This window comes from Calonectris borealis, chromosome 3 (genome assembly GCF_964195595.1).
Source record: "Calonectris borealis chromosome 3, bCalBor7.hap1.2, whole genome shotgun sequence".
Lineage (NCBI taxonomy): Eukaryota > Metazoa > Chordata > Aves > Procellariiformes > Procellariidae > Calonectris > Calonectris borealis.
This window is the reverse complement of record NC_134314.1, coordinates 45188572-45260660: the sequence shown is the minus strand read 5'-3', so window position 1 is coordinate 45260660 and position 72089 is coordinate 45188572. Positions and strand designations below refer to the sequence as shown.

The following is a 72089-nucleotide window of genomic DNA, read 5'->3' as shown; positions in this document are numbered from 1 at the left end:
TCATATGACAAAGCACTGTGAACATAAATTTAATTCAGTTGAAGTTTCATAATCTTTGAAAATCAAAGACTTGGTTAACCACTCTGAAAAATAAATTTGGAGGATCTTTTAATATTTAAACCCTCCTGCTGCTCCAAATCTATGACCATACTGTACAGTGTTACTGTTCTCAACCCTATTTCCTCTACTATGTGGTTTTTTGCTTGTCTTGGAATATGAGTATATGCATCTATTTCTTTATTATTTTTGCAGTTCTTCTTTGGCATCTCATGCTAAAAATGGGTTAGGTGATAGATAGCAAAACTTAACATATTCTGGCAAAGAGAAAGTCTGCTACAGGTCCACTGTATCTAGTATCTAGTAGATTTAATTTTTTTCTGCCCAAGGTGCAAATGATGTAGAAGCACTCACCATAACGAACTTGACTAAAGTGAGGCTGGGAAAGTGAATGAAACATATCCAGGGATCTGAAAGTCTAAGCCTGGTGTAATCACAATTAGATAAACATTAGATATCAAAGCAAAGAAATTCATTTATTTCACCTGAAATTTCACCACTGCAGTATTTCACCTGAAATTTGTACTATATGAAGAATATTTCCTTGGTATATAATAATATTTTCCAGGGATGTAGCTCATACTATTTAGGTTTATTGCTTTTCTCATACACCCACAAAATATATGATTTGGAGGAAATGATATGGCCTAACAGAATTGGGAAACAAGAGTTATTTTTTAAATAAAAAAATCATTTAATGCCATCAAAACAATCCGTGTTTATACGCAGATTTTGGCTTTGAAAAGTAGGAATGGATTTATGTCAACATAAGTGCTTTACATTCTCTTGCAAACCTCTTTTGAAAATATCATATGGTTTTATTAATTACTTTTAAAGTAAATTGCTGGTTTGAAGACATTGTCTGTCATAAGATTTATAGGCAATACCTATGCTTCTTAAAAAATAATCCTTGTCTGTTGGTGGTCTATGACCTGCAAACACTGAGGCAGGCTGTTGTAAGGATTTTTTGTTCTAGCTTGAAAAAGGTGTTTCTATAGTATGGCATCTTACAGCACTAATCCAGAAAAAGCAGCTGAAAAAAATTTCAAACAACTGACACTTTTTTAAAGTTAAGGCATCAGAGAAAACTGGGCATTCAGGTGCCTGTGGTGGCTTTGTCCTTTGTGTAAAAAGGTTACAGAAATTTTTACAGCAATATCTCATGAAACATGATCTGAGGGTTTCCTTGGTGCAGGCCCCTGGGGGGGAGATACTGAACTGTCATTATTCAGGTGCATCAGCACAGCAGATACTAACACTGTCGTTCTGTGACCCTGAAGATGGGAAGAAGAGCAGGGTATCAGTCTGGCACGTCAGGACAAGTTTTATAGGCATTTATGTGGCAATAGATGCAGACAGGCATCTACCATGATGGTTAGGAGGAGTCAGGCACTTAACACCTTAAAAAAAAAAGATTTAGGCATATCTGAAAAGCTCAGTAGGTGCCTATCTCTATACCTTTAAACCTTTAAAATCCAGCCCTTGGTCTCTGCCTTTCTTCCCTACCTGTGCGACGGGCGTGATAACACCTCCCCACCTCAGAAGAGGGCCTTTAGACTGGCCTTTTTAGGCTGGCCTTTTCTTTAAGCTGGCTAAACAATGGAGCATGACATTGCAGTATAATATCAGCTGTTCAATGTGTCTGACTACAGCAGGATTTTCTCTAGGTCTGTTTCCTTCACTGTGATCTGTGAGCAATCACTGACATTTAACTGAAACTGAGACTATGAAGTTTGTGAAGTTTTTCACAATATAAAAGAACATTTTCCTTTGTATTTTATGTAAATATATCCACATCTCTTCTGGCAGCTAAGCACAATTCCCCTTATGAAAACATTTTTTAACATGGAAACAAGAACTGTGCTGGTTTTATGGCCCAGAAACATGCACTATTCTTCTTCTCACTAGATGGAGGTCCAGTGCCATGAAAACTGTAGCTTTCTTGATTCTTCCTGTTAGTGATGAGGTTGAAATGATTGCCACAGGGATCTAGGCAAAGCTTAACAGTGTATCTCTGTTCTCAATACAGGACACAGATAAAGGAATGCATATTTATAAGTCTGTTAAAGCCTATAATACCCTCTGGTAATAGAACATTTAGAAAAGGGAATGTAAAAAATGCCATAAAGTTGTAAAGATTTAGATGCAGATGTTTAGAGGCAGATGTTTAGATGCAGTGAAGATTTTATAAAATCCAGTTGTACTGAATGAATTTCTGTTGCCGAAAGCAGAGCTATTTAATAGATCACATCTGCCTGGCTGATGCGGCATTAATCCTGAGAGTAAATTGCTGTAACTAATCTGTTTTAATTAGGGAGAGTAAGGACTGCCATTTATTTTGCTTTTCAATTTTTCCAGTAATCATCCTGCAGTGCCAGTGCATTTAACACTCATCAGTCCTGGTACCAGAACGAAAGGAGGTAAGACTTTTCTTGAGCAGTACTTTCCAGTTGCACAGATGGGTACTGTTTAACCTCCCCCAGTCTTGCAGTGGCTTTGCCTTTCACTTCCCAGAAAGTCTGTATCCCCTTTGACCTCTTTAAACATACCTTTTTATTGTCATGTTAGACTTCTCTGAGAATCATGTCTAGGATAGAAAATATAAAACCAGAATAAAGAATCAAGCAAATAGGGACTGAATTTGAATTGTTATATTATTAGTTTCGCAAGCTGATGTGCTGCTAAGGGTAGATGGGCCAGTGCTTTAGGTGATGGGAGAAAGGGGTCCAATTTCTCCCTGTCCTCCAGACTTTATGAGAGATCAAATCATTTCAGCGCAAGCATACATGGGATGTTAGTGCCTAAAATATCATTTAGGTCTGTTATTTAAGCAGCCAAGTTCAAAATCTAGATCCTGAAGATCAGATGTTTCTTTGCCTGGCAGTGACTGTAAAATCTTACAAAATTCTTCACGTCTACAACTGTCAGTGCTGGCAGTATTTTCCTGGTGAATGCTGGGTGGAACACACCCAGTTCATGCCCAAACCCTCAAAGATTTCACAAATTTGGGATCCTTCAGTATTTTCTCTAATGCTCCTGCCTATTCTGGACTTGTTAATTTTTTTTAAGATGTTTCGTTCTCATCCGTGCAGAGAGTGCTGGTTATTGTGAATTCCCTTGTAATTCATCTGCAGTGGGACTTAGATACATAAACATAGGTGCTTAGTGCCACTGGAGAGGCCCTTGGTTACCAAGTCATCGATGTGGAGCAGGCAGATACAACACGTTGTATGTTTGGAGATGTGTGTCTTCCTGGAGTGGCATCTGGAGGCAAGATGGGATACTGTAAGACAGCACTGTGTACCTGTGTTTGGGCACCTGAAGTGCTTTTCTTTGCACAATAAAGGAAATCAAGGACCTGATGAAGAATCATGTGTTCGGCTTAGGAGCCTGGCATCTGAAAATTTACTGCAACAGTGCTAAATGCTTTTTTAGTCACCTCCCTTAGTGGAGGTAACTTTAGGGGTTACCTTGTGTGTAAACTAGGGGCCTCCATACTTCACAGAGATGAAAATAAATAACTTGCAGTTTATGAGGTGCTGAGCTACCAAGGAAATATTGGCTGAATAAATTGTCATTAAAACAACCTAGGTAGGCAGCTCCACATCTCTGTCCAGGCCATTTCAGCCCCACTGAATCCCACGGGGCTTGCAGCAGGCTCAGCACTCACTGCAAGATCAGGGCTCGAGTTATGAGCTGTGAAAAATGTGTTCACTTTGGAAATTAATGAACGTTTCATTTTGCTGAGTTTGGAATGGGTAAAAAAGCATTTAATAATAAAAAGGAGCATGGATGCTTTAACTTCTAATCCACTTAGGCCTGAATTCCTAAAAAAAATTATTATTATATAATTTTTGCATTGATCCCTTTGCTGAGTCCTTTCCCTCCGTTATTTTTGATGCTGGCTAATTTTAACCAGGTTTGAAAAAGGGTAGAATACTCAAGGATGTTTATGTTCCTACTAGTCCAATGGAAATAAATATCAGGATAAAGGGGAAATTTATGACCCCTCTGAGGAAGGCACAGCTCGGTCATTGTAATTCTCTTTCATAACAACCTCCTGGCTAATAAGGCAGGCACATAACAGGTTGGTCTATCCACATGGACCCAGCTCCAGATGAGTCATAGTCACTGATTTCTTTTTCCCAGTGGGTGTATTATAAGTGCATGTGGACAAGCTGGGGTGAGAATCAGGACAGGGGTAAGACATACAATACAAATTCATGTTTCCAGGCCTTTTTTGTTTCTCTGTTCATGGAGCATTTTATTTTGTTATTGCTTCAACCAATTACTCTCACGTTTACTCATAAATTTTCCCTCTAGCGGATTATACCATGTTTACTTATAAACAGTGGATATTTTCCATGATTTAAAATGTAAGCTTACTCTCAAAAATGCAGATCATGCAGGAGCTACTTGACTATGAAGGCAGGCTTAGAGTTTGGCTAGGTAATAGCATGGTTATTCTTAGCTATATGAATTATCTTTGGCACAACATATACCACACATATGCCTATAAAAGAGAAAACTTCTGAAGTTTTTCAGAGATTGTCAAGGTATCTCAGTTTTTATGACCCATTTCCAGTTGCTAAGATTATATTTTTCAAAATTATTCTGAACCTATTATGTCTTTTTCCAGATATATACTTTAGCCAATGAATATGGATTATCTTTATTAAATAAATTAGTCAGACCTTGCCAGTTATTAATTATAAAAGAATCAAAGTTTATGAAAAACAAAGTCTTGTTTTTGACTGCTTAACAAATCACTTGCTCAAATATGAGAACTATGAAGTGGGGTAGCACATTATTAGGATTAATATTAAAAGAATCACCTTAAACAAAAGTGAATTTTTTTTTTTCTGCATGGTGGAGCAAATGCTGATGACTTGAAACATGAGATTACAGGATTACTAATTTTCAAAATCCCTTTAAAACATACACCTAGTCTGAGTTGTCTGAAAATTTTTAGAACTATCCCAAAACTCACATAAATCATATGATAAAAAATGGGAATTATTTCATCAAAGGTCATCTGAGATAAATACATCCACCTCCACTAAACATTCTCTATAAAAAGTGTTAATAACCTTAAAAGGCTTTTTTTTACACAAGAAAGAGTCATTGTACAGGACCCATGTGGAGCTTGCATCACCATCTTCTCCTGCTGATATCTGGAGTCCGACACAAAAACCCAAGCACCTAGCTCATATTGCTGGAAAGCAGTTAGACTTCATTTCTGGTTTTTATGGCATGGTTCAGCAGACTATTACGAAGCTAGAGGGAATTGCCAGAACAGTGAGTGGAATCCAGTGCTCCAATAATACTACAGCAATAATGGAGAAAACCGAGATGTTTTTCTTCCAATAGTGCAATTTCTTGGCATACTCTCTCTCACATAAAGGGGAAATCTGGGGTCTGGCCCCTAGTCCCAGGCAGTTTTGGGGTCCCAGATATTGGAATACCCCTTAGCACACTCTTTGACAGACTAAATTCTCTTAATTGAACATAGTACATTTAGGTGTATAAAAGAATGAAAGAAGAAAAAGTTATTGGGAATTTAACACATAAAAATTGTTATGCAATTGAAGTAGTACTCTATATCGTGTGCTCCTTCAAACACCTACCAGGGAAATGTTAAAGCTGGAAAACCAGAAAAATTCAGCATTCAGGTCTCTCTCATGCCCCTTACAATGCTGTGAGTGTTACTGTAAAAAAACTGTGAAACACTTCATTGAAAAAAAAAAGAAGTTATATGATTTACATTCAAAGAATGTTTTCACTATACATTCTGTCATGCTGCTTCCTACTCTTCTTCAGTTCACTTTAGGCCAGAAAGGTTTAATATTCTCTGTTGACAGAGAAAGGGAGCTAGCCTGTCAATGAATGTGCAAGGAGCATCTCCAGGGAAGGAAATGCAATTATGTTGAGTAACATTGTTTTACTTTATTTGTGATAAATGTAAAGGCTTATGATACCAAAGGACTGCAGAATAGTTGCATAAAGATTGAGCATGAATGATAAAAGAAATAGAAAATATAGCTGGGGTATATACTGAGCCTCTGTTTTTCCCCAGTTGCTATAGTAATGTTTGGCACCTTTGTTAGTTATTCCAGCAAGCTCTCTCACGCTACGTCCCTGGGAGGTTTGTCAGTTCAGGAAGACTGAGAACAATGAGCCTGCCTTGGATCTGGAGATAGACCTCATTAGTTTTGAGGATTAGACACAATACCTAGCACAGACATGGGTAATCAGCATACAAGCATGGAGAGGAATCCCAGGATGCTTTTAATGAGGCCACCCAGCCTCATTTGATTGCTCTTCGGCCCCCCAAAGACAGCTGGTTGTAAGGCTGGTGGGTGAGCCTACTGAAATTGCCATCCTAATAATAACTGTTCATGTTTAAGCCTAGACTAAACCAAGCCAAAGGCTTCTACAACTTTTGGGGCGTTGCATTGATATTCAGAGGTCCACAAAAAAAATCTAAGTACCAAAAGGTTGCTTTTTGCTACCAAATCAAGTCTTTGGACCATTTTTTGCTCTGAGAAGTGCAACTTCCAGAGGACTTAAGCAGGAGCAGCTCTTTGCAGATGTTGGTCCCTTTTGTCTTTTCATTGTCAACTAAATTGTCAGTGTTTCTCTGCTGTTCTGGGAGGGATGAGAAAGAAGTGTCATGCAGCACTGCCACTATTCTCCATTTTCCTGCCTGGCTTGTGGTGTAGATTTTTTTCTTAATAACCAAGTCTTTGGCTGATTCAGTGAGAAAATCAGGTATTTTACAAAAGATAAGGCACATTTCAGTTTCTCGGTGCTGTAGAGAAGCATCCCCCCCAACTTGAATCAAACTGCTGGAGACTTTGAAAGCTGAATACTAACAAAAGCTACAGTAGTAACAAAAAAGATCTTTTAGTTCTTGCTGTTGTTTTTAACTTGTTTTAATCTCATGACGGAGGTCTTACAACTTTGGACTCTCTGCCGTTGGCCATACTCCCTAAATTTATATTTTTTAAAGTTCCTTAGAAGTTGACAGGAGGATCAGTGAGGGAAAAGGGATTTTGAAACCTCTGCTGTCAGAGTAGACTGCAGTTCACTCCTTCCCCAAAAAACTTTCACTCCTTTCTAATATTTTTTGTGTGTGTACACAGACCTGCCTGGAGTCCTAGTAAATCTCTTGACAGTGCTGTATTTATAATAATTGCACTATAACTCTGAATTAATTAACACTGCATATGTGAAAAGGTGAGAATTTGTGAATTCACAGATGTCAATTTGCAAATAGGTCTTTTTTTGTTCTTGAGAAGCATGTGCTCAGTGAGTAGGAAAGTTACAAATTTGATAGAACACTGATTGTATTTGGTTTCTCTGTGAAGGGCCTAATCAAAGGTTTAGGGAGCAGTTGAACCGAAAGTAGAGATTTCAGGTAGGGCTTATACTCCTTCTCAAGTGTGGGTAATAGTAACTCTGTGCATAGGGAACTGTTTTTAAGAATGTAAGTTAGCAGTGGGCTGATGATTATAAAATTTGTCAGGAACCATGACAACCCCTAAGATTTCAAATTCAAGGAATGCAAAACTGACTTTAACTTGGGCCTGTCCACTTAGATCTCTCTATTTTGGATCTGTTTTTTGTTTTGCTGGCCTTTTTCTCATGCACATTTGCTCATAAGGGGTAGTCAGTCAAGGGATTAATACAAGTAAGAGCTTATGAAGTCTAATTTAAATGATTTTTTTTTTCTCTTACAATGATTTCAGGTGGATATGCTCCATGATATAACTGTCTGATGATCAGAGGGGTGTTAGCATTAGTAAAAGGAAAAAAGCCAGGAATGTGGGGTTGGCCCTTCTGGTGGGGCAGCACAGACTTTAAAGTCTAGTTACATAGGACACCACAAGGACAATGATCAATGAATAAAGACTATTAGGAAGGAAACTATGTAAGAGGTCACATGGAAGAAGATTTCTTCACTTGATGAGGATGATAAAGACATCGCATGGGAAATCAGTTATATGAAGAGTTGTAAAATGAAGGGTATCTATCTTACTAGCTGTGTAAGGGAGTAGAGGGAGTTAGAGAAATGTTTTATAAGAAAAAGCACTGGGGAGTGGACCGTAGTCCTGTCTGCTCCAGATCAGCATTTCTTAACCTGGGAGTTGCTAGAAACAGCTAGTGAGGTACAAAACACCTCCTGTCATCCTAGGCAGCACATATAAATTGAGGTGGGGAAAGTGTCTTGACTGACTGAAAAGAAGTAGTGTCTCGGAAGAAGTTGATCAAGTCCCAGTGAATGTTTCAAAGTAATGAAGAAGCTGAGATGTTCTATCTGAACTGCTTTATTTTGTATGCTATAGGTTTTGGATTCCTCTTGCAAAATGAGTATCCATTTGTTTTGATGAGGGCATACTCCTGCAGAAGGGGATGGTAAATGAGTTCAGACCAAAGCGTCTTGCTGAGATGGAATGGGCTTACAATGTTCTAGAAAACTGGGGGAACTACCACCAACTTAGGGGGCCTTGTCAGTTAGTTTGCAAATTTTAGGTTAAAAGTCCTTGCCAGAAGATACTTAAGCCTGAAAACTCACGCCAGACTGGAAGAAGAAGAATTGTGCTTTTGCAAATATTAGATATCCCACAATTTCACAAATATCAAATGAAATATGCTGTGTAGGTATCCAAATTACAGAGTGCTCAGTGCTCCTGTCAGGATCCTCTAATGTGCTTTCTGCTTTATATGGACTGAGAGCAGTCTCAGAGGATAAGCAACACAGGGTGAACAAGGGCAGAGATAAACATCCAAGATCTAGAATTCAGACACATTTGCAGGATTTTCAGATAATTATAAATTTACAAATTTTAAAATATCCCCTACCTGCACCTCTCCCTCTGCTCCCCGTGCTTTTCATGTTTTCACCTGAACAAGTACCTGTGTATAAAACTGGCACTGTTTACAGTCTTGGACTTCTTTTTATCTTCAAGGTGGTTATATTAGAAAGCTTTTCCTCTCAGCATTTATTTTCTGAAGTTGCACAAGTTGAAGAGATTTTGTCTTTTTTCTTTCTTTAAAAACAATTGCCAACAATTGCCAAACAATTGCAGTCCATACTGCCTATTACCAGAGCCTGCTCTCATCCTGGCAATCAACCGAGTGCGATGTAGCCCAAGGTAGAACCAAGGTGAATAAACCTAATTTACTCTCTAGAAAATGTGCAACAAATGCTAAGACTGCTAAGATATACTTGGAATGCTGCTTAGAAAATATTTTTGTTAATAATTTACTGATCTAATTAATGAAGATTTCCTGCTTAACTGCCTTCCTTGTGCTGGTATTATGATGGAGAGGCAGATCATCTTGCTGATCGGCTGGAAATAATTTTTTTTTTTAAAAACAGTCAGTTGATGTGTCTTACTGCAGAACTGCATTACTTTACTGCCAGCAGTGGGGAGAGAGTGTGAACAAAAGGCCCAAATGGAAAGGGAGAAGGCAACATAAACCACTCATAAAACTGCCCTTCATGCTCTTTAAACACTGCGCCTAATACTGTCTGTCTGTATGTAGCAACCAATTTGTAACAGAAGCTATTTATTATAATATTCATAATTTGTTTTTACCCACAAATGGTGTAAAAAAGGCCATACTCTGTGCAGCTCTGTTAACTGTAGCTAGATCTCCTAATCTGAAGGGGAGGAAAAAAGAAGAGATTTTGGCATGCATTCAAGAAGTGGAAGACCTGTTACAGAAGAGCACTGTGGTTAGAGAGATCTAAAAGCCATGTCAAGTCTTGACTAAGCAACACCAGTGTGTCCTGTGTTTCAGGAAAAGGCCTAACATGGTATAGGTCAAGTCCCTCTGCCTGCACCCAAGCTGTGAGGAATGTGAGCTGACTTGAGTACGTGGATTCCCTTCTGGTGGAGATGAAAGTGCAAGAAGAAAGGGTAAAGGGAAGGTGGGAAGAAAGATGATCCACGTGTCTGGATGTCGTCCTGACATGGGACTGGGTACAGATGTGCTTAGGGGGCTCACCCAAACTGAGAAGCTTAGGGTGCTGCCTGAATCTGCTCATTTAGGTAGAACTGGTCAGGTCCACTGGGTGATTTGGTGACTGGGCTAAACAGAGCCATCTCAACAGAAATGACTGCAAAAGAGGAGAGAGGGAATTAAGGGAGGGATATCATCTGCCTAAATTTGGTGCCCAGCTTGTGCCTTCATTTCAGATGCCTAGTGGTGCAGTCTTCCTAGGGCACATGCATAAGATCCCGAAGTTATTGGTGAAGGAGACCTCTTGGAAGCTCTCCAGAGGCCAGCTGGGGACCTACAAATAATACTGGTGATTGCAACCTTAGATAGCCAACAAGAACTTGCTGTAAATTAGTGTAAATTTTAGATCTGCTCTAATGTATGTTTGCTCCCAAGAACAAAAAAAAGCTACCTACCCTTCCTGAGGTAGAAGTCCATAATCAGACACAGATACTAAGCATCCAATCATTCACAACACTGAACTCTAAAACCAATGCACCTTTTACAAACTATCTTCCGAAATGTGATTTCTGCTTGTTACACAGCCTTGTGCAAAACCAGTTTGGTGACTGAATACTTCACATGCATTGAAATCAGCTAGCTCTGAAGTTTGTTAACACCTGTTTGGAAGCTGGGTTGTACTATGGCTTGGAGAGCATTGCGAGAAGCTGCAGGAGAAATGACAGATGGTCAGTTATGGAAAGTTATAGGAAGCTTAAGCTGGGAGCAATTAAGCTGAGGCTGGAGACAGATGTAGGAGGAGGGACAGAGAACTATTGTGGATAATCAGACCTGTCAAGGCTTTAGGTTGAACATATTTAGTTGAAAGTGTTTAGTATAATCTGCTGCATTTGGTATAACTGAACTGGATTATTCTTCAATTTGTCTAAATTTTTTAGGAAGCTTATATGATCTAGAAGGGTGTGCATTTGTTCAGCAGAGCTGAATAAGGTACAGAATGGGTTGTTTGACTGAAATGAGATTTTATGTTCTACTTAGGCCTTTCCCTAGAAAGGTGGTGACAGCAAAATCCTCATTTTATTGCCCAGACTAATAGTGTTTGGATAGGGTGGAAATGTGCAGGAATGATATTATCCCACTCCAGAATTAGAATCCAGTTAAGAAACTGGGAAAAAACTTACTGGCAGGAACAAATGTTCTCATATACAAAAGGACATGAAAAATTATTTTTCATTTTAGTTCAAATGCATTTGAAATACATTTTTATTATTGCATTTTGTTGCATCTTTAATTAGGAGCTTTATAATAGAACTCCTGTACTTAAATTAGGAGAAATGTCATTGTAGGTTAAAAGGTACAACTCTCTGAATAAGTGGCTTGAAATTGGTTTTCATTAATTTTAATGTGAACTGAACATTAATTGCCTCTGTAAGTCTTGCCTGAAGCTTGGTTATCCTTGTCTCACACATTTTCTCCCAGAGTATATTAAACTTTTTTTTAATTTTCAGGCAATAGTCACAATTTTTCAATTGCTTATTTTCCTATTGTTACCGTTACCTGCTTTTTTGTTTTGTTTTATGTCATTTCTCTGCATGCCAGAAAAGCCTTAATTCAAAGGAAAATTAGACTTCGAAGGGGAAAAACATGGACCTCAGATTTTAGGATAAATATACCACTGCATTGCCAGCAGTTTTTTTCTTCACTTAATCTTTCTTCTTTTCTTCTTGATGAGACTGTCAGACCTCTAGATGCCAAATTGTGAGTTGGTCCTATTGGCTCTAGAAAAAGCCTTTTCCACTGTATTAGCAATAAACTGGCAGACTTCAGTTAGAGCATGTTCCATTGCCTGTTTTAGAGCTTTTCTGCTTTTCTTCCCAGACATCTGGGCTATTGGCTTAATGAGAGAGATGCTGGACTTACTGTCCTAGTATTCACAGGATTAATCACAGGAGATTTTAAAAATTATTTTGGTGGTGATGTAGTCCAGCCTTTCCTTTAGTGAATACTCATGGCCACTGAGAATCCATTTTTCTCATCCACTTTTCCAATATATTGCTTTATTTTGGCTAAGTTTATCTGCTTCTTAGTGTTAGTTCCGTCATCCACCAGGCCTCAGATGTTTATTTGTCTGCAGTTTTACATGGGATACAGCGATGGCTCCAAGCTGTGATTTAAGCAGTATGATCCAACCAGACAATGGGATTTTTCTTTTGCTTTACTAAATACATGGGTTTGTTTACTCAATACCACATAGACTGCATCCAAGCAAAACTTAATTAGATGCTCTGCCAGGAAAAAAAAACTATGAGAAGAGAGGAATGGAGAACAGCTGGTTCTGTCAGCTGTTGCAGTCCTCAGACCTACAGAGGTAAGAGAAGTGTGACTGGCTTATCTCTACCAAGAGAGTAAATAGGTGAACAAGCATGGATCTTTCACTTGGGTTATCTTATCTAATAAGGCAGGAGGGAAGACAAGCTTATTTGGTGGTAAGTCAATGTGAAGTTCATGTGCTGGGTCTAAATCCCTTGCAATTTCATTATACCAACAGATTTCTGACCACAGAATTTCTCCTATGCCAAGGACATTTAAATTTAAAAGAAAATTTCTTAGCACAAATATATTTACTAAATTGGTTTTTATTGGTTTTTTTTGGTTGTTATTGCTGTTCATGCAGTCCTAAAATGCATTGTATTCTGGGGTGCCCAAGTCTTCATTTTTCTACTTTACATATTTTTACTACTTTTAGATCTTGATGACTTTGAAAGAGCTGTTTATGTTGCAAACCTCCCCTTCCTCTCCTCCCCCAACACCCACAATGGCAGCTGATACTTCGACTTGCTTTTTCCGTAGGTACACATTGTTGCTGCCATCCCCTGCATGGAAAGCTGTCATTTGGTTCCTGGTACGTGGTACCTGATCAGGTTTGTGGTGTTGTGGAGCTTGGAATAAGCCAGAGTATCACTGGCTGAGAGCCAGCTGTGCTTTGTGGCAAAGGCAATTTGTCACCTGTGAAATACTCCAACTTTCTGTGCCATCCCAATTTACCATTATCTTGGACACGAGTATTCTTTATTCGTCACCTAAAGGAAGACATTGTGTGCTGAGCTTGCTTCAGCCAGTTCTTCCAGCACAATAGAAAGGAAATGGCTAAACTGTTTTCTCCCTTTTCTTTGTTTTATTACTCCAGAATTAGCATTAAATTCAAGAGACCAGTAAGTGCTGTTCAGCAATGAAAAAACAAGTGGTTAAAACTACATCAGCTCTGGTGCAGTAGTGTAAATACAATATTGACATACTGGGCTGGTGTAGAAGATCAGGCTCTGAGGCTGGCATAGCTGCAAAGCAAACAGTTTGTATTGACAGACTGGCTATCACTGAGATTACCCTGAGGATGACATCTGAGAACATCCAATGCAAACATGCTACGGTGGTCCAAAATGCGTTTACTCTGTAGCTTGCCCCATTCTTCAGTCAATCCTATTGTGCTTCCATCCCATTTTGGTTGTCACAAGCAGCCTTTCGACTGAAGTTTAAGCCTTTGGTAATGAATTGTTTTCTCCCATGTGTTTGTGCGACTGACTCACCCTACAGTGAGGTTTTACGTGATTCTGCAATGTGACAAATATGTTAATGTATGCAGAACAATGCTTCCACTCCTGGCAGACATTTTCTGGGTCCATAACATCAATAAGGACAAAATTCTTGCATGTTATAAAGTACTCCGATATGACTATAATGCTACAGCTCACTGAACTTGCTTTAAGTTGACTCTCTGCCTACTGATCAGACTATCAAAATCCAAAGAACTGCTCCCTTTGCCTTTCTGTAGCAGTAATTTAAGAAGGTAAAATACCATTAAGTTCAATGAGGTGTGATTAGCACTCAAACATACACAAGTGAGAAGTCCATAAAAATCTGATTTTGCACTTTGTCTCACGGGTATTTAGGTGATTTGGAGAAAATGATTAGGGAGGTGGAAACTGGATTTCTTTCAGCTTTTCTAAAAAAATCTCTAGCTGACATCCCATTTAGCGGCCAAATACTGTATTCACATATAGTGGCGGTATAACAGTTGCTGAGATTTTCTGTTTATGGCCATATGCGTTTATAATGCCAAGCATAATTTATATCCTTGCATTTTGCATATATTAGAGAAAATTAAATTGACAAAGCCTATGAAAAAAACCTCAATCAAATTGTATTTCTATGTTGGTAGAATAGCTCTTGAGGAGACAGAATGTTCCCAGAAGATGCTAAAACAAACATGCAAACAGAACTCTAAATTAGGACCAAGGCAAGAGTTCAAGTGCTTTATTTTCTTTCTGAGACAGGCAGCTTAACTGTTTGCTTCAAAGATACAGATCAAATAAATCCAGAAAGTTACATTGCCTTGCTGAATCACTGTCTGAAAGGTTATTCTAAATATGTTGGAATACAATCTTGAGGTCCCATGCAGGATAAGATTTTCACTGTACAGATAAAAGACAAGGCTAACCCTTATATATCAGTAGAAATAAACCAGGAAAGTTTAAACATGAAAGAAAGAAATGTCCATATTAATGGACACCAACTGGCATAGCTTCGGCTTTATCAATGGTGTTAAGGAAATTTTTGTTATCAAAGGGTGCAAGTGTGGTTTTAGATGATGTTGGCTGAGTTAGCTTTGCAGCAGCAGCTCTTGAGCATGCAGTAACTCTACATTGTGCATGCGTCTATACGTATGCATGCAAGTATTTTGGAGACAAGAGACTGTAGATTAAGTTCAGCACAGAAGCAGCTTTCATGGTCTGGTTTAGAGGTTAGAGGTACGCTAGCAATTTTAACCCTGTGAGTTTAAAGGTATGACTGAACTGAATGGCACCTGACAAGCTTCATGAACATATATATAGGAGCAAAAGGTTTAAAAAAATATGGGAAAGTAATGCATCAGCCTGCAAGGTCTAATATCATCTGTAAAAGAGGGTCATAAGGCAGCTGCTAGCACGTTCACGCTTGTTGTATATGACCAAAAGCATACGTACAATGATTAATCTGGGTCAGAGTCAGGCTGTCTGGCAGAAGAATGACACACAGAAGCCATTTCTCCAAACCTGGGCTTTGTGCACAGCTTGTTGAAGGGTCATGTACTCCTGCCTTTCTCAATGGTTTCTCATCAGCCCTAAGCTGACCTAATTAAATGTCTACAGTGGGAGGCTGAGAAGGCTCCGGAATGAGCTACTGGAAGAAATGATTAATCCTATCTGTAAGCAGAATATTGTGTGACATTCACTGATTTGTCAAAGCTTTCCTGTAGTAACGTGAGTTTGGGGCACAGCAAAGACATAACAGGAAGGTTCTGCGGAGAACATTGCTGTCTGAGTGGAAGGCGGCTACTGTCAGCCTTGGTGCTTCTTCCAGCAAAAACACTGGTGCCCCCAGCTCACAGTGTGGTCTCTTAGAACAAATCTCTCTACACTGTCCAGGATGCTTTCAGTTTAGCTGTGATAACTGCAAGCAGAAAGATGGACATTCAAATGGAGGGGTAGTAATATCTTCAAACCCAAAAGCTTGTCTGTCAATGCTCTCACACAGAACTTCCACATAAAAAACATTTGTTGTAGTCTGGACAAATGAAAAACAAACTAAACATTTTTCCCCTATTTTTAAATGAAAATAAATATTACCAGAATATTGCAATTAATTTGATTAATTCTTGTTGACATTTGGATGAATACTCTTTACAGAAAATAATCCTAGTGCTTGTACTTTCTTCTTAGGAATATTAGACATTCCTCTGAGGACCAGGGTTACAAAAAGAAGGCAACAAGCTGGAATGTGTTAGCAATAGCATAATTTCAAGGGAAAATAAATCATGTTTATGAAGTGTGTTCATTCTGCTCTGGGGATGATTTACAGTTACATTCAGACAAATGTCATTGCAAACTCTGATGGCACTTCTAAAGTATTGCTTAAATAGTTGTGTTGCACAGTTGTAAGACCCAAGAATGAAGCAATAAACCCCCCCAAATCCTCACAAGTTTTATACAGTGTAATAACTTCTATCCAGCAGTTTTACATTAAATAGGATTTCACCTTTTGTACTCTTTTTAGCCAGGCAACGAGAACCTATATAAAGTAATTTATACTCCAAGTATGTGGAGAAGTCTTCCAGTGGAATTCTCTTTGTCCTACTGCAGCTTGTTGAATGCACCTTAGCAGGCTGTTATGAAGTATGGGCTTTTTAGAAAATAATGTAGCATAACTGTGTCTAATCTGGGAAGTTTCATAATTGGCTGTAATTTAAAACTGTTGAAATGACTGGAATCAAGAGGTTAGGACTAAGGACTAATTACAGTAGTGCCATAAATATTATCTAGGAGGGTATAACTGTGTTATCATTGGGTAGAAGAAATTTGAACTTTTTCAGTCATTTGAGTTGAGGGTGCATCTCCTGTTATCATGTTGCATGTCTTTTTTTTTTTTTTTTTTCCTCTCGGAGGCATGATTAAAGTTCACATGAAGTTTTTAGTAAGAGGACTTGAACTTCTTTGCAGTTGCTACTCCTATAATGCTGTAGACTTTTCTGCACTTAGAATTAATTAATTGCATGTTTGTGCCTGCCTCAGAACAACCATGAAACAGTGCTGATACCAAATACGTCACTGTTGTGTTTCACATGGTTTCCCTCAGCCCCGGTGGTATGATGTACACATAAATTTCCCTCAAAGGGGTGCTGTGAGAATCATAAGATTGCTAACAGAGGCTGTGCTGGTTGGAAGGTGTTTCCAGAAGTTGTCCAGTCCAACACCCTGCTCAGAGCGGGGCCAGGTAGGTCGGGTTGCTCAGGGCCATGCCCAGTTGAGCTCTGAGCACCTCCAGGGATGAAGGCTCCACAGTCTCTCAGGGGAAGCCTGTGCCAGGGTTTGACCACCTTCATGGTAAACAAACAAACAAAACTTCTTATATTGACTCTGAGTTTCTTTAATTGCAACACGTCCACTACCTCTGATCCTGTCACTGTGCACTCTCAGAAGAGTCTGGCTCAGTCTCCTGCACGCCCTCCATTTACGTGGTTGTAGACAGCAGTGAGATGTCTTGGCTGTCTCTTTGCCAGGTTGAACAAGCCCAGCTCCCCCAGCTTCTCCTCACAGGACAAGTGCTCCAGCCCCTGGCTTGCTGGCCCTTTGCCTGCTGAACTCGATCCAGGTTAGCAAGGTTTCTCTTGTACTGGGAAGCCCAAAACTGGACACAGGACTTTGGATGCAGTATCACGAGCACTGAAGAGAGGGCAAACATGACATCCCTTGACCTGCTAGTAATGTTCTTCCTAACGCAGGCCAAGATGTGCTTGGCCGCCTTCCCTGCAAGGCTGTGTTGCTGGCTCATGTTCAGCTTGTCATGTGCTCAGGACCCCCAGGTCGTTTTCTACAAAGCCATAGTCTGGTCCCCAGTCTGTACTGGTGCATGGGGTTGTTCTGGCTTATGCTGTACTTGCCATTGTTGATTTTCACAAGGTTCCTGTTGACCATTTCTCCAGCCCATATAGGCTCTCTGAATTGCAACTCAGCCCTCTGGCATATGAACTACTCCTTACAATTTGGTATGGTCCACAGCTTGCTGGTGGTACATTCTCTCCCGTTACCCAGGTCATTAGCAAAGTTAAGCAATACCAGTTCTTGGAACTGTCTCAAAATGTGTCTGTATGGTTAAAAGAACTGTGTTTTTGTGTTTTATCTTATTCCCACTGTGCTTCTAAAGGTTTTGGTTTTGTTTATGTTGCTTGCTAAGGTTTTTATAAAGGTGAGACTTTTGTTTCACCACAAAGAATTGCAGTTATGTGCCCATTTCCCCCCTCTTCCCAACAGCCCATGACTCTATAAGTACATCAGTCAATTTATTTAGCTGCTATTCTGTACCTTTAAAATGTGGTTAATATTTCCAAAGCACTGTGAAGTGCTGTACTGAAAAACTGCCAAATATCATTAAATACAGATTTGTGCTTGTGGAATTTAAAAATAAAAGCCTAATGTCTCAGATACGAAAAAGGAAAATCCCAGTTAAAGAATTGTGTTTATGAACATAACTCCAATTATAAATGCATCATTGCCAGAAAAGCCTCCATCATCTTCTCTCTTATGATGGTCCTAATAAAGCATTCTCTCCCATCCCAGATGTTAAACTGATTCATGAGCATTTGCTCCTGATGATCTTCAAAAACAAGCCCAGGCCAGCCAGTACTGACAGGTTTAATGTAGAAGTTCTCTTGACCTCGAGTAGTCCTCATGACACAAGTCTGCAGCTTTTGAGGATAGCCTCAAACTGTATTTTTCCCTTCCCAAGCAGAACATGCAAACAGAGCTTAGGTGTGCTGACAGACTGCCAGTAAGAGTTCAGTCTCAAAGAAATGTGCTCCTAGTCAGGATTAGCAGGACCTTACCTCCATGCAAAGCAGGAGCTCCTGGGTCAGGATGGTTTTATGTTTGATTTTGGCATTAAAGATAGTGAATTTTACTTACCAAGTAGTATTGGTATCTATGATGAATTACTGGCTTGCAAGGCAATTGGTAGGGAAACGAGAACAATATTGTAGTTTTTCTCCTTTACACAATGTCATGTGGTAAACCTTCAGGAAACTGTTGATGTCCTGAGATTATAGGTGGTCTTGGGGTGATGGACTTCCTCTGACAGGATGCCTGTGAAATAACTTGAAGCAACATTAAGCAGCTCTGTTTCAAAAGAGAACTGACTTTCAACCCCAAAAATGTAGAAAAGGCAAAAGTGTGTCACACTGAATACTTGTTGTTTCCAAGGAAGTGGGACATGTGTTGTGATGAACTTAATGACGAACATAATGAAAGTTAGATGCATTTGTCTGGATGTAAATGATGGGCTCTATGAAGAGCCCTTTGCGAGGGGTACCATAGCTGATCTGACGGACACATGAACGAGAGAGAAAACCACTGCACTGCAGCGGACGTTTAACCAACTCTAGCAGACAATTCTCTCAACAGCTTCCTTTAGTGAGTTTTGAATTTGTAAAGGATAATGGCAAATGACCTGCATTTCTGCTTCTTCATGCTGAAAGGTGAGGTTCTGGTCACTCCTGAGGGCTGATGTGAAGAGCGTAAAAGCCACTCGCTCTGGTTTTCCATTAAACCTGTCAGAGCAGCCACCTCTCTTCTGTGACCTGACAAAACAGGTTTTTGAGTTCACTGGAGAATGCACTCTGGAAGGCTTGTACAGCACCAGCTTGACGTGCAGGACAGTGGGGGGCTGCTTTGCAAGCTTTGTATGACCAGGTCAAGATGGGTGCCCTCACCTCTGAGACATCTCATGTGGCTGGCGCACAGTGTGACAGGCTACATCTGTAACATCAGTGGTAGATGATTTGTTATAGACTCATTTGAACACAGTAGAGGCTGGATTGTGACCTGGTGGATTAGAAGTAACTTTCGGGCTTCTCTGCGTGCTGTGTAACTGCAGAGAAGCTGTGCAAGCTGCTTGCATCCTGCCTAGCCAATACTTGCACGCAGTGAGGTAAGACAGGCTTATCGCCGTCTGATTGAAATCTTCTGTACATGAACGAAGAAGCCAGTTCCTCTAAATTGTGTGGGTGCAAAACCAACTCTCCTGACTATTTCCATGTAACTGTGAGTGTGGCCATAAGGTGGGGTAGCCAAAGGACTCGCTTTTCATAGATTCACTGGATCAGAGAAAACTCACTTCTTTGTTCATGAAGGCTGTGGGACAAGTGAGAAATAAATGCGCACACGCACTTACCTATCTCTCCAGTTAACAAGATAAGGAAATTTGTGTGGTAACACAAAATGTTTTCATCAAGTGAAAATAATCTTAGCTAGCCTGGATTATAATGATAGGCATCTACACAGACTCTACTATATCTGGCCTAAATGATGCAAATACTAAGTATGCTGAAAATACATAAAAGATTTATAGGGAAACATGCATTTAAAATTGTGACAGCACTTTATTGCATTAACTTGTCACTCAGGGACTGTTGTGATAATGCAATAGACGATAAAATGAAATATAGGATAGTTATATAGGAAAAAGGACTTTGCTTTTTAGATATTTATTTCCTTTTTTTTTTTGGCCAAAGATTACTCCTTTTAATATCTGACTGATTCATGTGGCAAATCTTTAGATTTAACATCATCTTTCCATGACTTAACTGCTACATCATTTAAATATAAGGAAGCTTTGCTGTTAATACTAATTGATGCATTACTGTTATTTTCCTGTATTTCATTTGCTCCTTTTCACTTTTTTGTTACTATGCTTGTCACTCTTAGAACATGGTGTGCATGTTTAATATTTGATATTCAGAGAAATTACATATATGCTTTTGGTTTGGTACTTACAAGGATTATTCTGATAAATAAGCTGGAGCTAGCTACAACACACCTATTTATTTTCTGTCTCTTTGTGTTAGTTCTTACTGGATTTATTTTTCTATTAATACACCCTTCTTTCGTTGCTTACACCATACCCTTGTATTTGGGAAGTTTTCATCCAGCTGTTACTGGTTATATCCACCTTAGCATCCAGTGGGGATATTGTTAAGGAGAATCCATTTCTATTTTATCCAATCATACTATACAGTGAAAGTAATCCTTACCCCAGCAGTTCCTCCCAGAACATACCAACTGAGAGTTATTCTTGATTGTTTCCATTCTATGTAATTTTAAAATTCCCATCTGGCCACATAGAAGGAGAAGCAGAAAGTAGATATGTTTGAAAGGTTTCCCAGTTGCATGATAAAATGTATGAATCACCACCTCCAGAGTGCCTATGGGAACATGGTGCAAAAGGAGCTCTCAGATTGTTTGATCAGAGGTAGACCATGACAAACTTCCACCCCGATCAAGGGAACCACCGCCCCTTGGCTTGCCATTGTCCCAGGCTCTGGGTGTCCAGCAGCATCTCTGCAAACCCACTTCTCTACTGCTCCTCAGGAGAGAGACCGTTCCCATCAGGGCCAATGTTTGAAATCATAATGTTATTGGTAATATCTATTAATGAACTAAATTTCTTGCTTCCCCTGTTTACAGTTCTGTGAAAATAAAGTGAATTGCTCAGAATTCCTTTCCTCTGGAAAAGCTGCATCCCAACAAACCAGTGCTTGACTCAGGGCTAGTTAGTATAGTCACTGTTGCCATCTGCTGCAGCTGGAAATGGATGCTCCAGATTTCCCAGCTGAGCAACATGCTTATGTATGATAGAGCTCTTCTCACATGTTTGAACCAATGAATATTTAATTATACTATGTAATATGAAAATTTCTTCAGCAAGAAATGTGGCACTTTTCTTGATTCCAGAATGGACAAATAACCAGTGCTCAGGACAGGACACTTTCTTGAGGAAGTTTAAATCTTTAATCCAAATTGGATAAAGAAGAGAGTTGAAGCTGGGTTTTTCACATTCCTGGCGACCGTACTCATTGCTGAGCTCTCACGTCTAGAAGAGTGGTAATGCACAAATGTCCTTCTGTCAAGACTTCTTTGCTTGGTAGAGTGCTTAAGCATTTTGGTAGAGCTTTCACAACTTTAAATCGCGGGATGGGGGATACTACATTTGTTACTTTCCTGCCCTTAGTTAATTGTCTGGAAGTGAGTAGTGTGACTTAGCCTATAACCTTCCCAGCAATATTTTCTTTTGGATAATTGAGACACTCCCCCACTCAGCCCAATGGCTTCTGTGAATCCTGATTTTTGATCATGCAGCCTCTCTGTGCCTAAAAGGAAGCCTATTGTGATTCCTCAGAACACTGAGGTTCTTGCAACACAGACTTTGTAAATCTAGATAAGTTGGCTGGAAACAAACATCAGTGTTGGGGGATACGGTTTTTCATCACATCCATTACAGATGGCAGGCTATTTAGGAGTCTTAACCGTTGCACTAACTGTCTGTTAGAGACCATGCTCGAAAACAAAGCATATGCTGTTCTGCTAGATGGTATATTCTTGCTTTAGATGGCAAAAAAGAAGTGTAGGACAGTAAGATGCCTACCAGCTACCTTCCCTTGGTGCAAGTTCTCTGTTTGGTACAGAGTGCAAATCCCAGCTTGCTGAACGCTCCCACCGTAAGCCAGTAAGTGTGAAGGGCAGAACAGGGACCTGACCTTGCATCCCTCCCACATGGAAACAACGGCAATTGTTTCTGTACCAGGAATGCAGCAGACTAACTAAGCCTCTGGGCAAAAGGGAAGCAAGGCCGGAATCCTGTTCAGCCTTAATTCCTCTTTAATAGTTCTGGCAGGTTTAAGTTACTCTTGTTTAGCTATCAGACTGTAATAGCAGCTGAATTTCCGCCCTTGACCATTGTTTTTCGTCACACAGAGTGACTTTAATTTCAGTAATGAGAACCAATTAGATGTCCATAAAGAGCAGTATCACAGCCTTATGTTCTGAGTCTTTCCTCCATAGTCAACAGCCCTGCGGTTTGCTTTCTGATGGGAAATCTCTGTCTTCCAGACACAGTTCTGCAGAAATCAGTGGGGGGTCACTTAGTGGGAGAGAGGCAGCTGGATCCAGTGCACATCCCCTCTCTGTCTGACAGCAGCACGTCAAGAGGAGGAACAGGCAAGCATTAATAAATGCAGAAAATAAGCATCACTGCATTTCTGAGGCAGTGTGCTCTAAATGTACAGCGAGCCTGAGTCCACAGAGCACATCCCTGTCTCATAAGTGAGGGAAACTTGTTTGGATTTGTGCAAGTATAGGGGTTTATAAAGTTTTGCGGTCGGTGGCAGGTTTGCATCGGAGTGGCTATGGGCCAGGAGGCCACCATGCTGTGCTGTCTAGTGGGGGCTGGCGGGAAGGGGCACTCGGGCACTGTGGCCAGCCCTTCGCTCCCTCCTTGGCACGGGCAGAGGGCAGAAATCCCACCAAAACCCTCTTTTGAAAAGCCTTGTGGGCTTTGGCAGGTTACCAAAAATATTAAACGCAAAAAAAGTGACTAATCCTGGCTAATTTGGGTTAGACTTTTCAAGGCTTGTCTCTGATCCCGGTGAGGAAACACTGGAATTAAAGCTGCCTCTGCGGCACCCTTACCTCTCCCGCATAGCACAGCCATTAGGCAAAACAGTCCATAACGATTATTTTCCTAGGGAACCCATTCCCCACCGTCCGTGCAGAGTGGATCGTGCTCTCATAGTGAGCACCGTCCTGCATTTGGGACTCTCAGCACTGCTCGCTATGCGGCTCCATGCTGAAAGCTACTCTGAAGACAGAATTGGGAGCTTTACTCAGAGGTTGGCCTTGTCAGGTTGATCACCAGCAGTCTGCTATGACAGTGCTTTAGATGGATCAATTTTCACAATTATCTAACTTGATTCCTCCAAGATGGGGGAATTTTACAGCTGAGGAACTGAAACATGTACCCAACCTAAAATGCTTACAAATGGTTGTCACCGAGCACATAGTATCTGGACCATACACTTGCCCTGTGAGAAATGTGTCTGCAATTTGTTAATGCAGAAGAGATGTAATTGGGACAACTGGATTTTTGTGGGGATGGCAGGAGACATCTCCATGAGAGAAAGTTTTCCTTTTTGTAGTCAATTTTGTTCCTGAGCCAAAATCAAGTGAAGCACCTGAACCCCTCAAAGAAAAGGTTCAGGGTTCTTTAGTATAGGGCAAACATTATATTTTTTCCTGTGTTTTGCTTTGTGAAACGTAAGATGATTTTGACTGAAATCTGGGGATGAAAAGGAAAAAGCGGAAGACAAAAGCGGGAACTGGCCTGAGAAAGTTTGGCACAGAGCTCAGCTCAAAGCATTTAACTTTGATAGTGTTTTATAGGCAAGTGGGAACACGCTTTAAATCGAAGATCTTGGTAAACGATAACAGACGTTGCCCGCCTCCCCCCCAAAAAAATCAGTCAGGGTGGGTTTATTTTCCAGTGAGTTAAGGGTTAAGATTACAATAAGGATTTTGTAGCAATTAAAAAAAAATCAAGCTAACAAGGAATAAGATGGCTATTGTGAGAAAGCCAGGAAATTAAAGAGTTAAAGGTTAAAGAAATCCAAATGTTTAAAAACATTGGAATGTGATGTTAGGGTCACCCAACTTGTCACTTCTCCAAGGCCGCATGAGAACAGGCTGGTCCCCAACAGAAGACTGGTGTCCTGAGGTTGGTCCTCTGTCACAGGCTCACAAAGTACATGCTAGGCTACCATTTCTGTTGCAGATTCGTTATCAATTTTTCTATTATGTGGGGTAAGTCCTACTCCTCATATTAACAGCCTTTTATGGCCATCTGCTTTCATAGCCAGAAATTTCTACTCAGATTGCTGTCCTTCCAATGAAAATGTTTGACTAAGGGCTTGATTTGCTTTTTTTATAAGTAAAGAGCTTGTTCTCAAGAAATAAGTAGTCCTTTTTCTTTTTCCTTTGGGAAACAAGAATAACAAAAAAATGTAATTCAGCAGAACTGGATAAACTGTTTACATTATTTTGCACTGTATTTTTTTTAATCCAGGAAAGCTGCATTTGTGTAGAAGAAAATATTTTTATTTATATATTTGATAATTAGTCTGGCAAAATCTAATCCAAAATCTAAGGTGAAGACAGATGGTCAAATGAAGATCTTTATCCAGGAATAATGTGGATATGGCTACCTGAGGTAAGTCTTTGCTACAAAAGTACTCTAAGCTGAGCACTGGGGTTCAAATGTGAGCAACTGTCTCAGGCTGTTTGGATTTTGTTACCTCCTGCTGGGCCAATCCTCTATTTAATAAGTCACCCATGAGATTCCTGAGGCTGGGCTGTTGTGCCAGACTTTCCCAGCGAACTGCTTTCCTAGTCACATGTGGAAATTAAGGGAATGCACCTGAGGACTACCAGGACGTGAGCTGTTAGGCAAGACCTAACAAGCGACTTGAGCGGGAGCTGAGGTACTGGAATGAAACATCTGAACCCTCAAAAACTTGCTCAATAGTTTCTTGATTTTGCTAGGTAATTTTCTGCTTGACTCAGTTCCTCAAACGTCTGAGGCGGTGCTCCTTTGCTTGCTCTGTAAGTGATCTTCTCTGAGTATTTTTGGTCACATTCATATCTGCGCCCAGGTTACAGGCAGGAGCTGAGTGTTTCGTTGTTGTTTTAATGTGATTAGTTCTCAAAGCCTCACACAGACTATGCATGAAAGGGACTCGTGGCTCCCTTTTTTCCGGAGATGTGGTAGTAGTGCAGTCTCTTGTATGCAGTAACTTACTAGTTCAGTTAGTGCTAAAAAAAATCTGCAGTGAATCAGGTGAGCATCTACAGTCTTGAATATCTTACTGGAGAGGCCAGTAAAGGATGTACAGCAGAGGCACAAGCTGATAAAAAAATATACTGGATTATATCCAACGCAGATATAGAGTTTATTAGCTTGGATGTAATGCTGTCCAATGTTTTTTTTTCCTGACATTGAATTAGTTGTCACTGAGCAAATCCAGGTTCTTATGTGCTGTATTCACTAGCCATTGTGGATGTCTGTGTGACTGTGCTGTAGAGATGCCTCACCTCTGTCTGGCCTCTCTGTTTGGCCTCATCTTCAAGGAGCCCCAGTAAGGACTTAGGTGAAAAATGCAGGATGAAAGTCTACAGAAATGTTTAAATGGACATTATTGGACAAATGTTCTCTCTAGCAAGCTAAGAAAAACTTTCTGATTTAGGCCCAATTTGATATCTCTAGACCCTCCACTGCAGCTGTGTATAGCCAATTGGATAACATCCCTATGTTACAAAAACTGCAGCCATAGCTGTCCTCCAAAGCTCTTACCTTTTTCATGTCCTCTTTTCACGTCAAAGTACTTGTACCTGGTACTCCTGAATACGATGAACAGAAACTTCTGTTTGGAAATAGCAGTCTATAACCATGCTAGGTGTTTTGTACTTTGGTTTAAGTTGCCAGGTTTCGTGTGACTCAGTCCATTCAAGTTTTGGCAATTTGAGGGAGAACAAGCATGCATGCACACACACACGTTTTCTTTGAGATATTATTAACAAGAATGTAGAGGATTTATTGCAGCATTCTTACTTGACTGGTAAACAAGTTTGTTCTGGCTATAGGCTTGAATCCCATCCAAATTTTTTGTTTACAGAAATGATCTCCCAGCTTCCACTTAGGCAGTCATTTAACATTACTTTCCTTCAGCTATTGATAGCTGTCATTGTATAAATATTGCTGTGTTTTTACTTGTCTTTCTAAATACAATACACTGCTCTACATCCACTCTATTAAATCAAATGAGATTCATAAAAACTTTGACCAGGTGCTGAAATTGCTGGTCAATTCAGTGGGCTATAAATAGGTACCTCACCTCTCGTGATTGCACTGAGCCACTCTTACCATGAGGAAAGCCTGGGATGATACACCAGTAGAGTACAAGAACCAGTTGGAGTTGCATGTGCTGAGTTACTGCAGAAAAACTACACTGTGATGCAACATCCACTTCACTGATATGGCCACACTACGCCCTAGCCCTCCCCCAGCCTAGGCTCACAGATTTTCTTTCCAGAAAACCAGGGAACAAGGAGGGAGAATGGAGGATGTCTGGGTTTCATCCTAGACCTAAGTCATGAGTCTGGAGCATACACCTCCACCTGTGAAATCCTGGCTTTCTGAGTTACTACTGCTGTGTGTTGCCTGCTACAACATCTACTGAAAACCTGCCTGGATTTTAAAAGTAGTAGTCCAGGAAAAGGCTGATATCTTGCTATCACTATATGAACTTGTCTGAGAGTGAAAAATGTGAAATATGGGTAGAGAAGGGTCACTTGGTACCAGTACAGCAGGGCTTGTCTTTGTATTTTAAGCATGTTACCTCCAGGAGTTCTCTGGCAATTAGGCAGTGGTTGAAGAACTTAAACTTTAGCCTTAAACATTGAGGGAGGTAACAGGGCACCTACTTAACTCTTCAGAAGTTAATCCCAAATGGCAGCCTCCCTCCCAGTCCCCTGGGATAACTATAAGTACAGTGGAGATGTGATCAGGGCATTAGAGACGTCACCGCACCTTAGGGTAATTGAGCTTGACCATTACAAAAGCAATGTGATTATCTTAGAGCTGGGCAGCTAATACACAGGGAAGATATATTTGAAAATGAAACAGTACAATGTTAAAGAAAAGCACATGACATTACAAAAGTTTGACTTAAAAATAAATCAAACTTCCATCCTCTGAAGTTTATTAAAGAAAATTGAATTGCACTGGAGTCTGTACCCTGACCATCCTGCAGTAAATCAAATGTTAGCAACTGAAGCTGACCATCTGGTTAATTTTGCCCAGTGCTTTGCTATGCCAGGCAATCATGTTACATATGCCATTTAACACACTGATCAAGCATCACTTTAAAACTAACTGCATAGCTGTTCCCCTCTTGGTTCTGGAAAGAGGCTGCCCTGGAGCATCACTGCTCAGGAGCGGCAGCAGCCTTCAAATTTCCAATTTCCAGTCCTGAGGAGTTTACTTGCCTTTGTTCTTGAACCAAATGTAATCTCTTGGCTTATAGCAGCTGTCTAATCCCCTCCATGATCTACAGTCCTCCAGAGAGACACACTGTTCCTTCTTGCAGCCTTTCTCTGCACCTATTCAAGTGGGCTTTCATCTACATGGGCATAGCTGACCCGTATTTATGTTTATACATCGATAGCTGGTGACTGAGACTAGGAAATATCAATCTGATATCTAGCATAACTTTTATTCAAACTATTTATAGCAGTCACATTTATTTCTTATTATTACTCTGAAGTGAAAATGTTCCGTTTCAGATTTGACTGTAGTGTATTTACTGCAGGAGAAATAAATAATTCAGTTGGTATTTCTAAAAATATAATTAGTTGATGAGTCAGAGAAGAATTTCATTTTCCTAAATGTTAAGGCTTGAAGATTGGGATTATCATGATCAGTGTGTCTGACCTGTGACTCTGTCATATCTTAGGACTCTGCCTGGTAATTCTTGCGTCAGTTTGTAATTAAGCTGGAAGATTGTTCAGACAAGACTGAAGAAAGGACCCAAACCACATTCTTGCAATTTGCTGAATGTTATTTCACACAACACAGACAAAAGGTACACCCCACAGACAAGTCTGCGTCTGGTGATTCATCATTTTCACTTAAAAATTTAAGACAATTAACATTTACTAATGGGCTAATTTCTGATAACTCTGTGCACATTTTTAGAACATCATACATAACTGTGAACCACTCTGTGTGTGTATATATATTTAAGGCAATGAAACATATTTCTATTTATGGGAATCCAAGACTTACCAAGAAACTGTATCAACCATGTGAAATGTGAAAATAGAAAAGGAGGCAGCTGGGATAAAATGAAAAGGCATAAACTAATCAAACTCCAAATTGCAATAAAGAAGAAGAAACTAAAAACCAAAAATGTACACCACATAAAGCAAAAGATCAATATTTTATTGGCTGGAAAACAGACCACTATGTACTTGTTGGTCAGTCATTATCCATATTGATTTTATGCCACTGCAGTTCAGCTTTGGCTTAGCTATGCACACATATTCTTTTTTTTTCTTTCCTCTTTTTTTCATTTTTCTACCTGAAGTAATGGTTGGCTTCAGTATCAATAAAGCCCACTCAAGTCAGCCAAATAACTCTATGCACTTAAGGTCAGAGTCTAAAGGAGAATGTACAACTTAAAGATGTGCGAGACGAGGACTAAAATGGTGCTGAGCGGTGCAGAATCTGCCATCCTTAATATCACTGCACTGCTCACAACAGCCTGGTACAGACACTGTAACATGAATCAGGCCATTGTAACATACAGAATGGAAGAAGTGAGAAGAAAAATGCTTTTAACTCAGCTCTAGATGACCTTTAATAATAGACATTTGAGCGCTGAAGCTCAGCAAGCAGATATAACCTTCTCAAAGCCAGCTACCTAGAAACCATACCTTGTACTACAAGTGAGGACTGCCTAGCTTGCAATGACATTACCAATTCTTGACATAATATTAGCAAATGCATACGGCACATAGCAAAATGAATCGGGTATTGGTTCTGAAGAGCTTATAGCTGCTACAGACAAAGAGGCATTTACAAGAAACGGGGTAGACTGTGGATCGAAGACCTAGCAGGGTGGAAATGGTAAGGCCGTTAACAGTGTTTTGATTGCTGGCAAATGGGCTCTGAGGGGAGGAAAGTACAAGGTTAAAGGGACAGGTATGAGTTGGGTCTTGTCTCTACTAATAAGAAAATATATTTTATGCATGTATTTGGAGGTCTAGTGAAGACAATGGAGACAGAGTCTTAAGGTATATTAGTTATGGGAAAGTGTACATCAGCCCTATCCAATCTTGGGCAATCCTTACTGTAACAGTAGCTCAAAATATGGGTTTATTTAAGTTCTAAAACAATTATGCCTGAAAAATTAAGTACAGTTAACCAATTTTGGGAAAGGACCTGTCAGTCAGTTTTTTTGATGACTAAAGACTACATTTCTGAGGAGCAATCTCAGTAAGGAGAGGAAAATGCCCTTTTTTCCCTTTATCTGGCCCTGGAATGGGCCTCTCTGACTCAGTGGCCCTCTGTGTAAAAGTACGCCCTCCTCCCACTTTCTGCCTGCTTTGTCAGCAGCTTTTTTTGCCCAAAGTATGGAGGAAGTTGATATTTACAAGTTGTTCTCATCAATGTTACGATCTAATAGAAAAATGTATGTGCCCAGCTTTCCACACCAAGGTCTGCATCTGTGAAGCAGTGCTAATGCCTCATCATTAGTCATATGGTTCATGGAAGACGAAATTTAAATTTTTAAGCTTCTAACAGCAGAGTGCAGTGTGTTACAAGGAGAAACATACTGTAGTTATATTTAAAATATATACGAATCTTTTCTGCATTATTTTCTTAGCCAGTATGGGTGTGTTTAAATTTTTTACATACGAGAACTATGATAGAATTAAACTGCAGTTGGAAAGTTACCTGAATGACTAAACAACTGTTATACCTTTTAGCTGATTTTCTCACTGCAGAGTAATGAAGTACATGGTTACAGAGCGAGAATAATGCAGCTGTACAGCTCTCCACAGAACTATGAAGCAGAGCCACATTCATGACAAAGAACATCATCCTGCTGCGTGAGGAATCCTTGGCCCACCAGCGAGACAGAGCATTTTGCGCAGTTAAAACATTCCCCATGCCACTGGCGCTCTTCAAATGAGATAAATTTAGCACCTCCGAGAGCTGAAAGAGATTATGAGAAAGAAGATGCGAATCCAGTATTTCTGGACATGGTTCAGAAATGCAACAGATTTGTTTTCTGATTTGTGATCAGGTTGTCATTCATATAGAAACAAACAAATGAACAAAAATCCATAGTCTGAAATATCCTTTGTTGGCTGAACTGAAAAAAAACTTTAAATACAGTGAGAAATTTTTTAAGCAAAGCCACAAGTCACTTGCTTGTTTTCATGTCCCATTATGAAATCTGAACAGAGTGAGTTTATCAGAATGTCCATTCAGGTTTGCTGATCTTCCCAACAAACTCTCACGAAAATTATTTGCAGTGTGTTGATACATATAGTTTCTATACAACAGTGAGGGAAATTTAATTATTTCCAGCTAATTTTCTTCAAGATCGAGTCTTTCAGAAATCACCACATCATGGAGTTCCTAACATGAGTACCTGAAATAAAACATCGGTGTTTTTTGGCTTTTTTGGGTGGTTTTGGGCTTTTTTTTTTTTCCAATATCATACTGATTTGATTGGGTATTCATCATTTTATTTGTCCACTTACATATGCAGCATGTACCAGTAGCAATCAGTACTCTTCAACAGATGAGTCCGCACATAATAGAATTACAATGCAGAACACCAGAAAATGCTCTTAGAAAACTTCAGCTATCACAGACTAGGGACCTATATGCCTAATTATAAATCATCTAAGTACACAAGGATGCATGCAATAGAGCTTTGTTGCACTTGGCAAGCTTTCTAATTTGGCAGGTGTGTCTAACCAGCAGGCAGTAAATTCGTGTCCAATTTGATCATATTTAAAACAAAGCTGAAGAAATTACAGACACGAGGGACTTGTCTGCACTGTCCTGGGAAGTGCCAAAAAGTGCCTTTTCATATGTTCTTAGAGGTGAATTTTAGTGCAGAAAGCACTAAATCAAACAATGGAGGAACTCCTCTCGGCACATAAAACAGCTCCTCAACAGTCAGGGAACACGTGTGATCAGTATGTCCTAGCAAGACACGTTACATGTGGTGGAGAGAGGGTCTCTCTAGTAGTTAACTCCCTCAGTCTTTCATTATGATGGGACTGTTTTTAATGCTGTTTTCTAAAGTCAAGTCTGATTTGAGAGAAGCCTGATGGTTCATCGGTGTCTAGACCCTTCTAGAAGATGAGACTCACCTGTAATAGGTTTCTTGCAAGCAGCACACTTCTTAGCATACAATTTGCTGAAACAGTCTACACAGTATGGATATTCATCTTTGGAAATAAACCTTTGTCCAGACAGCTGGGTTTTACACCCAGCACACACAAAGCATTCTTTATGCCAAGGCTGGTCATGGTAGGTCACTCCCCCAGAAGTTATTACCTAATATATTGACAAAAAGGACAAAGCAATGAAACAACTGTGTGAATCTTGAAGGATTATCCAATCCTTCATAAGTCCTTCCACTTGTTTTCGCCCTTCCCATATGCACAAGAGAAGAGAGTGCAGTCATGTCAACCGTTTTTCATCTGGAATATCAACTTGACTAACTGCAGTCGAGCTGAACATGCCACCGGTTTGTTATTCTCGGTTTTCTATCATAGGATAACCTCATGGTTTGTAATAAACAGGTTAGCTTGTTATGAAATTTTTCTGTTACACATGTGGATAAAGGCATGCTCTCAGAAGAGCAATCCTCAGTGATGGACAGTGAATGAGAGAACCAATGCTGAGGTTATGACTAATCTCCAACTGGAACTGGCATTTTGCTGTCTCACAACTGAAACAGTATTTTAAGTAGGAAGAAAGAGACAGTAAAGAAGCAGAAGTGAGACAGAAAGGAGGTCTATACTGCCAAAAGAAGAAAAAAATTGTGTTTATCAGTGTCATCAAACGTCTCATTCACTGCAACTCACTCACAGCTCTCTACTGCTTATTTCTGAAGAGGGAAATTTCCAGTTGCTCTATGGCTTCCATATGTGTGGTAAAGAGCTGGTTTCACAGAAGTTGTGAGAGACTGTATAGAGAAATTTCTGTAGAGATAAAGACGAGCTGTAAAATAGTTTCTACTGTCAGGTCACATGCACAACAGTGAATGAATGAATGAAGGAAAAAATGAATGAATGAATATAATTGGAACATGAGGAGAAAAAGTTGGAGAAACTTAATTAAGTAGAAAAAGTGGCACCATCGAATTTCTCTGGGGAGTAGAGTTTCAGGGAAATAAAGAATAATACTGGGGGATGTCAGGTAATAAAAAAATTTGAATAGTTCCCGATCCCCTTAGCATTCCAGTATTGGGCTACTTCTAACTCTCATTTGCTTTTCCATTAAAATCTCAAAATCTCTGGCACAAAATTCAAAACTCCAGTTTGGCAATTTAATCTCTTTGGGCTCAATTCTTATTTATGGGAACTGATGGGAGTTTAAGTAGTAAAATTGTTTTAGCTATTATGTAGGGAGACTCTTTGCATTCCTAGAATTTTTAAGAAACAAATCTTGATTATTTCACATAAGTGTTGCCAACCTCAATGCCTCTAGTAAACATAGAGCAGAATTACTATATTTGCCATGTGATCATTTAATGCAAATTAAAGGCTAGATGTAGACACATGGGAATATATAGAAGCACTTTCTAAAGTTTAACTACTAAAGAAAAAAACAGGCAGCAGATTTTTCTTAAATTAAAAGCTTTTGTTAGAGGTAGAGGTTTACAGATAAATATTAAATAACTTTAGAAATTATAAGTTACTTGATGAAATGAAAAAAAATATTTTTTCTTCCAGAGTGATACAGGTACTAAAGAATAAGTTAAATTTTGCCATAAAAAGTAGCTTAGAACCTTTCCCTAGAGAATAGTGTGATACCGTGAGTATTTTCATCAGTCAGAGACAAATTTAAAATATGAGAAACTGAGGGAGGGATGAATTGATTTATTCGTATTTGGGGGAAAAAACCCTCTCATTTGAAATCAAGCTTTCTGGTACCCACAGGGGAAGCATCATGTATTGAAACAGTAGGACTCTTGACTAGTATTATCACAACCGAATATTACTTAATCTGATTATTGCCTGCTACATTTCAAGAGAAAGCCGGGCAAGACTGTGAATGCTTTGCTCAGCTTAGGTGGCTTATTATGCATATAAATATATCTGAAAAATGTTGGAAAGGGAAGCATGTTTATCAAGGCAAAATCTGATATTACCAGGAAAGAAGGGGTTTACATAATTTTCAGTGAAATTTCAACCTTTGTTAAAAAGTGCAAACAAAAGAACCCCCAAATGTTTCAATAAATTTATTTCAAATACAATAAGGCTTATGTTAATGTTAATTAGAAGGGCACAGCAGACACTGTCGCATTTAGCTTTCGGCATGCAATACCAATACCAATGCTCTTACTTTTAGTTCACCAGACATTTTATATAATCCAACCCCTTCCCTCACGAGCAATATTACCTCATTAGGGCAATTTTTCCATTGTATATTTAATTACCTTTTTGCAAGAGTAGCAATGGTGAGCAAATTGCTTCTCAAAACAGGGCACGCAGTAATTTTCATTGTCTTTGGTGATCAGTGGTTTTGTTCCCAATGGCTGCCGGCAATACTGGCAAACGAAACAGGATTCATGCCAGGAACTTCCCTTAAATTCCATTTTACGGGAACCTGCAAAAACCCAAAGTGAACAATTCCCCCAGATATAGCCTTGTAACATAAATTTTAAATGTTGGGAAGACTCTTGTTTTTAATTTTCTATCTCAGTATTGTATTACCCAAGAAAACACTTATCCTCAATTTAATAGGGTTTCTAAGTATGTACTTGAAATTTCAAGAACACATTCAGCGCCATATGATCACCTGGCAAAAGATGTGCTAAATTGCCTAAGCTGTGATTTTCAGAGTCTGACCTTACATGAACCTTTTAGGGTTACTTCTCTGTGATATGCTTTAGTTGCTCAGAGTTTCTCTCAGGCTACCCAACTCAGTGATGATGTTAGGTACACAGCACTTTTATAAATTAAAGATTAATTTGTTGGATGTTTAGTACATCTATTAATGTCTTGCCTTTTGTCTTCATTAAACTAAGTCTCCTTCACTATAAATGCATTATTTATCTTATTCAGCTTAAGCTGGCAATTTTTTTTAAAGTAAATACCTTTTCTGTGATAAAGCACACTACGCTGCCTCTTCTTATAGCTCATCATTTCCATCCTAGGTCAACAGTTCTTTTTATCATGTTTAACTGGATGCTTTTAATGCAGCCCAAGGACAGATGTAATCCCAAAAGAAAACCACTCAGTTAAATGTCTGCCAGAGGAGTTTCAGAGCTCTTAGCTCTGTGTACAGGTGCCCTGTACACCTTAATGTAGATGTGTAAGTCTAAGATACGCCCATATATATCTGAGAATGATTTTTCCAGTGGCTCTCCACCATAACTTCCTCCCCTGCTGGTAGCATCAGCCTGCAAAGAGAGGTGCCAGGTGCTTTACCATCCTTTCCACGTGAAGAAAATTGCTGATAAAACTGATTAATCCCACAATACCTGTTTCCTGGACTGTGGGGCTAGTGGAGAGAGAAACTACTGGTTGTGTTTCAACATAAAAGGTTTGCAGCTTCCTCCCAGTGATCAGAAGGCTGACTTCACTGTCTTTGCCTACTGGGTCTTTTCAACACAGAGCTAGCAAGCTGATAACAAAGAAGTTAATGATTTAGAAACTGGTTGGCATCCCCATGTCACTTCAGTTCTCTATTTGCACTGTTACTCCTACCCTTGGCACTTGCTGCAAGGATTTAGTCTCCCAGACTCTGGGGCAAAATCTGCAAGATGGATATACACCAGAGGATAATAATGCAAACCCCACTATATTCTGGTGCTATTCTCATCACATCTAGTAAGGTGTACCTATTAGACAACATTTTAAAACTATATCAAATCTAAACAGTATATCATCCTTAAACTGAGCACAACTATGTTGCTACCACATTTATTTCCACTAATACAGCTTTACCTGTGATGAAAAGGAAATAAACTGTAAAAGTACATGGTTGCATCAATGCTACTATTGAGAAGGATCACAGGTCAGCAGGAGAGCACCTGAAGAGCAGCACAAAGGAATTCCAGCCAATCCAGGCAGTAAGTCAGCTTAATTGGGGGCCCAACTTAAATACCTCTATGCAAACGCACGTAGCATGGGGAATAAACAAGAGGAGTTAGAGATGTGCGCACACCTGCAGGGCTGTGATCTTATTGGCATCACAGAGACGTGGTGGGATGGTTCCTATGACTGGAGTGTTGGAATGGAAGGATACAGGCTCTTTAGGAAGGACAGCAGGGGAGACGAGGAGGCGGTGTCGCCCTCTATGTCAATGATCCGCTGGAGCGCATGGAGCTCCGCCTGGGGATGGATGAGGAGCCAACCGAGAGCTTACGGGTCAGGATTAAAGGGAGGGCAGGGACAGGTGACATTATGGTGGGGGTCTGCGACTGGCCACCCCACCAGGAAGACCGAACGGATGAGGCCCTCTATAGACAGATAGGAGCAGCCTCACGTTCACAAGCTCTGATTCTCATGGGGGACTTCAACCACCCTGATATCTGTTGGAGGGACAACACAGCAGGGCATAAGCAATCCAGGAGGTTCCTGGAATGTGTGGATGATAACTTCCTTCTCCAAGTGTCAGAGGAGCCAACGAGGAGAGGTGCTATGCTGGACCTTGTTCTCACCAACAAGGAGGGGCTGGTGGGGAATGTGAAGCTCAAGGGCAGCCTTTTCTGCAGTGACCATGAAATGGTGGAGTTCAAGATCCTTAGGGCACCGAGGAGGGCGCACAGCAAGCTCACTACCCTGCACTTCAGGAGAGTAGACTTTGGCCTTTTCAGGGATCTGCTTGGTAGAGTACCATGGGATAGAGCCCTGGAGGGAAGAGGGGTCCAAGAAAGTTGGTTAGTATTCAAGGATCACCTCCTCCAAACTCAGGAGCGATGCATCCCAACAAAGTCAGGAAAAAATGCCAGGAGGCCTGCATGGATGAACAAGGAGCTCATGGACAAACTCAAACACAAAAAGGAAGCCTACAGAGGGAAGAAGCAAGGACAGGTAACCTGGGAGGAATACAGAGAAATTGTCTGAGCAGCCAGGGACCAGGTTAGGAAAGCCAAAGCCCTGATAGAATTAAATCTGGTCAGGGATGTCAAGGGCAACAAGAAAAGCTTCTGTAGGTACGTCAGTGATAAAAGGAAGACTAGGGAAAATGTGGGCCCTCTCTGGAAGGAAACGGGAGACCTGGTTATCCGGGATGTGGAGAAGGCTGAACCTTTTTGCCTCAGTCTTCACCAGCAAGTGCTCAAGCCACATCGTCCAAGTTGCAGAAGGCAAAGGCAGGGACTGGGAGAACGAAGAGCCGCCCACTGTAGGAGAAGATAAGGTTCGAGACCATCTAAGGAACCTGAAGGTCCACAAGTCCACGGGACTTGATGAGATCCGTCTGTGGGTCCTGAGGGAACTGGTGAATGAAGTTGCTAAGCCACTATCCATCATATCTGAGAAGTTGTGGCAGTCCGGTGAAGTTCCCACTGACTGGAAAAGGGGAAACATAACCCCCATTTTTAAAAAGGGGAAAAAGGAAATCTCACCTCTGTGCCCGGCAAGATCATGGAGCAGATCCTGCTGGAAACCAGGCTAAGGCACATAGAAAACAAGGAGGTGATTGGTGACCGCCAACATGGCTTCACTAAGGGCAAATCGTGCCTGACAAATTTGGTGGGGGTTACAGAGCAACTGACGTCATCTACCTGGACTTGTGTAAAGCATTTGTCACTATCTGGCACAACATCCTTGTCTCTAAATTCGAGAGACATGGATTTGACGGATGGACCACTTGGTGGATAGGGAATTGTCTGGATGGTCGCACTCAAAGTGTTGCGGTCACTCGCTCGGTGTCCAAGTGGAGACCAGTGGATGAGTGGCATTCCTCAGGGGTCGGTATTGGGGCCGGCGCTGTTTAACATCTTTGTCAGTGACATAGACAGTGGGATTGAGCGCATCCTCAGCAAGGTTGCCGACGACACCAAGCTGTATGGTGTGGTTGACATGCTGGAGGGAAGGGATGCCATCCAGAGGACCCTTGACAGGCTTGAGAGGTGGGCCTGTGTGAACCTCATGAAGTTCAAAAAGGCCAAGTGCAAGGTCCTGCACATGCGTCAGGGCAATCCGAAGCACAAATACAGGCTGGGCAGAGAATGGATTGAGAAGGACTTGGGGGTATTAGTGGATGAGAAGCTCAACGTGACCCGGCAATGTGCGCTTGCAGCCCAGAAAGTCAACAGTATCCTGGGCTGCATCAAAAGAAGTGTGACCAGCAGGTCAAGGGAGGTGATTCTCCCTCTCTCCTCCACTCTTGTGAGACCCCACCTGGAGTACTGTGTTCAGCTCCAACATAAGAAGGACATGGACCTGTTGGAATGAGTCCAGAGGAGGGCCACAAAAGAGATCAGAGGGCTGGAGCACCTCTCCTATGGAGACAGGCTGAGAGAGTTGGGGTTGTTTAGCCTGGAGGAGAGAAGGCTCTGGGGAGACCTTATAGCATTACCTGAAGGGGGCCTACAAGAAGGCTGGAGAGGGACTTTTTACAAAGGCATGTAGTGATAGGACAAGGGGTAAGGACTTTAAACTGAAAGAGGGTAGATTTAGATTAGATATAAGGAGGAAATTCTTCACTATGAGGGTGGTGAGGCACTGGAACAATTGTGGATGCCCCATCCCTGGAAGTGTTCAAGGCCAGGTTGGATGAGGCTTTGAGCAACCTGGTCTAGTGGAAGGTGTCCCTGCCCGTGGCAGGGTGGGTGGAACTAGATGATCTTTAAGGTCCCTTCCAACCCAAACCGTTCTATGATTCTATGCTTCTATGAATGCTCCAGGTTGAACCACAATATCAGTAACCTAGTATTTATACTAAGACAATAATTCTGCACAGGCCAGACCTTATTGTTTGGCTTTAAGATCTACTGAAAAATAAAATTCCCATGTCACTACCAAATTTACTGACATCCTTGGCCAAAGGTTCCCAAACTAGTAGTCATGAGGCCATGGCAGATAGTTTGCAGCTGGTATTTGGAGTTATACATGTGATCCGTAAAAAGGTTCAAGCATTGAGGGTAGCTCACTGTTCCAAACATTAGGGACGCACTTTCCTAAGCAAGCTGCTTTATTTTGCCACATACGGTACTGTGGCTTCTCTTAAATGCCTCTGAAGAGGCAACTTTTAGGCAACCTCTCTGCTGTATGAGCTTTACCGGTGTGGTAGCAACGAAAGGCCTAGAGGATGTCCTGAACAGACATGATCAAAAGCTGAGAAGCAGTTTAGAGGAAAGTGCAGAAATTTCAAGGTTGCTAATGGCAGGAAGTAAACCTATTGTAAACACAAATGTATTCTTTTTAGTAAAAATGCTGATAATGATTTGAACACAGAATGTCATGTTTTGACAATTTAAATAAAAAATATTTCTGAGTGAAAGAAATGGTATAAAGAACATGAGCTCAAGGTCTGGTCAATGTGACAGACAAAAATGCAAATGTCTTGTCTAATCTGGCATTCCTGCTAATGGTAGGTCTGTTTGTCTACCTACACTCAGAGCGGGATATGCTTCCTAAGAACTGCAACAGAATGAGGGACTCTACATGAACACGTTTTACCCTATCTTGAACTCTAATATTCTTCATAAGGATTCATAAGCCCTGTCAGTGCTAGACCAGAGGTACGTGTGCCCTCTCTTCACTGCCGGGAGAGTACTACACATAAATGAGAAGTAATCACCTGAAAGCTGTTCTGAAAGTCAAGGACCTTGTAGCTCAGTCATTCAAGGATGTGTTTATAATTAAAAACGCAGTTCCATTTTTCACCAAAGAGTCTCTGTTGTCTTACCAGGCATAATGGTCTTCTGGCAGTGGAAACACTTAGATGAATACTCATCAGAGTAGCATTCAGTACACAGCAAGAGCTCATCCTTGGCAGCAAACGGTTTCTCCACCAGCGAGCAACTGCATTTGGTGCACTTGAAGCACCCCTCATGCCAGTGGCGGCCTTTGTAGGCCAGATCCTTGGAGAAAGTAAGTCCGTGTTAATGAAGACATTTCTTTACAGTGTTTTTATCCCCCAGATCTTCCCAGAAATAAAGTGAAAAATGGAGAGCATTGCAATGTGGACTTGAAGAGATGACACGTGTATCCGGTGGTAGGTGTGCTCAGAGGTGATATAAGTACTCAGTGTCGCTGTGTCAGGATATTTTGTAGCTCTCTTGCAGAGGCCATTAGGAGCTGCTTTGGCACAGGCAATAGTCCTTCCTTATGTAACATCAGAGATATGTTTTTACTGGAAGAACCATTTTATATTTTACAGTTGGCCTTCAAGGGGAAACAAGTCATCAACATTTTTAATGTGCACAGGCCACCTGACAAGAAGTGCATTCTTTACAGACTTTAAAATGAACTTCATGTATTTTTTAACGCTACTACTTTTTCTTCCAGCTGACACTACATAACACTAAAGAAAGACCATATTATTGCAGAAAACAATTAAAATCTCATTGAGAGCAAAATCATTCTTAGGAAGATTATTAAAAAATCATTGCTTTTGTTTACACCTAATATAACTCATCCTCAGAACTTGGCAGAAAAATGTTTGTTTAAGACTCAGCAGGCTTAGGGGATGAAAAAGCTAACAGTATATGTATGAGACCTTCACTAAGAATTCAAAAAAAGAGCAAACAGCAGATTTTATTTTTCCAAGGTTAAAAAAACAAGGGGAAAACGCACCACCAAAAAAATCTCCCACCTTAAAAAATAAACCAGACCCTTCCAGGTCTCCTTTATAAATAAGAAGCACAAAAGGTTACAAACCCAATCCAATCTCATTTTTCTCCTTTGTCAGATCCCCACCCTTTAAAATGCTAAAAATTAAATACATACCATGCTTCATTTCAGGAGGTGCTGAGAGTTTACCACTTTCATTTGCATTAGTTAGTACTCTGAACCTTTTCGAAAATAGGCTATCGCCCCAGAGCAGCCTGAGGCAAAGACTGGGTAAGGAGGAGAGGAAGAGAGCCAAGTTCTAGCACCTTGGAGGTGGGACAACCGCCTGTAGATCTCTGTGGGCCACTTTTCTAGCTGACTCTGACCTGTTGTACTCCTTTCTTGTTACTCCTGCTTTTTTCTCCCAGTTTTTCCTTCCAGTCAGTCCAAAGACATGATTTTTTGTCAATGATCTTTGACATCAGTAGTCCTGCCAGTTACTTAATTTTCAATTTTAAAAGTGGAATTAGTTAGCTCAGAGCACATGTTCTCCAGGTGACCCTGACCGGAGCTACGTGTACAAGTTTGCTGTTGAAAAATGCTGATGAGAGTTTAAGAAGAGTCTTCATCCAAGTCAGCAATTTCCTTGGATGATTCCTTTACAGTACTGAGTTGTACTCAGGCAATGTGCTTTGAAAACCATGAAGTGCTTTGGCTGAGGAGGCCTCCTGAGAGGCTTATTTTAATAACTTTCTGACCTTTTATTTCAAAAGAACATAGGCAAAGCGAGCACGGGGAGAAGGTGAGCACTACATACTGAACTTGGCAAAACAAAGGCATTTTGACAGGTTTTATCTGAACTTAAAATTCAAATTCAAGTGTACAGGCTGTAAATTGAAGTATGGGGTACTGGAAACCCTGTCAAAGACCACAAAGGAACTCATATTATTAATTAATATTCTAAAAAAGGGGAGAGGTGAAAAGAAAGCCAAACCCAGAAACATTGCTGCTAACATGCCATGTATGAGATGGGCAAGGTAAGCATGGAATTAAGTTAAAATTAAAATATACTTCATTTCCAAAAAACAGAGGGAATAATATATGAATTATAAACATGGTTTCTTTTCAGCTTGACATCTGCATGTCAAGCTTTTGCCTACAGTAAAAGTAATTTATCCAATACTCAAAATACTCTTTCCAATGGACATGTCTCAGAAATTCCAAAGTTTCATTCAACCTGGTCTACTGAATTACACCAGCACCCTACTGTCAGTCAAGCACTGTGCAGTCTCTGCAGCTAGTGAGTGACTGGAGGTGAAGCATGGAGTCCAGCTGCGGTCCACACATACACTACAGCATCGATGTATGTTTGAGGTATATGTATGTGCAGATTTCTTAATCTTTGGCCCTGGAGCTTTCCTATTCTGGGAAAATAGCACTGTTTCTCTCTGCTGTGCATGGATGTACAATGGCTATGCTTAGGTCTCTTCACCAGCACAGGGATATGCAGAGGGTGGGATACAGAATCTGCCATTAAAGAAATGGGATTTGTGTGTAATTTAGCAAAGAACAAGAAGTGAAAGCTAAATCTTTACCTTGGAATCACACTCAATAGGTTGCTTGCACTCTTCACAGGGGTTGGCAAACAGGCTGTCATAACATGTAACACAATAAGTGTTTTCTTCTTTTAATGCATACTTCCTTCCACGAAGAGACTGCAGGCAGTAATGACAGTCTGTGTGATTGCTGGTCATTCTGGTGGGGTTCTCCACGTGATCTGGAAAGATGGAAAAGTAATGTAATTCAGTGGATGACTGTTTGCTTGCCCAAATAATAAAAAATGCTGCTTTACCTGTTAAGGTTAGGACAGACATTTCTTGGTCATTTGCAGTGCCCTGGATTTCTAATGCTGGGCTGTTCCATTACAAAATGGTAGTCATTAACTACATATACTGTGTATTGTGTTACCTACATAATGGGCAGCAAGAAGGCTGCTTCAGCTTAATCCAGTGGTACTCACACTGATAGTTCAGGTATCTGAAAATGAAGCTGTCTTCACATTCTCTACGTACAACTACTGACATTATGAGCATTATGTACTGGATTGTGGGGCATGGTTTATCCAGAAATCAGGGAATGGAGATAGAAGCTATAGTTCAAAAATTAAACCAACTGCAGCGTTAAAAGGCCAAAGAGAAGTGGCAAGCACTTTGTAGTGTGTTCCTGGCTTTCTTTTGCCATTCCTGTCTTTCTGCTCATTCCTTCCTTTTCAAAATACCCCCACCTCTACCTGACTGAACAGAAGGAAGATAAGGGACTCCAAGCTATATGTCTGGTTTTGCATATCCGAGCTGTGCTGCTAGCATTTGGTAGCAATGTAAGGTGACACAAATACCCCTGGATAGCAAAAGAGCAAAATATAAAGAGAAATAAACTAAATCATAACTCAAAAAAAATCATGACTCAAAGTAAGTTTCCCTTGTTGTTATTGGAAAAGATTGTCTTTTCGTACATATTTCTGTATTGCCAGGTTCCACGTTGGCAGTGCCAGAATACTGTAGATAGATTATATTTGTGTGCCAGACAAGTGCAGGAAATACCACAAACCTATTGAGAGCCAATTGTAGGAGTTTCCCATCCTTCAGTTTTCCAGGCTAAAGAGGCTTGGATAAGCATCCAAACCTCAGCTGCTTATAGATCTGTAATGCTGAATGTTTTAAGGATTGTGGAGATGAAGACTTATTTCAGTCATCTTGTTGCTAGTTGGATCATCAGCACTTTGCTAAAATTGGGTCTTGATTCCTGGGAATGAAGGAAGAAGAATCCAGAAAGTTCCCAGTGAAGCAAACCCAGAAACATCTGCTGGACTCATTGGATTGCACTCTTCATTAAACTCGAGTGTCACTGCAGTCAGTGCCAGCAATCATAAATTTTAAAGGATCTGAGAACAACCAGGGAAGGTCTCCTAAAATATTTACATATCGGTGACTTTTGGCAGCTGAAATCTTTGCACTTTGAATAACAGTGCAAATTAGTTTATCTTAACCAGATGCAAAGCCTGAGAGTGAGGAAGAGAAGCATATGAAGAACAAGATTCGAGGGAGTACTTGCCATAACAGAGCTTATATCTAGTCCATTTAGAATTACTCCCTCATACTTGTTTTCATACACTCACTGCCTGTCTTATACCAGGGTTCAGTTTTAAAAAGGCATTTCATCTTTTTCTGTCTTTCTGCTTTGTGAGATGTAATCCAACATGATGGTTTGAACTATGAGAAAGAACAATTACTGCAGGTCTCCACTGGCACCAATGCATGAGGTCAGGCATTTATTAATCTATTCCTGGAGGGATCATAGTAAGACAGTGAAAGGGGGCACGGAGACAGGCTATAATGCTTAGGCTCACATCAAAAGTAATGACTTGATCATTTGGCACAAGCTATGGAAGACTTGTTCCTGTAAATTGAAAATCTTTTGAGTTGAATTGATTTACTGTATTTCTGACTGCCCTAAATCTTTGTGCTAGCCAAGACAGAGTGTAGTAAGGAAGTCAAATAATCTGTAACTCCAATCAGTGGGAAACATGCTTGCTTAAAAATATTACAGATGTCTTTTATGTGATATCCTTGTAATAATAGTATAACAGGGCTTGAATCTGGACTTCCATTTCCTTGAGATGAAACAGAGATTTGAATGTGAAATGAATGAACTCATGTATATGAGAAAATTACATCCATCAGCTTGTACATTTACACAACATGACGTATAAAACCAGACACAGCGCAGTAATTCAGTGCACGATCACTACATAGTCATCAGCAAAATCAAGGTTAAGTTTTGCTCATTTTCTATATTAGGGAAGTGGTATAAATTGGTGGCTAGGGAGACAATCAAGGAATGTCTGTGGTTAACTGGGCTCCCTATTCAAGGTCATAGAACAGGCTTGAAACTGGGTTTCAGAGGAATTTTCATTCCTTTTCTTATGGAAGTTAGAGTTATGAGCTGTCTCTGAGGGTAACCTTGATTAGACTACCTTTCTGATTTGCTCCCTGCTGAATCAGAACCCCAGCTCCCTCACGCAGTTTCATCTTAGCCTGAGTGGCGACAGGAAAATCCTAACAGGGAATGCATGAAGAGCTTATCCGTTACTCATAGTGTTTGTTGTTGTACAAAGCTCACCAACAAATAGCTTCAGATATCTGCAGCTACATCTCTGTTTTTTCATTCTAACGAATGGCAATAGGTTTTTAAGTTACTGAAAACTCTGCACACCCAACAATTTTCTTCAAAAAGTGGTTTTCTTCATTTTTTTTTCCTTCCCAGGAAGCCAATCTGTTCCAGGAAGCCTGGGTTATATACACATAGAAGACCTGCTATTGTAATACTCCAGAAATTCTGAATTTGTAATTTAGTTATCCTCCTAAAAACCTATATGGATATGGGAACAAAGTGCCATTACTTGTGTTTTACAGATGACAGTGGTTGCTTGAGAACATTAGAAGCGTACACCCAAGGCCAGAGTCAAAGCCTGGGAGTGTCCTTGAGCTGCTCCTCTAGTAAAGCGCTCAGTCATCCAAGGCTTTGTTTCAGAAAAATTCTTCAGGGTTTGACCATGATGATATAAAACCATATTTGGGAATGAAGCAGCAATGGTGTGAAAAAGAATGATGATTTTTGCAAATCTTTTGGCGAAGGTCTGGGTAACCTTTGTGAACTACTTTTACCGTCAGACAATGCAACAAAAAAAGTGAATCTCACCTCCCCCAGCACCACTTACCCTTGCTCCAATAAATAAGTAATGGGACAAGCACCACGTAGTTAAGTAGAATGTTTTTCTTGTGCTTTGATCCTAATCTCTAGAGAAATATGTTTACTTTAAGTTTGCTGGAAGCTAGACTTTGTGTTTTGAAGGTCAGTTAAGAAATCTCTGGAGGTCTGATGCTATTCACTCTCATGGAATGAAACGCTGACTCCAGCATTCCAGCTGCTAACTCATGTCCTAGGCACAGGGAAAGACTGCGATGTCTTCATTCCTTGGGAAAAGAGAGTTTTGTTATCTAAATGGGAACAAAGCTAAATACCATTGATTTTGATGTATCTAGTAGGCACGGATACGTGATACCATTTTTAGTGTTAGAATATTCCAAGGGGGAGCAGAGAGATGTTGCCAAAGATGCGAGGATATTGCAGCTGGAGTCCCTAGGGTCAGATCTGAGAATGCAGCAGTCTCATGGTATGAATTATAAAGCGGATGAAAATAAAACAACAGAGCTGGCTAGTCTGCCCGCTGTTCCAGCAGATTAAGATAGAATTTAGCTACAACAAATTAGGAGAGGGTCTTTCTGTAGAGTCAAATGGTTTCCTATAAGATGCAGAGCACTAGAAGACTTCCAGTGAAGAAAGCCATAAGAAAATTATTGTGAAATTGTGAAACCTGATAAATGTGGAACCATCAGGAAAGGAATGCTTCTTTTCTCACTGGAGCTAAAAAACACAGCCACAATGTTAATATGTCTCTTAATAATTTATCTTGATATTTTCTATAAATGTATGTTAATCTCCCTTAGATTATATAAATATAAAATGCCCAGAAACATTAATCCTACTTAGATGGCAATGAATACACGTAGGCATGTAGGTATATACATAATTCTAAAAATATTGTACCTTTTGCTTTATGGCAATTCTAATGGACTGTTTCCAGATCTAAATAAGCCTGCTATTGAACTGCATCATCTTTTTCCTTAAGAATATATAATGAATGGAACAAGGCTCTCTATTAGGCAGGCATAAAAAAAGAAAAATGATGGCAAAATAAATCATTGCAACAACACTGAAGGGTAAGAAAAACAAATTGATCTATTATGAGGGGGACACCCCTGCAAGCCGTCCCAGACACCTGTTTATTTTCAGTTAAGTACTTTTTTTTATCTTGGAACATAGTTTTGTACGAATTTGCTGATTTCATTTTCCCTATTTTGTTTTTTTTTTGGTGAGAGCTGCTGAACAGTCAAACACATACATTTGCAAAATACATTAGTGACTCAGGGTTACAACTGCATTGTAAAGCTAACAATATCATTATAAGGAAAAATTCCTAACAATATCATTATTTTGTAAATAAAAGTTTTTAACAAGGTTCTACGAGGAAATTTTTCCTCATTTCAGAGATCACAGTTTCTTGATTTCTCTGGATGCCTGCTACCCCCCAGAAATCTGTTATTTTGTCATTGTGACTAGACATAATAAAAGCCCTGACCCCTTGAGAAAAATGAACTCACAAGACAGTTAAACATATGCTGTATTTTCAAAACACTGGCAATACCCTTGCTTTGCCTCTTCCCTCCCCTTAGAGTCACTGTAATTTTCCCAGTGAATTTTCCCTTTAAGTTATACTTGAGTGTTTAAGGATACTAGAATTTCTGCTCTTCTAAAAATGGCTAAAGGAGCAATAGGAACCAAGGGGATATATTACAGATCAAGTCAAAACAAGTATCTACAAGAAAGTAGAGACACAGGTGTTAACTTTGAACACGCTGTTTTATCTCTGTCGGACAGCACAGTGATACAAAGTCAGGTCCTGGGAGCATCTGAGTAGGTGCAGAGCTCTTGCTGATGAAGTTCTGCTTTAAGCAGCCAGGATGGATGCCACCCAGGACTGTGCTGTAAGAATATGACTATACGGCTTCAGGGTCCACAAGTAGACCGTCTAGGCAAAGCAGCTCATTTAGAGGCTGATCTGGTAACCCCACCACACTGCATTGTACCGTGTTTACACACCCCACGGTCACAAGCAAAAAGGGCAAGAGCTCTGGCTTAACTAGAGGATCGAGCACCCCAGGAATTCTGTTTCGCCTTAATTGGTATTGCTGTCTGCTTTGTTTATACCATGCAAACACTGCTGTAGTCATCTAAATTCTTCCTTTATCCCAGTACAGCATAATTTGCTACTTACCTAAACTTCAAACTAGGACAAATTAGAGCAGTGAAATTACCTCAACTAAGTGTTCACAGTGGTGCAGACATACAGAAATGCTGTTGTGGAAGAGACCTGACTAGCCTATATGTCCCTCAAACTCTCTTTACTAGCTACAGAGCTGGTTGGAATAGCCTAGCCCCATTGCCTCTACGGCAATGGTATTTCCTTTAATTCAGCCACAGGACTTTCACCAACAGCATCCAGCTTGTCCAATACCACTTGTACTTGCTACCGAGGTCAGCCTGAGCGATTTAGTTGGCAAAATTCAAATTAATGGCTCTGTATGCATCTCTCTTAATGGATATTCTTCCTCTATTTGTAAGCCTTGCTTGCAAAACTCAAGAATTACCATCACAGTAAACCCACTGTACAGAGAAATTAGAAGTCAAACGTAAGCATGTCAAACGTAGTAGTTGAAAGCTGTGTTCCTGGAGGACGCAGACAGAAAAGTTGCTAACTGGCCATAGAATTAAACCTAGATTATTTGCAGGAATTTTTTTTTTTTGTAACTAATCAACACGTGAGAGTCAGGGAGTGCAATTCATCATTTAATACAAGTACTACACTGGTGCCCAGAGATTCCAGTCCAGAATAACTGGCCTTGTTATTCTGAACACAACAAGCTCGGCTGATCAGCAGTATTGCTGGTCAGTAATGCAGCTCCGTGTTTAAGTAGAGACAAACTGTCACTGGAGTGCTCGGTATTGATTCAAGCCTCTCCCAAGCTATTTCCCAGGAACACAAAACCTTTTCATCTACTCAGATTCTGGGTGCTGTCAATACCTCCACTAGCAGCAGTATATGAAAAAAGTAGGATTAATGCTATGGCTTAGATAATTTCTTCTATTTTTCTGAAATCATTCTTACCCACATTTTTTACAGGGTTTCACATAGTCTGGTACAGTCAAAATTTTCTCTTGTCTTCATTATGGAGCTCATTCCTTTCTGACTACTGTCAGATCTACAGAATCAAATGAAGCCATGAAATATTTCACCGTGTATTGGTGTACTTTTTCATGTAAAATCCTGGCAGTATTCTCAGTCACACTCTATATATTCAACCATAAAATAGGTTAGAGGATTGCATCTGGTACAAATGGGCCATGTGAAAAAGTATACCCAAATTAGCTCATGAGTTATATATTTAGAAGATATTTAGACAGTTTTAAATTTATTAGCTTCAGCTGCCCGAGTTCCAAAAGCAAAGCAGCCATAAGCATAAGATGTGGATGAGAAATCATTAGGGAATCCTAGGTACAATGTTAAAGGAGACAATTTAAAGTAATGACATTAGTGGTGTACCCCCGGGGCTGACACTGGGACCAATACTGTTCAACATCTTCATTAATGACCTGGAGCATGGGACAGAGTGTACCCACAGCAAATGGGCAGATGACACAAAACTGTGAGGAGTGGCTGATACACCAGAGGGGTGTGCTGTCACCCGGAGTGACCTCGTCAGGAGAAGTGGGGTGAGAGGAGTCTCAAGAAGTTCAACAAGGGGAGATGCAAAGTCCTGCCTCTGGGGAGGAATAACTGCTGGGGGCCAACCAGATGGAAAGCAGCTTTGCAGAGAAGGACCTGGGGGTCCTGGTGGACATCAAGTTGAACATGAGCCAACAACTTGTCCTTGCGGTTAAGACGGCCAACAGCATCCTGTGGGGCATTAGGAAGAGCATTGGCAGCAGGTTGAGGGAGGTGATCCTTCCTCTCTACTCAGCACTGGTGAGACACACCTGGAGTGCTGGGTCCAGTTCTGGGCTCCCCAGTACGAGAGAGATATGGAGCTACTGGAAAGAATCCAGTAAAGGATCACAAAGGTGACTAAGGGACCAGAGCATCTCTCCTATGAGGAAAGGTTGAGAGAGCTGGGAGGAGGAGCCTGGAGGAGAGAAGGCTCAGAGAGGTTCTCATCAATGTGTACAAATACCTGAAGGGAGGGAATGAAGAAGAGGGAGCCATGCTCTTCTCAGTGGTGCCCGCTGACAGGAGAAAATGCAGTGGGCACAAACTGAAATACAAGGGATTCCATTTAAACAGAAGGAAAAAACCCTTTCACTGTGATAGTGGTTGAACACTGGCACAGGTTGCCCAGAGAGGCTGTGTAGTCTCCATCCTTGGAGATATTCAAAACCTGACTGTCTGGACATAAGCCCTGGGCAATCTGCTTTAGGTGATCCTGCTTAAGCAGGGAGTTGGACTAGATCTCCACAGGTCCCATGCCATCTCAACCATTCTGTGATGGACCACAGAAAGGTTTATCACTGCTGAGTGATAAAAGAGGGAGGGTGAAAGAGTCCACAAAACCTCTGTATTCCCTTATGGGCATTTGAGCAGGAGTGGGGTCATTCCCATAACAAAAAAACAGGTCTTCTGTAGATGAATTATTGTGAGTCCCCGTCTAAGCTAGACATGCGTGTAAACACATGAGAAATGCTATTGCTTTCAGCTGTAATATTTACATGCTTGAAACTGAATGCACGCTTTAGAGCTTTGCTGCCTATATGCTTAGAGCACAGATTTTGAAAGATATTTTCAAAGATAATAAAAGAAGTGGGATTTAAAAAAATACATAAGCAATTACGTTCTTCATTACAATTAATTTCAGTGTTTCCTGATATTTCAAATCTGCTAAACATAGTCTTTAAATCGTTCTCAATTGAAATACATTCAATGGAATTGCATGACATTGGTTACAGAGGAAAGAGCAAAGGAAACTGGCGATTCAAGATAATTTCTGTCAAAGAAAAAAACGGTTTCAGCAGATTCAGCTTTTCCACAGGGAAAAATCACTTCTAACATTCTCAAGTCCCAGTCATGTGTGAAATTAAGAGAGATGCATATTATTTTCTGTGTTGTCAGTGAGTGTGAAACGTGATCAACATGTCCTTTGTCAACCAGCCTGATACTTAGATACGAGTACTGCCCAAAAGCTGGGCCTTTTTTGATGGAAAGGAGTGAGTGGTTTGTCTGCGGTATCTGGTTTACCACAGTAAAGAAGATTTTGTAATTTTTGTTGTCGCAGGCTGGTGCAAGTCAAAACTCCTTTTCCTCACTGATCATTTTAAATTTTAAGCTATTGTTAATTGTTACAGACCAGGCTACAGAAGCAATGTGAAGGTCTGGATGCCTTCAATAATCTTGGCTATTTCGATGACGTTTCAGAAGGAAACGTAGACAGAGCTCTGCTCCACCGCTCAGCCACTGCCCTGTACAGAACAACGAGGAATAAAGGAGTGTTTGGGGCACTGAAATCTACATTAAATATACTCCTTACCAGAGCTCAGCAGGGAAAGCACATCTAAAAATTATTTTGCGATGACTTAAGACTGTGCGAAGGAAAATTACTGTAAGTGTATGTATCTTTTTTTTTCAGTTCAGCAGGCAAAACCATCCTAAGGAAGATGCAAGAAACCCTACAAAGGATGGCTACGCAACAACCCGCTCATGAGGAAAGTTTCCTAATCCCTTTTAGAAGATTAAATTCATGCTCTGAAACTTGAGCTTTTATAAGCTTCCGAAACTAATATAAATTTAAAGAAAGTTATTGCATCAGGGTATTTTTGGAAGAAAAAGGAGTTTTGCGTTAAGCTTGATCCAAAATGCTCTAACGTTTTTATTTTTAAAATTCTGATGTATTTTAATAGATAATATTTGTGAATAAAAAAACCCACTTCATGGAAAATGTCAGTTTGTTTTAGAAAAGTAGGATTCAAAAAAGTGAAATTTGACTGAAAAATATTGGTTTAAAAATGGATCTTAAATTCTCAACAGAAAAATTTGTAGTAAAAACTTAAATTTTATTTTTGATATAAAGTTAAAAATGTATTTGAAGAAGCAATTTTATAGCTAACTGTTTTATTCTAGGAAAAAAAATGTGAATCTGAGTTAGAGTGATCTCATTTTGAGAGAAGAAATTTGGTAGCAAAAGGACATTTATGTTGGGTTACGATTTCTTCAACTAAAATAGTGGGAATGTAGAGAATAACATATGGTACTTGCATGGAAATACTAATGTATTTTCATTCTATCAACCTACAACTCAGCAAATATGCAATGTCTTTGAAAAAGAAACATTAAATATTCGGGGCTGAACTGGTCAGGATGAGACTTGATCACTGAGGTCACAGCTGATCTCTGGCAATGAATACAAAGTCTTCCCCGCCACCCTTCCCGTCTGGCTTTTCCAGTCTCCTTTCCCTCCTCCACCCTCACCTACAGTCCCTTAATCACGGAAAATACTTTTAAAAGTGCTTAAATAAAAAGAAAATTAAAGTTACAAATGAAGACATGTGCTGAAGTCCTGATCTGAGACTTTTGCCAGTGAGTTCACCCCCAGTGTGCAAATTAGGGCAGCACTTCTGAGCCATCTCTGCCACACCAGCGTCTGCACATCTGGCTCCCGATTCCCCTCTACACAATGTGCTAAGGTCAAGATGCTTGCACAGCTGAGCAGAAGTCCACCGAGGAAACAGCAGCACCTTAGCAATATGCTAACACCACCGGGCAGGAACACATCTACCTGAAAAGGAAACAAGCTTGCCTTTGGGACTGAAAGCGTTCCCAGGATAAAAACAATAGCAATAGGAAATGATGCCTGCGATACAGCGGGGAGAGAAGTGTTCACAGGCCATGAAACGAAACAGCTTTGCCACTAACAAGAGGTAACAGAGCTTCAATAGGGAACGCTGATGCTGACTGCAATCTTTAAGTTCTTAATAAAAAATAGGCAAAATTTCTTGGTTTTGCAGATGCATCAATTGCAGAGACTGGATTTCCCTCACCCTTACATTTTATTTCAGGGACAGAAAGGTGGGTAAAGAGTACTGTGTCTTGTGAGAATGGGTACATCACATGAATTAAAATCCTTTAAAAAAAAAATAACTACAGCTGACTACTCAGTACAACTTTTTCTAACTGGGTTTTTTAAAAGCCTGTGACCTACTTTAGAAGTGCTTTAAGAAATAAAAGGAGCAATAAGAAAAAGATGAGCAGCAGCAGCAGCAATGTTAGCAGCAAGCTAAAATTGGAAAGGATTTTCATTACCCTATTTAAAAAAAAAAAGACCTCCTTCCCCCAAAACCAAACATAAAGCCCCCCAAGTGGTATTAAAGAATCTGCTGCAGCGGCACAGCCTTCTCCTTTTCTCTCTCAACTGCACTGTGCCAACCTGACCTAGTTTTCTGAGGAAAAAAATAAACCTATATGCAGCCCTTTTGTAATAAAAATATGACACCTTATCAAAATGAACCAAATCTAAAGATTTCTAACCTCAGCCCTGTTAAAAGTTTGTCATGAGCTAGGTGGCATTACAGCTTAGGAAAAGCAAAGGCTACTGCGAGGATTATTGGTAGGTAAGATCAAGATCCTACTTCAATTATAATTGTTCCCAGGTATTTAGATTTTTAGGCCCAATGAATGGCCAGTTTTGCTGCTTGCAGAGCTCCATCAGTCTTAGCTGCCACCTTCTTACCAAACTTTTCACTGAAAACAGAGATGACATGGTTCTGCAGACAAGCCCTAGGCTGCTTATTACACCCGCAGGAATCGTAGTTTGTGAAGCCACTGTTGTGTATGGTCTAAGAAATGCCGGCAACTGCAAATGTAGCATATATACCCTCTCTTCACATTATGTGTGAGCTGTTTAGGGTGACCATTGCTGTGGCAGTCTCCTCTTCGTGGAGAGGAACTCCATGATGTGCCTCCATGGACCTTCTCAAGGGAAAGCAAGCTTCAAGATGGGCAGTCCTGAGGGGCAGGATCAAACAGAGAAGGAAGGGGCAGAAACGTTGAGTAGAGCCAATAACAGCCTGATCTCAAAGCAAGGACTACCTACACACTCTGGATTTTTACTGACAATTAACATAGTAGGCATTGCTACGAGACCTAGCAGTAATAATCCTCTGCAATTGCAATCTCTTTGGAATACAGGGATCCAATCATAACACAGCCTTATTAAAATACATATGCATATATTGCATCTGCTAAGTGGACAGACCATGAAAGGTCTAATCCAGTGGAGAAAACCTGAAAGATGTCGTACTCTTTGTATTCGACTGCTTTTACAGTAACGAACTGGTTATACAATATAACTGAGACGGGGCGAGAAAGGATTCCAGGAAAGCGCACAACAACCAACCAACATGAAAATACACGGTGTGGGTCCTTAAGCAGACTTCTGCTTCCTTCTGCTTCCCCCTAAGTGTTACATGAATGCCTGCTTTGCCTTCTCTTAGAACAGGACCCCAGGAACACTTGTGTATGTATGTAAATTAATGCAGCTGAATAATTTCGCTCAATTCATGGATGTCAAATTAGGTGATTTAATATTTTCTGGATTAGGTTTTTAATTCTGCATGTTAGGGTTGGTGTCCTCATACCTATGGGGGAGCGCTAAGCATGTACAAAGCCTCAACATCTACACCAAGATTGCAGTAACAAACTAGTACAATTTGGCTGTGTGTGCATTTCACTAAAGATGTGGAATTATAGCAGGGTGACTTTTTCCTTTTATTTTCTGACCTGTATTTGTTTTAAACATACCGTAAAGCTGGAAAACCTTATTAGTTTAACTATGCAGGTGCATCAAGGGCAGGCTGCTGGTCTTTGGGCTGGGGGAAAAAAAAGATAAAATATTCAGGTATACACATTCTTTTACGACACATCCTATATTCACTGTTGATAGTAAACCAGCACATTTTGTTCCAACACAGCAAAAGGATATATGACTCACAATGTAAAAACTCAGTTCTAGAAGACAGCTGTTCGTCCTCTACCAGGGAGAAAAAATAACAGTGTTACTAGGACTGAGTATAGAAAAAAATGTTGTTTTTTTTGTTTTGTTTTGTTTTGTTTTTCTTTTCTTTAAATACGTGGCTTACCTGTTCTGCCTACTTAGGAGATAGGGTCTGCTGAACAATCATGTTACTGGGTATCCTAACATTTCCCTTAAGCCTTAAAATATCTGTGCCAGACATTAAACATATTCCTTTCTATTTTAACATAGTCTATCTTCCTAAAAGTGGCTATGATTTAAAATTAGACCCTGCAATGAGTAGACCATGGTATTCTGTCTTTCTTTATTATGATGTGAGGTTACTGACCCTTCAGTTTCTGCCCTGCTGGGATTTTTGTAATGTCCTGGCATGTGAAAGGGTCCTTTTTTTGGTTTTTTGGCACTATTACTTTCAGAGTGGATTTGTTTCTATGATTATAAATACACGCTATCTAAAAGCTGGTTCCAGTGTAGGATTGCCCTATTCTGACTGAAGGAAAATTAAGGCTAAAGTTTATCTGAACACCCAAGGCAGTCAACATTTGACTCAGACAAATAAAAACCATCAGTAAAGTCTTAGAATTCTGGAAGAAATTTGGTAAGAATGAAGAAATTCCTTTCTAACATTTAGGAACATTTTAAGAACATGCTATTTAACTCAAGGATATTGTGGAACAATGAGTGCACTGAAACTGGTGAAGTCTATTCAAGTGACAATGTGAAGCCCGACACGTAGCAATAGCAGAGAAACCATCTTTGCAAACCTAAAATGGAATTGACTGGTTTCAATATGAGATGATGCTCAGAGTCCATGACTCTGACCAGCTGTGGGGGATAAGGTTGGTCTGAGGAGAAGGAGAGTGGTAGGCAGCAGCAGAAACTGCATTAAGGAAAAAATAAAGTTCAAGTCCTTTTTGTTAATTTATTTAAAATCTGGTAAATGTTTTCAGTAAAAAGTCTAAGCAAGTGATTGAAGAAATTAAGAATTTTGTTACTGTATTTAAAAAAAAACCCAAAATGTTTTGAGCTTTTAATTTGAAATGTTTCTCAATGCTTTTCAATTTTCAGGCACCAAACTAAACAAAGATTGACAATTAGAAGATCAGCATGGAACAGTTTTTCCTCTAATCTTTTCCTTTTTTGTCCATGCAAATAGAATCCCAGACTCACAGAACTCTAATTATGCCACAATTTGGCATGTTATAATACATAAATGAATCGTGATGTGGCTGAATTTGAAACTTGAAGAGCTCACTTGAAGAAGACTGGGCTCCTGAGAAATAGATTTACAGCCTAATACCTTTCTGAGCTTCTGATAAATAGAATTATAACTTAATACTCTGAAGTATTTCACAGTCTTCCTTTCAAAGGTTTCAGAATGCTTTTCTAACAACAATAATAAAGTAATCCTAAAACACAGTTGTGAGATACTTGTCTACAGAAAAGGTTAACACTTGTCAAGGTAAAGTAATTGACTTGCTCAAGGTCAGAGAGCAAACCTGGAGGAGTGGGAAGAAAAGAAGCCGGTCGCTACGCCTTTGCCATTAGATGGGTCTGCTCATCAGGCTGTATCCATGGCACTGGTCTGGGATAGTTAAAAACACTGAACTAAGGTTGCCGGGTGGTGAACCTCCAGTGCTAGAGGTAGAAAGCACTTCTAAAATTAGCTGAAGCAATAAAATATTCCAGTTGTGAACTTTGCAATTGTCCTTAATTACTCTGAGGTTATGATTAATATTCTTACGCAAAATGTTCTGGATGGAATTTTTCCAGTTTTGTGTCAAACCTCTTAGGGCTACCGCAGTTGAAAGAGTTCCTAATTAAGAAGGATTTTCCAGTCAATTTGGGTTGTTTCCAGACAGTTTTGGATAACATAGGTTTGAACTCATTTTTTTCTCCCCAATGTAACAAACCCGGTTTACAGATGGGGAACTGAGGCACAGAACAACTTGCTGGAGGTCACTCTGGACTGAAATCTGGTCTCCCGCGTGTGCGCTCTGTCAACAGCTATGTCACGCTCTATCACTAGGTCATTCTTTCTATCAATTCTGCTATTTATGCACAAAGACACATTATAGGAAAATGAATATTTTTCTGAGTTACAAAGCACCCAAGTGTGAGGCCAGCAACGAACTAGGGCAGCCTGTTCAGATCCATTATCCATAATATGCTGAGATGTGCAAGAATTTACCAGTCCTTATATATGGAACTAGCAAAATTCAAACTCAAAGGCAACCATGGCTGAGAAAAAAAGTAAAATACTAGCACGAATGAAGTAGAATCAAAGAAAACTCAGTCTAAGAAAGGGAAACAAGAAGGGCTGATAGCTGACATATACTGTACAGTATCAGAGAAGAATGGGCATATTCACAAAAGCTAACCTAAGCCTACTGAGGCTAATGAACAAGCCCCTTTTTATAGTTAAAAGAGGGAGATAAATTCCTCTCCAGGGTGATTACCAGCAGAAACTTAAATTAGCCATCATTATAGAGGCAACCAAGGGAGATTAGTTAGCCTTTGTAACAGTCTTGTCTCACCGTACCTCTGCTATAGAATTTTATTAACTTATTTTTAATACATCAGTTCAGTGTTTTTGGAGTAATGTTTGCATATTTCTACAAAACCATCTCTATTTCATCCCTCTTACATTTTACAGGAAAACACAAATGTACGAAATGAGGAGTTCACAGCCTCTTTTCTCACCAGAGCTGTGCGCCCTGTTCCCAGAAGAATGAATTCCACTGCAGGAGCTCAAGTGGAGCATCAGCAGCATTTTGCCATGCCAACTTCCGAACCGGGGGCTCTAGAGATTTTAATAGAACAGTTGAACTGGAAATCATTAATTTTATAAGCATCCTAGAATTAGTCATAAGACATCATCTTACCCTTAACTGGCAGGGAAGTGTGCGGAAGTCCTCAGGTCAGTTTTATTCCCCAGGTGATCTAAAAGCCTGAAGAGCATCTAGAGCTTGTTTAATTGACAGGAGGGCTGCTCATTCAAACAGGGTCAAAATTTCACCCTCTGATTTTGGGCTTAACATTTGGAAGCACACTGGTTAATATTTTCACATTTCTTTCCGTCTGTCCATGGTTAGGCAATACTAAAAGTTTTTAACTTTTTTTGAGAAATAAAACTCCGATATGGAAAAAAATGAAGAAAGCTGGGTTTATTGGTATATAGCCCACAGAACATATGTCTTACCAAGTTGACCAAAAATATACACTTCATAAAATACAACTGCCTGCAAATAACCTGGAGACACCGTAGGTGACAACTGATCAGAATCTCTTTCAAGCAGCTTTTGATTTCATTTTGCTCTAATCTTACAGGAAGGTTAGTATGTCATCTTACATTTCTACCAATTACACAACTTTGAATCAAAGTGACTTTTGTGACACTGCAATAAAATTACACGGCAAGACCATCAGCAATCTGTTATAATGTTAATATATTAAATCTGCTACAGCCTGTTCTGCTAAAACACTCTAGAAATGTCAACTCATCACACAAATGGAAGAAAAATATGGGTGAAAATATTAACCACAAACAAAAAAAGGCATCTGAAACTTGTTTTCTAAATGTAAGAGATTTTGTGCCCAGCTCCAGATATAAAACCAGATCTTTTGAAAACAGGGACAGTTAAAGAAATGTATTTTCAAACATTTATGTTATTGAAATGGAAATTATATTTGATAGTTTTGTCCAAATTTAGTTGTAACCTCATTATCAAAAAGACTGCCATTATGAAGTCAGGTAGCAGTACAATTAATATACATAGATTTTAATTTAAGGAATATTTCCACCGTTACCCATACTACTTTTTTAATTCTGCAATATAGGCACACATTTCCAGCACCATTTCAGTAAAAAGTGGTATATCCTCTCAATACTACTCTTCCCCTTCAAATTCCAAACCAAAATTATGATCCTTAAAATATGATAGCTAAAGGATAAAACAAAGTGTCTTCCGGAGGAAAATTTGGAGACGATACTTGATTTTTATAACAAGTCAAAATATTGCTATAAACACCAGCTTGGAAACTGGTTTTACTTCAAAAAAAAGCAAGAACAATCCATGTTAGGCGTTAAAATTAGTTATGCTAGAAACAAGTGACTCACCTTATCAGAAAAGACACTATCTGGAAAGTTTTCTTGCAATAGCAAATAGCTATGAAAGCTTGCTAAGGGATAAAAATGGTGATTCGAATGTCACAGGAAACAGTATCAACTTTTATTGTTGGCTTTTTTGTTGGAGTAAACAAAATCAATCCTCATCTCATTACAAAGGAAACCCCAAACAATCTTCCCGTAAATTAATGAGTGAGCCAATTAATGAAATGAAAACAATTGCATCAAAAAAAAGTGTGGTATTTCTTTTGGTACACAAAAGAAAAAATTTTTGATACATGTGTAGAATTCTGCATCTAATTTAATTAGCAGTTTTGTGTCTGAAAAAAAAAGTTCCTGCTTACTTGCTCAAAATGTTAAATTAGGTACCTTGTATACTACCCCATTTAAACATTATCAAATAAAGGAATAATGGAAAAGAGCCTCAATACTCACATTTGGTTTTAAGCTGCTTCTCTTGGTAACTTGTGCAGCAAAATAAAGGAAGAAATAATTACACGTCTTCACAGAAACAAGCATTCATGAAGTCCAAAAGAAACAGAACACTTTGCCAGAGCTATTTGAGGGTCCCATCAGAATTTGGCTGGATGGAGGAAGGCTGAGGGTCAGTTTGTTTCCCTTAGACCTCATGACATGCAAATAGCTGGCTGACTCACCACTGAATCAAATCATTCTTTGACATATTGTGTTTACAAATTGCAAATACATACCATGTAGGAGGTTCTTAAAGGAACACATTTCAGACAGTTGTCAAAAGGAAAAAGGCACTTCTCTTAAAAAACTAAAGAACCAAAAACCCCCAAAGCCCCAAACTGTTTAGTACAAAGAAAAAAGGAAAAAAAAAAAAAGAAAAAGAAAATAAAAAAAAAAGAAAAAGAAAAAAAAAGGTGGATCATCATTCATTCCCAGATATACTTTGGTCCATGCATAATGAATCCGAAAGACCTCACATGGGCTTGTAAATCAGAAAAGAAATAGAAAAGTTGTGATTACACTAAAGTCTGACTGTTGTGTACAGGAAATAGGGGGCAGGGAAAAACACTTTTCCAATTTCAGAAAGACTTTCCGGGACCCAGCAGAACGCCTCTGACACTACTAAAGCAATTTCTGGGCTGGAACAAGTTGCCGCTCTTCCAGCGGGCAGGAAGGTGTTCATGTGGCGTTACCGTCAGAGTGGCAGCAATGGCATCCCCTAGGTTCTCTCTCAGAATTTCTCAGTTCTGGCCTTCTTTGAATTGCAGTCACCTCTTTTACTTCTTGCTTGGGCAGAACAGGGGCCAGCTAAGTTTCACAGACAGTCTACCGCACGCATGGAGCATAGAGAAGTGCTCGTACTTTGCATAAGACTCTATGCAGACCTTCAATCAATCGCAGCTGCAAGTAAGGATACCGTGTCCATTTAAAAATGCAGGCTGAAGTTAAGCAGAGTGAAAAAAGGATGGCTGCTTGTGGTATGAACCACGACTGACCTCCAGGCAGATTTTTCCACAACCAAGAGCCAATAGATCTGAATCATTTAGTCTATAATGTCAAGTGGGTGGGAGCTGTTTTATATCACAGATAGAATAAAGAAGGAAATGTTTAAATGGTTTAAAGATGTATTATGTTAACTGAAGACTTGGGTAAAATTGCCAAATCTGGACATGTTCTGGAGGTTATCTGTGCCTAGGTAGTATCTTGCAATTAAGACTGATCCTCTGATTATTATTGCCAGGAATTGACCATCTCTATTTGTGGCTGCCTGGTTTATTAAACCTCTGCAGACACTTATTTTGTCATATACTTAAACTAGATTGAACTCTTTTCTCCTATTTTTATATGAGCTATAAGCTTTATTTATACCAAGCACTTTTCAAACTTGTGATTTTTGCAGATTGAGAAGAGATAGGACAAGTTAGGTGTGAATTTGAGTCCAGAATAAGAATAATGAATAGCTTCCTCTTACCTTTACTTCCAGAAAGAGAAAACTGAAAGTACAATTCTTGACCAAGTACTTTTTGAAGTTCACAAATCAAAGCAAGACAAAAGTATTACCCAAACAGATCTGTCAAAAGAGCTAATGACACCTAGAAATACTTCTAATGAAATACATTCTTTCCAGAAAGGATGAGAAGTACAGACACCTCCTCCAGCATATCACTCTCCTTAAACTTCAAGAACTATCCTCAAATTTGTCTAAGTGGAGATAGAGATCATAACTATGTTAACAGAAGACAAGCCCAGAGAGCATTTAAAACAGAATCAGTGTTTTTGCCAACAGATGCAAATTGAGTACAACTGAAGAGGTCAACAAAAATTCTGCTGCTTCTTCAGAGTATCAGTTAGATAATATCTCCTACAGCTCCCACACCTCTTCCTGAACTTCCTGAATAGAAAGCAGCGTATTTCATCTGTCCCCAGACACGACCTGTCTCGACCTAGCTTCCTCTTCATATTGAGGAAATTCATGAACCAAATGCTGTTTCTCTTTAAACTACTCATGTTGCTCTTCCCTATTCAGATTTTTTTTTTAAATTAAGAAAAAAAAAAAAGATATGTAATTCCTTAACAGTTCCTAAAAAAAAATTTAAATAAATAATTAACTTGTTTTCCTGAGAAAACATCTTTGGCACTTACTGAACATGTTCTGTTATTTGGGTCAGCAGAGAAAGGAATTCTGCTCTCACAAGTATCCTGTTTATCCAAAAGCTTCAGATAATTACCATTTTCTATGTTTAAAGTACAATCATCATTCAAGAAGCTTGAGTAGCACATATTTGGAGGCCCAAAAAGCACTCAAGGGAAAAATCACTACATGCCTTGTTCTTATATTTTTCCCTAGGCATCCACTTTTGGCCCTTGCTGGAGACACAATACAGGGCTACACAGACCTTCGATCTGACCCAGTACAGTCACTCTTGTGTCTTCTGCAAGAGTACTAAACTTCCTGTTAAAAAAAACCCCAAAATCTACCCAGTTTTGTAGAAATTTCCATTTTCCTGGTCTATGGAAAATGCAACTGTTACTTATCAGAAAAAAAAATTCAAGGAGCAACCACTGCATGAGTAGCCTACTCATGAGCCTACACAGAGAACAGAAGTACTGTAGTTTTATCTGAACAAGCTGTAAGATGGATTCACGCAGACAACAAATCCCAGTGCTATTACTTAGAAACTTATGCCAAGTTTTTTTTTTTAAAGAAGCTGTGAAACAAGAGAATTGGAAAGAAGGCTGCAAGTTCTAACAGAGCAACAGTTTGCTTATTTCCAGCAGACCGGCAAATAACCAGCTACAAGTGTCACATTTTGCCACTCAAAACCAAGGCAAGGCAAGGCTGTTGCTGAGAAAGGTATTATTCTACCTATGGCTAATGCACCCATTGCAATTAGGTGAGAGTAGCAGCATATGAGGTAACGAGATGCATGTTTATAAATAGTTGTGTATATATACATACATGCATATATACACGTCAGCTTTGAGTCTATAAAAATATAACGGTGGTGTTTAAATACCATAGGTAAAGGGCAATGAAAGGCTGACACCAAATACTTAAAACCAAAGTAAAAGTGTTAATTTGTGTACTTTTGCCTTTCATATTCCTAGATATTCCAAAGAGCAGTTTTGTTTTGTGAACTGAACCTCTGATTTCTAAGACAAGATTACTCTTCCTCCCGCATACATTCCTCCTAAGGAGAGGAAAAAACCCCATGAATTAGCAAAATATTCAGGAAAATTGTGAATATTCCTTTTCTTTCTCTTGCAAAATACTTCTGTATCATAAACTAAAGACTGATTTTCCACATCTAAGAGAAAACAAAAATATCTGGGAAGGTTTTCTAACCTATGCCTCCTTGAATTCTGTTAGTAGCGAGAAGATATCTCTGAATTTTAGTGCTTCCCTCACATCTACTTCAAAGAATATATTTTTTTATCATTCTTATAACATTGGCTACAATATAGCAAGTCTAACACATGATATAGTAAATTTTATAATAAGTTTATTATTATTCCGGCATAAAACAGTATCAAACAAAAATACTGGGATACTCAGAATGGCATGTTAAATCAAATGGTGTATATTACCAATTTGAAAGCTGCAAGTTGCAAGATGATCAATCATTGGTTAAGTCAACAGAATGCATTTTAAATACTTCATCATTTAATGTTATTAAAATAATTTCATATTTGCATACAGAATGTCACATGGCATATTATTTACAAAATAGCTCAATGTCATATAAAATTGTTTACATTCAGTATAGGAACTTAATCATTATTCTGGCTAAATAACAAGAAATCAAACCTATTCCCTGTATGCAAACTCTATTTCTTAAACAAAGTTAAACAGCCTGAATATTTTTCATCTCTTACTCCTCATTGTCAGCTATGACAGCCTCCAGCCAAGGAAAGAGAAACAGCTACCTTTGCTTCTGCCTTACAACTGGCAAACTGTTTTGCCTTACAGTTGATAAAAGATCAGCATTGATGTGAACATTGTCAAACATTACTGCCTTTTATATATGTATAAAAGTCAATTTTTTACCTTACCAAATTAACTTAATCCTGGTCAATCTGTTACTGAACTTCCATACTTGGCCTCTTCAACTTTCATTTGTTGCAGTTTCAGGCTTGGGTATATTTATGGTTAAGCTTACAGAATACGTGAACCGTTGGAAAACAGAAATATTTGAACAGAGTAGGGCTTGCACAGAATTTGCTTTCTTTCAGCATCAAAGAATTTTGGCAAGAATGGGTGAATGACATTTTTAGTGAAAAGAATTCTGTTTCTTCTCTTACTACTCAAACTTGATTCTATGCAAAAACCTGAAATTACACACACGAAATCGATGGGCATTACCGAAGTAACACAACCGAAATACTTCCCGTTTGAAAATTATTTTCTCTTAAAAATAAGTTAGAAGTATATTTGACATACAAGAATTATGTCATTAATAGTGGCAGAACTCTATTTTACACATTTTTCCACTTTCCTGATGACAATGAAGTACCACTCATGTAAAAATAAGGCTGGTAAAAAACTTGAGGGAAACACTTTAGCCAGTATTTTGGTCTATAAAGTTTATGTAGAAAGATCACAAACTAAATTCTTTTCAAGAAACTCAGGATAAACAGAATACCACAAGTTCTCTCAAGGAGCTGACAGAACGCAAGCAAGTGCTTCTAACTGCTATGGGAACTGGACTAAGAACTCAACAATCCCACTGAATGAACATATAGCATGTAAAATATGACAGGCGTAACAGATACCAAAAAAAAAGGGTATCAACTCCTCTGTCCGAATTACAAGTTTTAAATAGACTGCTATTATGGACATTAACAGAATACATCAATAGCACGACTGTGCTGATTTTCATAAGCTTTCAGTACATTTAGAAACTCACATTAGTACTGGGTCACTACTCTGAAGTTTAGCAATATACACTTGTACTCAATGTTTTTACTGTTGCGGTCCAGTGAACAGAAGCTGAAAACATCCTCTAATGATAACAAAAAGTAAAGATGGCCTTTCATTGGTATACTATTAGGTATATGTTTCAAAACTAGTATTTGAAATTAAGATATACAGCCTTATATACACTTATATGCAATCCTTAGATGACTATAAATCCAAATCAGAGAAGTAAAACTGTAAGCCTGTATGTGTATGGAACAGAATACACTGTTATTTGAAGAATAACCATTTCTTGAGGCCTCACATGAAGATGCCAATTAAAAAACACTAATTTCATACCCAAAGTGTCCGCAACTGCGCTCTGTCACATCTACATTTAATGTGTGTTACACGTACATGGTAGTTGTACATAATAAAACTCCATTTGCCACCATCACCCAACAACTGTGTTCCCTGGCTGTGATGTGCAATCGTTAGAAGCCAAATTTTAAAGTTTGTCAAGCATTTTCTGCTATCCTTCCCTTCAGGATAAAAAAAATAAAATCTGACTGTAACATGGATGTGGCTGCACTGAATAATAATTTTATTCCTCTGTTACAGAAGATTTCCTAGGTCTGAGAACAAGATCTTTGATAGAGGCAGTGATTTCCTGGAGCTCTTTTCGAATGGTATCTGCTCCTTCCTCCTCTTCCAGGTTATCTGTTGCATCACCATCTCCATGTTCAGTTTTCTTAGTCTGGCTGATCAATTGTTTCACTACTAATCCCTGGTATTTGACTAACAGAGAATGCTGATCCTGAGGGGAAAAAAACAGAACAAAACAAAGGAATGTCAATGTTACGGAGAAGGTACACAGACCTTTAATTAAAGATTAAATTTTTAAAAAAGCATTCTCCCATTCTTGCCTAAAGAGGGTTAGTGATACATAAATATATTTCCATCAAGGTATTTTGCAACCTAAATTCTGAGAGACATTCAAAGAGGCAGAAAAATGAAAGTGCATACGTGCCGCAAGGACAGGACAATTAACCACTGAAGCAGAAAAGCAATGCAGATAGTAAACATCACCAGTTTTGACAGTTTAGAATATAGACTCTCAATATTTTTACTTTTGAAGAGGTATATCTTTCTTTAAAACTGAATTAGAAAAGTTTAAAAAGCTACCATGCTCTAGCTGGGAGGAAAGAGAGTGTAAAAATTTTCAGTTATAAGAATTATAACATCCTCCCAATACATATCTGTCTCTATGAATAAAGCCACAGTACTAATAAGAGATTGATTTTTAATTTTATTAAAAAAATATTGAAGACAGATCCCTGAAATGATAGGTTTGAAACACAATACAGATCAGAGAAACTGTATATTCTGTACATAAAGTAATGATTAGACATGAAACACAAAGGTGCCAGTCTTATGCAGCAGAAACAGTAACAACTTTTATGTTCTGTCATAGAAAAAAGGTACTTTTCCCTTAAAAAGCTAGAAAGGTATACCTCTGGGATCTTGCCACCTAGGAAATGAATGATCTGTGGTACTGATCTTCCTGGTGCGTGAAGCATACAGTGGGTTGAAAACTGAAATAACAGTACTGATGTCAGGTGCAGAACAAGAGCTGGATCTTCTGTGACTTTTAGCTGTTCAATCAGAGCTTGTCTATGCTGAAACAGGACTTGCCTTAGGAACAGGAATACATTATATAAAAATATGTTTCTCATTCTGTCTTACAGTAGTTGATAATAGACTCTAAAACATATCTAACTTCAATTAATTTTAGTTTTCTCCTCTGACTGACCATTTCTTTATGTGAAATTCCACATTAAAAAAAAAGAAAGCTAGCACTGGTGTCGCTCAGACTTTGAAAGTCCCCTAGAGAATTCATAAACTATGTTGTAGTAAGCAGTCAGTCAAGCAACTTGGCTAAATATAAACTCTCCCCTCCTCCTTCTCCCATGGAATTAGGACTGCTTGACTTTGTATTTTTCAGTTAAACAGTTTGGAAAGAAAGACTGCCTCTTACTTAAACATTATGTACGGTTGCTACCAAACTAACCATCTAACGTTTGTGCAGCAACAGAGCTACATTTCACGTACTGTGCACAGAATAAATAAAATTAAAGTACCTTTCCTTCTTTTTGTCTCCTTTTTTCACCATAATATCACAAATATCCACTGCGGAATCAAGGCATGAAAGAAAATCTTCTACACTCTATTAAAAAATGATATAAATATTTAATCTGTGTTAGCAGATTATAAAAAAGGTTAACTACTGTTCACAATTAATCACATGAACAGATGACTGTGAATACATTTGGAATAAACTATAGAAGAAAAGAGAAAGTAAAAAGTATTTAGTAGAAATTAACTTTATTAATCTTCCAATAGTTAATATACTTAAAATACTAAACCAAACTATAATCCATTAGTCTTAAAAATCAGGAACCTCACAAACAAAATACAAGAAACATTAATCACTTTAAACTGCAGATTCTCTCCGTTTTTACTTTTCTCACCTGCACATAAAAGATACACTGGATTCCATGTGGAAGCAAACAGCTAGGTGACTATCAGTATCAAAATGTAAGGTCACCTTTTCACCTCTTAAAATTCACAGATACGAAAATGTACTTACTCTCACTGACTTACACAAATTCAAAAGATTTTGCCTTCATCCTCTACAGCAGCAGCAGTTATCTACTACACTATGTATGTCAGTTGTTTATTAGGATTGTACCCGCAGAACAGAAAATCTGAACTCAAACATTCTGGATCACTTTACCTTGCCATTCAGAGAAGTATGCAGTTTAGTTAAAGGACCTTTGGTGTCTTCTGACAATTTACCTAAAATCTTGGTCCGGACCTGTATGAGACAAGAACGGAAATAATCTCTAATATTAATTACCATTTTAGCTGTAGGCATATTTAAACAGAAGATAATTAAATATTAAATAAACATCACTGATCTACTTGAGACTGTTAAAAAGGAACTGTTATCTGTGTACCTCACTTGTGATTGTAGAATAATTTTCTGTTGTCATCATTGAATCAGATGCTAGGAAGTTGAAAATAAGGTTTGTAATGTCTGTACAGACAGTCTTCAATAAGTGTTTGGCAAGGTTAGTCTGAGTCTCATCTGTTAAAAGAAATAAGTGATTAAAGTAACTTGTTATAGTTATCTGATTCCTATGACAGTTATCACAGCACTTCCTAAAACGTGGATTCTATCAACCATGAGCAGTATGAGAAAGTTATCTGGATACATGAAGCTAACATCCCTCTTTTGCAGTTGCTTATGGAACATTCTTCAGTGAAAAATGTGAGTTTTCAGGTCTGTAAGTGCATTTTAATGCATTGTTAGTATTTCAAAGATGTATCTGTTATAAGCAGTAAACTAGTTCCTGTCCAACCCTCCTGAACCACTAATGAACAACCACTGCTATCCATCCACAAGTATGTAAAGGAAAAGTCTACAGGACAAGCAGTTAAACAGAAGAGCAAGCACATGACTTTAAGATTGTAACAGTAGAATTTTAGAAAAAAGAGGCTACAGAACACATGTACAAGAACAAGGGTTAATGGGAAATAATTACATTTATTCCTAAACATAGGAATATTGGGGTTTTTTGTTAGTGTTTTCTTTTGTTGTAAGTTTTCTGCAGGGAAAGTTCTAAAAGTAAGCTGAATACAGCAGAGAATCTTGGAAATGTCTACAATATTTTCCTACCACTACTTTTCTGTCACAAAATATAGGTAGCTAAAGAAGACACCTTACAAAGTAACCCACAGCAAAATGAATCTACATCTTTTTGAAAAACTACCCTCAAGTAGCAGCTACTTTCAGCATCAAACCTAAGAGGTTTTAACCCCCTAAGGGGCTTCTTAGAATCAGGTAGTCAATTCTTTCATTAGGCACAGGTGACAGAATGAAGTAAGCTTACTAATTTCCTCCCCAACGCTTCCCCCCGACAATAAAAACTGGAGAGGGATGCAAACACTTTGGAAGGAAGGACAACAACCCACAATTATCTTGGCAGAAGATACAACAGACTGTGGATATGAAATAAAGAGAACGTATTTCAGTTAAGTGTGCAAAGCAATGCACTCCAGCATAAGGTCAGTGTTAGGCAGTGTAAACACATCTGTAAATTTTTCCTTTTTAAACTGTTGCTCTTCTTCGACCTTGAATGTAGATTCTGGAATAAATTCAACATCCTTGAAGGAGCATATTCATTTTTTAAAGTATATATTTATTGTACCTGTGAAATGCTTTGTTCCCTTTTCAAATAACCGGATGTTGTTGTACAAGTTTGAGAATTCCTCCTGCAAGTCCTTCATAGTCTGTCTTCTGCTAGCTCCAGAGGAAGATGTTGAAGACGTAAAAACAGAACGCACAACTTCCTGATAAGTTTTTGTTAAAGGTCTTAGAACAGAGAAGAAGAAAGGAGAAAAAGGAAACATTAAGCAAAGTGTAAAATTGTAGAAGGTTTTTCCAAGTATATCAGCAATAGAGAAAGCTACCTCATTACACAACTCCTAAATGTGAACAAGATGAAAGATAGAAAAGATTTCCAGAAGCAATGCTATTCACAAATTCTTTCAGGGGTCTGTGGACAAATTTTAGATCAATGAGAGCTGTAAGAGGGGGAAGACTTAAGTTGCATTAAAATAGCACAGGCCCTTCTAAAGATGCAGTTACCATTCCACTCCAAGTCTATTCAAGCTTGGGCTGTTACAGTCCTATCATGTCCTTTTTGCCCTGAACACGCATATTCACATCCCCTCTCTTGTATGGAACATCTTTTAAAAGAAGTTCTTCACCTTTGCTTAGGTCAGTTTGTGGACCTAGCTTACTACCCAGTTCACACAGGTACCAGCAGAGCCACAGAAGACAGGGAACATGAACATATACCAAAGGCTGTACAGAAGATGGGACTGGTTAAACCCCAACATGGATCAGTGTAAGGGGGTGGAAATACATCCATGAATCTGAAAATATGCTTGCTGACAAAGGATGCAGAACTACCTACCGCTAAGCAGAAGCATTATTTCTCATTACTGTGTCAGCACGGCTTTCTAATACATAAGCAAGTACGTAACATGGAGCTGCATAGACAACAAATATTGCAGTTCACTTTCATGAGCAAAGTATTTTTTTCTAAGCAAGAAAACAGATTGAAGAGAAGATTCATCTGAAGTGAGTCACAGACTTTCTAACTCCAGTTGAATTACTGAAATTACCTTATTAGATGTTCAGCAAGTTCTGTAATAAGCTCTTCAGGGCAATCCTGCATGTGGGTCTTTAAAACATCCTGAATTTCCTCTTGTGACATGAAAGGGAACTCCGGCTGCTTATTCCTACCTATAGCGGCCATGAGCAACATTCATTGAGAAAACATTGTATTTAGTTTTGCTGCAGTTACTCTGTCGCATGAGACATTGAAGTGCCTCAAAGTCCGAACCTCCACAGAAGAAATGCATTACCAACAATGCAAAAAACCAGTTAAATTTTACACATACAAAAACCATACAAAATTTCTCTTTTGATCACTTAGAAGTTATTTTTTGTAACAGACAACTTAAGTAGTATATGAGGACATGCGTTTTTGGTGAGACATTTCAAACTGCCTGGCCCATCCATTAGTTCAGAAACGATGATGTCACCAAGACCACATAGTCTTTTTGTAAAATGCCAAAACTGACAGAACGTGCCTATTTGAAGAATTTCACAAGGTTGTTAGGTTTTTTTTAAACCTCATTTAGTAAGGTACACAATCATGTAATAGAGAGTATCCTAAACTTGAGGTTACAGTATAAAATTTGAGACACGATCAAGCAAGATATTAAACCAGACAAGAAGTTCCAGTAATAAAATCAACTTACATGCTGCTTGTAAATACATATGAATTAGCACATCTGTATTTTGGATTTGGACAAAATATGAAGTTTGTCTGCATGCTGCAGAATTTAGTTTTTACATATAAGAATGAGATCAGGATGATGACAGGGAACCAGAAAAGGACAGGCATTCGATGTTCCAGATACAGCACAAAACAGGTTTATTCTGCACATAAGGTAACTGAATGGAAATCAATGATGCTCCTAGTTGTGCCACAGTAGCAATGAACAACATACAAGGCTATATAAACAGGTGGAAAGGGAGCTTAAATCAGGTTTTGGAAGGGTCTTTATATTTGAATGGTTACATCGGAATTTATCTTGGGATTTTGGTTCAACCTATTTATTACAATACAGCAATACAAGCAGCAATAATTGTAAAACATGAAAGGCTACACCAAAAAAAAAGGTGATTTAATACTGTTTTACTCAGTAGCTGAGCAGTCTTGAAAAATAACTTCATTTATATGTGGATTACAGTAATCTAGGAGAGTAGTATCATACAAAATTAAGACGCTGTACTTCACAACTTCAAATATCATGTTTAGAAGTATTTTTCAGTCAGTATTGAAAGTCTAGATACTATATATAAAATGGAAGTACACATTTCTGGTACTCCATCGAATAGAAGATATAGCACATAATTATGATTGTTTCATTTGCAACCACTCTTTGCTAGAAGTTAACAATGTAGCTGTTTACTTCTGAGGAAGCCATCCATGCTCCTCCTCCTAACAGTAAAGGTAGAGAAATGAGCACCAATAGGAAGCGATTCAAACTCATCCTGTAATACACATTTAAAACAAGTGAGACAGACTAGGCCTTCAAAGTAGCCACCTTCCTCCATTACAAAGTCAATACTTATAAAGGTAGCTAGCTCAGATGTAGAAGTCTCAGTCAAACAAGATGAATCTTATTTAAAATATTAAAACTTTACTTTGAGTGTATATTTTATCCCTATGAGGAAAAACATCTAAGTACTGTTTTATTGCTATGATTTGTTAATTTAACCTAATTAAGCTTTGGAACTGCATGAGAACTTTTCCATTTATCATACACTATTCAGCAGGCGTTAAGAAACCGAGTATAACATTCATCCCGAAATCTAAGGCATTTCCTACATAAAATAAATTAAAAAAAAAAAAGCTCTTAATTTCCTTTACTTAAATTTCTTTTTTAAAGACTTAAGTTATACTTTTCAGTGAATATGGTATGTCCATTTCATTTAAATAGCAACATCATATCCGTTGATACAATTCTAACTAAATAGTATTCTCATCTTGGTATTTTACCTGACCTGATCAATACAGTGGGGAAAAGGAGAGATGTGGAGAAGCAAGTGATAAAAACATGTCAGTATGAATAGACAGCACCCAAAATAAAATGACAAACCTGTATTAGTTGCTTGCGACTCTTCATCGCTGTCAGCATCCTTTCTTCCTTTCTTCTTGGTTTTCTTAATCTTGATCTCCCTAGCATTACCACCTCCTCCTCCTCTCATGCTTCCACTGCCCTCTGGTGGAAAATTATTTGCTTAGTACACAGTAAAGTTGTAGCACTTAAAAAATTTACAATATTATGGTAATTTATCTGCGTTACTTGTTAATGCTGAATTCAAAAAACAAAACCTGATTCTAAACGTAACCTACAATACATACTCCAGAATCTTAGGGCCATAAGTTTCATTCTTAAGAAAAAAAAGCAACTGAGTCAAAGCTTTGTTTAAGCTAATGTTATTAATAAACACAAATACTAATTATATCAAATGTTCATGTCATTAAAAAAAAAAAAGAACAGTATCTTTTTCCAGCTGAAAACAGATGAGATACAAGTGCCCATAATATAATGGGAGATTTTCTGTTGGCTGAAAATAGCATCCTAGTAAGCATTTAGCATTTTTATTCAGCGATGCTGAGTTAACTGAGCTACTCAAAAATTTTCCAGATAATGTAACTTTGTTAACTTTCAGAGAAAGAAATGCTTACTACGTAGCATTTATCCAAAATATTCTTGGAAGTGTGCATTCAATTAATGAGAACACTAATTCTTTTCCAATATTCCTAGATGACTATAAAGCAACGAGATGTTCCAGTTCTGACAAACATAACAAATTACTTAGTTCACAGGTCCGTAATCCATGTATTCACACTGCAGACAGGATCTCAATTTGCCATACCACAAGGTAAGCTGTTCTGCTGTTTGTTCCCTTTTTCACAGCTTGTTCCCTTCTTTTTTCACTTGAAAGAAATTTAAACTCCAGAACAATTGGTTCTATACATGCACTAAGTCTTGAGAAAGTAGTTATTTTTCCATTTACAGAGAAGGTCCAAGATTTCAAGTAACTACATTATGTAACAGTACTATCATTTAAGAAAAGGAAACACAAAGACAAGATGCTACTACTCACAAAGCTAACTGCATCTGTTACGTGCTATAGATGGATTTTTAAGCATTACTGTGCAGGAACAGCAAATTAGTTCACTTGCAGCTAGCAGCGGATGGTGTACTTGTGAGACCTTCTGAGTTTGTGACCTCTCCAAAAAAAAAAAAAAAAAAAAGAGTTGGTGTTTTTCACAAGCTTATTTGAAAGGTGACTGCATTCAGCTGAGCAGATACAAACTGTTTGTCAACTGTGCAATATACTAGTTATTTTGGAAACAGGCTCCCTTCATTCTGTATTCCACTTTAACAGCCATACAGAAAAGGCTGCAATCTGCAGTCAAGATCTTATCCACAGAGAGACGAAGCAAGAGAGACTACTTCCAGAAAAGCCGTATTTTATGGCAACAGGGTACATGGACTGTAACCTACAGAAAGGATTTCAAGAGTACAGCCTCTATAGATACTTGTTCGTAACAGACTGTTGCAAATGGTATTATAAATAGACACGAGAATTTATCTTGAAAATTTTCATTAATCCAACACATGGCAGAATC

General features: G+C 39.1%; 2 protein-coding genes across 2 annotated transcripts in view; both read right to left on the bottom strand.

Annotated features, from left to right (window-relative positions):
• Positions 1-28423: 28423 nt before the first annotated feature.
• Positions 28424-58534, bottom strand: FHL5 (four and a half LIM domains 5). The gene is made up of 6 exons (XM_075148055.1): positions 58305-58534; positions 41582-41763; positions 39121-39295; positions 33695-33864; positions 31398-31584; positions 28424-30222 (listed from the first exon to the last, which is right to left on the bottom strand). The coding sequence occupies exons 2-6, from the start codon at positions 41738-41740 to the stop codon at positions 30071-30073; spliced, it is 843 nt and encodes a 280-aa protein (XP_075004156.1). The 5' UTR covers positions 41741-41763; positions 58305-58534; the 3' UTR covers positions 28424-30070.
• Positions 58535-61829: 3295 nt separating this feature from the next.
• The window catches only part of UFL1 (UFM1 specific ligase 1), a 22373-nt gene continuing 12113 nt past the window's right edge, over positions 61830-72089 (bottom strand). The window contains exons 12-19 of the mRNA XM_075145516.1: positions 70546-70668; positions 68497-68617; positions 67515-67678; positions 66261-66391; positions 66038-66118; positions 65382-65467; positions 64755-64935; positions 61830-64057 (exon numbers count right to left, since the gene is read on the bottom strand). Of these exons, the coding sequence (XP_075001617.1) occupies positions 63845-64057; positions 64755-64935; positions 65382-65467; positions 66038-66118; positions 66261-66391; positions 67515-67678; positions 68497-68617; positions 70546-70668 (1100 nt within the window). The 3' untranslated portion in view covers positions 61830-63844. The remainder of the gene's footprint in view (positions 64058-64754; positions 64936-65381; positions 65468-66037; positions 66119-66260; positions 66392-67514; positions 67679-68496; positions 68618-70545; positions 70669-72089) is intronic.

Bases quoted from the DNA above. Each gene is read 5' to 3' on its own strand.
- FHL5 (XM_075148055.1), bottom strand. From the start codon at position 41,740: ATGACCAGCAATCACACAGACTGTCATTACTGCCTGCAGTCTCTTCGT. The intron at 31,585-33,694 runs GTAATTAAATAT...TCAATATATTAG, and splicing joins ATTGCTACTCTTGCAAAAAG to GTAATAACTTCTGGGGGAGT. The intron at 30,223-31,397 runs GTGAGTCTCATC...AATCTCTTTCAG, and splicing joins TTGCAAGAAACCTATTACAG to CTCTCGGAGGTGCTAAATTT.